The following is a 72,089-nucleotide window of genomic DNA, read 5'->3' as shown; positions in this document are numbered from 1 at the left end:
TGGTAGAGATTACGGTATTGGTGGGCCACCAGAGGTGCAGACCCACTGCAGTCCTTGTAGAAATAATGGTATTGGTGAGTCATCATAGGTGTAGACCTACTGTAGTCCTTGTAGAGATGGCTAGCAGCCATCCGTTGCGACTGTGCAGGTGCGAAATCACCATCGAAGAGTCTTGCGGACAATATAGCAAGTCCATGAACCACCACTTGTGCCCCCACAATTTTTTTTTGAAATGTCCTTAGAAACAGAAATGCTGTTAACAAGTCCCTTGCTGAATTATTAACACACGTGCAAACACTATGAATCCCTACTTCTCACATATTGTCCATACACTATGACCAACAGAAACGTGTGCAGTGAAATGTAACTTACAAGTTACTTAATTTGATGAACTGGTGTCAATTAGAATTTTATAACATAAGAATATAATAACAAAGGTATAAAATACATAATTAAAGAACATAACAATACAGATAAAATTTGCAGTAAAACAGGCTTTACAAAAGAATAGAAATAAGCATGTACATCAGTGTTACAGCAATTATGACATAAGTAAATGTATAAAATAATGAGAATAGTTTTCGAAACATTAATTTCACACTTGAGCATTGAAACAGAACAGAATTAATAATGTCTTAACATCTTTACAAAGTGAATAACATATTATCAATGCAAATTATATTTGAGGATAACAGTATTCCTCATCATAGTGAAATTACCTTAGTACTAGAAAAATTCTTCAACATAAATCATATTAGCTAAACACATAAAGACAGGAAGAACACAAATATACGAGAGTACACAAACACATAGCGGAATAACAGAAATGGAAAGGACAGGGTTTGTTTTACCGCAGTATCTTGCAAACAAAACTTTCTTTACTTCTTGGAGATCTCCCTTCGTTCTTCATTATTTCAAAAAGTGCTATCTATATCTGCTTTCTGTACTTTTTCGTAAAACTTCTCAATGCATTTCTTCCAATTCATCGGAACTCATTCTCTTATATAGTCTACCCCTATTAAGCTAACTTAAATCTACTGAGCTCAGATGCTAAACTAAGGGACGAGGCAATGCAGCAGCACAAAACAATTATTACAAACAGCAATGAAAAAATGCAAATTGGCAAACCTAGCAGCAGTAAATATAATAACTTATACCTAAACATGACAAACCCGCAAGCAGAAAAAATAATACACTAAAGACAAAAACGCAGATAAGGGAAATGTATATTCACATCTTAATGTCTATGTAATTAAAGTGGTGCACCACAAAAACTTAAACTATGAAATAAATTACCAAGTACTTGAAAAGAAAATTAAGTATGCAGTTCCTGTGAAGGGAAATGTCTTTTTGTGCTCCCTCATTTTTTTTAAGTATATCACAAAATTATTATTTATTGGATCTGTAGACAGAAAATATTTATATTAGTACATCTATAAAATTTTATTTTAACCAATGGTGCAGTGCAGCTAGAAACTAGATATTAAACAAAATAGGCAACGCAAGGCGTGAAACGTCATTCACTAGCCATATGGCATTTCATAATGCAGTAAATAATCTTTCAACTAGCAAGACAATAGATGTGAAATGTTTCTCATCATTTCATTTCAGTAAATATCATAAATTAAGAACTCTACAGTGTAATCATGTTTTCAAGTTTGAGCGTGTCATATTTGCGATGCTTTCTACAAAGAAATGTCAATAGCGAGGATAATGCCCTCCTTTTTTCTCCATCTGTGCCTCTGAAAGGCACACACTAATGGCTTTTTTCCAGGCGACTGTCGCGCAGGTGGGTGCTCATGACGCATTACGTGAAGGTGGTCACTTAACTTTCTTACCGAAATATTTACAACACCAGTTTGCACTACAGTGACAGTCTCATATAAAATTTCACAGGTCGAGAATTTCCGTTACAAATTTGTAGAAACAAAATCCTTTAAATATAATAGTGTCCAAAAATTTTCGTAGGCGTTGTGATGCATTGACGCATTTACACACATTTCATAACTCTTTAAAAGTACGATTCGTGGTTTCCATCATCCTTTTTCAAAAGTCAGAGTCCCTAACCACTACTCCTTATTCCTTACCTTATTACACATATACATATTCATCAACACACCTTCAATATTTCATCATAATAAATATATAGCATAATCAGATTCCTCATATAGCATCATCTCATTGATCATAAACATACCTCAACAGCATAATACACATCGTCATCGTAATAATAACATCATAACAGATCAATCACATCTCAGAATCGTCGCAGCTTCTTTCAATAATTTCAAAACCTAAAAAAATTCTCTGCTCATTTCAATAGTGTCATCTACCTCTAACGTACTTTAAAAATCATGACCCCATACCAAATGCGACATTCAAAGCTCTCATAGTATCACAATGGTTCCAAAAAAATATGAACAGTTCACAAAGTACAGACAAAATACAATTTCATAAGTGTGAAATTATCCAACTGTGTAATTGCGTAACATCTGTCACTGATGTAGTAAAAAAAGACATGTTTGTCTCTCTCAGTTAAATGATCAGATAACTGTGTAATTTATTTGTTAGAGAAATATGGTACCAATGTGTAAAGTTGTATAAGCAAATACCACATTAGCTAGGGTTCCTTGTGCTTGGCAAACACATGGTACACAGAATAGGCATGTACCCCCTGAGGATTAATGTAATTATACCCTAAGGTGTTACAGATTACAGCAATGGAATGAAATGTATCACGGAAAACCTTTGTATCATTGTACTTCAAATATCTTTAAAAATAAATATTTTAAGTACAAAATTAATCACTCAAATACGTGTACTGTAGCGCTAAACTGTGCATCTTGTAAGATAACCTCTGTGGAAGTGTCGTAGTTATCGTCCTCTGTAAGCAAAGTTCTGTTGAAGTCAATATACTTACCTCATCATAAACGAAAGTTAAATGCCTTGCATATAGATATCGTTGTTATTACGTACCTTACCGTGATCAAGAAAGTACTGTGCTGTAACGTATTGTTGTGCTACGGAAAAGGCTGTCTCATTGTAGCTATGCCACAAAGTTACTACTAAAACATGTTTTACTTTCCAGAAGAATTTAGAAAAACTGTGCAGATACAGCACAAAAGCAACAATGTAAATTGTGTCACATATTAGTAGCGTCGTAATATAATCGTGTAGCTATCAAAGAAACCAAATGCTAAGTCATCTTTAATCTCACCGAATGTACTTCAAATAAAGAGTTTCTTTTCAAGTAAACCAAAATGTAGCATTAAAATCTTATTAGCAGTACATGTTCTAAGTATGTAAGCCTGATAGTCGTTATGTAATTGTGCAACTAACAAGCAAGAACGTACAAATAACAACACCGTGTTGTCTGGCCACTATAACAATGCATTCGTAATTTCTGTTTAAATAAGTTCTCTTGGTTCTTGACTGGATATTTAACTTCAAACATTGTTGCATGGTAACAGTTTCTTAAATCTGAAAAGCATACTAGAAATGTGAAGTGAAAAGTTTTATGGCAAAGACAAAGTTAAAAAGCAGATTATCTTTCAATAAACGGTTTTACATGTGAAATGTGGTGCAATCGTTTACTTTCCCTAGTAAGCAGAGTTTCAACTTCAACGCAATTATCATGTGGTATACGTCGGTAAAGAACGCTAAAATTTTTCTCAAGGTTAGCGTCTATGTTATTTTTGTCTGAGCCAGCCGGCGCACGTAGCTGCCTGCGGTGCGAGTCATTGTCTGTCTCTTTGTTGGCGCGCATCGTTTGGATTAGGAGACCTAACTTCTACAAATTCACCTTGTCGAGAGGGCCCTGCCCTGTTTGAACCCCGCCAGTTCTGATGAAATTCAGGTCTGTCGTTGTGATTATATTGTCTGTCCTCATGTCAGTAGTTCCTGTAGTTTCTTTCTTGTCGGTTAAGTGGTGGAGAATTTCTCCCTGAATAATCACTGCAGGGTGGACCGTTGCGTCTGAAGTTATTCTGTCTCCCGTAATAATAATTGTTTTGGTTCCCATATTGTCTGTTTCTATGGTTGTCTCTGTGATAGTCATTACTATGGAAATGCGATCTTTCTCTGTAATTATTTTTACTCTGCCAACGGTTGTCATATGGGTGATGTCTGTTTTGGTCACGATTTAAGTTGTAAGAATAGCCTTGTCGTGTCCAGTTATTATTTCTTTCATCGTAGAATTGTGACGGATGTGACCAATTTTGTTGTGTTCCTGTTCTCGCATTTCGCGATTGTCAGTATCAATTTCCAATTCTTGTAACAGTCCCTGAAAAGCTTCAATGTCATCTTTGCAACGTCCTACCAAAATAATATGTCGTAAATGTTCAGGTAATTTGATTAATCAAATGCGGATGAGTTCTGAGGGGCTGCATGGGTTTGACAGGTACTGATTCTTGTGTAACATGTCTTCAAAACATTTCACAAGACTGGAAAATTCAGATTGTTCGAAATGTTTCATCATTATGATACTATGTTTTACTCGGTCTTGTGTAGATTGGGACCAATATGCTGAGAAGAAGGCATGATAAAATTCTCCTTCACAGTGGCAATCGTGAATGACCGATCGCATTCTCACAGCTAGTTCATTCTCTAAATAGCCACACATAAATTCTAATCTGTGCTCTAATGACCAGTTGGGAGGAAAACAATGAGAGAATTGATGAAGCCACGCCTGTGGATGAATGTCGTTGCCGGAACTCTTAAATTTTTTGAATTTACATGTAGTAAAAATCAGCATATAGTCAAAATCATCATGTCGGCGAGTCGCATGTCGGTCACTGTTACGTCGTTTCGGCGGTTCCATCTCTAAATTCGGTGTACCTTGCAAATTTCTTTCATAATTTCCGAAGTGCCCATTGTTATTATTGTTATTATTTAGTGGCTGTTCCGTATGTCTATGTCCATCTTCCCGTATTGGAGAGCGAGTGTCCTCTGAAATACGTAATTCTTGTATTACCTGTGTCAGCTGATCTTGTACTTCCCGGATTTCTCTTTGGTGTTGCGTATTAATTTGATTCTGATTTTGTTTGAATTTCCTAATTTGTTCGCACTCTTCTGTGTCATTAAGGACTACCGGTTTTGTGTCATTCAGATTATCATCTACCTTCGTAGATAAATTATTTAGCTGATCCAAAAGTTCAACTACTTTCTCTGATAATGAACTAATTTCCTCCATGTATCTTTCTGAACCAATTTTCAGAGTATCTACTGTGTCCTTTAAGTTTTCCTGAGTTTTTGCAAGTTGCGTAACCTAATCGGTAGATGCAACTGAGTCAATTTTAGCTTGCAAGGTCTCACGATTTCATGACATCCATTCTTACAAATGTACTGTTTCTGATGGACACACGTCCAGATCATCCGCTCTCAAAAATCTGCCATCTCACTTCCACACATCCACCACTAATGGCGGCTCACCTCCAACTGCGCAACGCTACGTGCTGTTAACAGCCATTAGCCCAAAACTACAATAGCGAATATTACAACAATGAAACCCTGCCACAGACTGCACACAGCACAGCCAGTGATTTTCATACAGAACACTACGTAGCGTTACCAATATAAAAACCTAAACATCCTACTTACATATGTGTTACCCTGCTATGTGTTTGTGTACCCTTGTGTTTTATTGTTTTCTCCTGTATTTATGCGTTTAGCTGATGAGAGTTATGTTGTAGAATTTTTCTAATACTATGTTATATACTTTGTAAAGATGTTTAGACATTATTTATCTGTTCTGTTTTGTTGCTCATATGTGAAGTTAATGTTTCAAAAGTTATCCTGATCTTTATGTATGTACTGATGTCATAATTCTTGTAACACTGATGTGCATGTTTATTTCTATTCTTTTGTAAAGCCTGTTTTCTACAAATGTTGTCTGTATTGTTATGTTCTTTAATGACGTATTTTGTACCTTTGTTATAGTATTCTTATGTTATAAAATTGTAATTGACACCAGTTCATCAAATTAAGCAACTTGTAAGTTACATTTCACTGCACACGTTTCTGTTGGTCATAGTATATGGATAATATGTGAGAAGTAGGGACTGTTAGTGTTTGCACGTGTGTTGATAATTCAGCAAGGGGCTGGTTAACAGCGCTGCTGGTTCTAAGGACAATTCAAAAAACTTTGTGCGTGCACAAGTGGTGGTTTATGGACTTGCTATATTCTCCGCAAGACTCCTCGATGGTGACTGTGCACCTACACAGTCACAATAGATGGCTGCTGGCCGTCTCTACAAGGACTACAGTGGGTTTGCATCTCTGGTGGCCCACAATACCATTATTTCTACAAGGACCGCAGTGGGTCTGCATCTCTGGTGGCCCACCAATACCATAATCTCTACCAGGACTACAGTGGGTCTACTCTGTGACGACCTACCTACCAATATTCTTCAAAACTTCGACTGACTGTTGTGGGTTTGCTCTGTTGTGGACCAATACCTGTCTGCATGTCAAGAGTCAGCACTGTCTTTCTGTTGGAACGACAACACTACTTCTTCAAGACTGCATTGAAATCCACTACTTCCGTGTGCATTGTCTTTTACTGCTCAGACTTTGAGAAAAAAACTGCAATTTTACTGTGATGAATGATCAGTACTGTCTTTATGGACTGTGAGAAAATTTTACATTTTGACCAACATTGTATCAATAAGTGTGTGCATATGATTTCTTTGTTATTGTAATTGTGAAAATTTTTTTTAACAAATATGTATTGGCCAGTGCCCAAAACAATTTGTAAAATTTTTTGTGGGGAGCATGGGGGCTATGTAAGTAGGTTGTTTAGGTTTTTATATTGGTAACGCCACGTAGTGCTCTGTATGAAAATCACTGGCTGTGCTGTGTGCAGTCTGTGGCAGGGTGGCATTGTTGTTTGCCATTGTAGTGTTGGGCAGTTGGCTGTTAACAGCACGTAGCGTTGCACAGTTGGAGGTGAGCCATCAGTAGTGGTAGATGTGGGGAGTGAGATGGCGGAGTTTTGAGAGTGGATGATCTGGACAGAGACAGTAAATTTGTAAGACTGGGTGTCATGAACTTATATATATAATTTGACTTTTGAACAATATTGAGGTAAATACATTGTTTGTTCTCTATCAAAATCTTTCTTTTGCTAACTGTGCCTATCAGTAGTTAGTGCCTTCAGTAGTTTGAATCTTTTATTTAGCTGGCAGTAGTGGCGCTCGCTGTATTGCAGTGGTTCGGGTAACGAAGATTTTTGTGAGGTAAGTGATTTGTGAAACGTATAGGTTAATGTTAGTCAAGGCCATTCTTATGTAGGGATTTTTGAAAGTCAGATTGCGTTGCGCTAAAAATATTGTGTGTCAGTTTAAGCACTGTCATGTATAATTTTTCAAGGGGGACGTTTCAACTGTAATGGAACAGAAGAACAGTAGTAATGTACAGTGAAGGATCAGCTCATTGGATATTACGGTAGACTGGGTACAGTTGGGCCAGGGTACGGTTGTGACAGTCGCCATATTAGCCAAACAAAAGAGAATAACGTGGAGAGTGGGAGGGAGACAAAAGCGGCGTGCCTGTCTGGACTTGTGTCACAGTATTGCGTCAGCCGTCGCGCGACAATAACGCTAGCTGCGGTCTACATTACTTTTCAACAGTCAAAAGTAAGTTTCTTGATTCCATTTCTTTTAATGATTGTTGCTATATGTGTACTGATAAAATAATGAGAGTTTCTTCTCGTTAAACGTTAAACATTAGTAGTTTAATATCAGTGATTACTCGTACGTAGAAAATTTTGTATTGCCATTGCGATGTTTTTCTTGTGGAGGAGTGCGTTGGGTACGGTTGTGACATATTTTCTGGGTACGGTTGTGAAATGTTTTAAGCGTACGGTTGTGACATATTTTCTGGGTACCGTTGTGACACGAAGATAATTATTTTTTTCTAGATGCCCAGAAAGAGGTTGAGGAAGACTGACAGAGGGCAGTGTGGCATTACAAAATATGAAGACGCTTATAAAGAAGTGAAAAACGGGAGTTCTATACGCAGAGCCGCTGAAATGCACGAAGTTAATCGCATGTCTTTGCTACGATACATTCGTAAACGCGATGTAGTCACTGCAGGCCAGAACTTTATATAACACGATGCGCAGAAATATATTTTGGCCTTTCTCCGAAAGAGGTGCGGAAGCTAGATTTCGAACTTAGTACTAAATACAATATGAAGCGACCTGCTGCTTGGCTCGAGAATGAGATGGCTGGCGAGGAATGGTTTCGTTCATTCATGAATAGAAATCCTTCACTCTCTGTTCGTGTAGCTCAAGCAACTAGCCTTTCAAGAGCAACGAGCTTTAACAAAACAAATGTAAAAGCTTTTTATGACAATTTGCAAACTGTTATGGGCAAACAGAAATATGAACCACAGGATATATACAATGTTGATGAAACAGGCGTCACTACTGTCCAAAAACCTGACAAGGTACTAGCAAGGCGTGGGGCACACCAAGTGGGAGCTCTTACTTCAGCTGAGCGAGGCACATTAGTCACAGTTGCTTTTGCAGTAAATGCCTTGGGGAATCACGGGTTCGTTATCGTGATCATTTTGTTAGGGATGGGCCTGTAGGATCAATTGGGACTGCAAATCCTTCAGGATGGATGCAAGATGAATCGTCCTTAGTATTTCTCTAACATTTTAAGAAATTCTCTAATGCTTCTCAAACGCATAAAGTGTTGCTATTGGTGGATAACCATTCCTCACACATCCACATCAACACACTGGATTTTTGTAAAGAAAATGGAATCACATTGCTTTCATTTCCTCCACACTATTCGCACAAACTTCAACCCTTGGATAGATATGTGTTCGGACCCTTCAAGAAAGCTATAAATACTGCTTGTGATGGCTGGATGCGGAGTCACCCTGGAAAAACAATGACAATCTACGATATACCAGGTATTATCAAAACTGCTATGCCTCTGGCTTTCACACAATCGAACATTCAGGCTGGTTTTTGCAAAACTGGTATTCACCCCTATAATCGTAATGTATTTCAAGAAACTGACTTTGCATCTTCCTTTGTTATGGACAGAGCAAACCCTGACACAGAAAAGAACACTTGTGCAGCACCATCTCTTGAAACGCACCCACCGAACCCTGAGACTGGGAAAAATAATGCTGGAGTTAACAATGAAATACCACAGTTTTTAACACAAGAATTTGGCTTTTCACCATCGTCTGAAATAGAAAGACCTGACTCTAGAGAGAACAATCCTGAACGCAATGATGAATTGGAGCCACTTTCAGCTTCTTTATTATGCGAATCTTCAATCCCAAGTTCAAGTAGTATTGAGCTAACTGCGTCATTCTCAGCCACTCCACCCGTTTTCTCGCCTGATTATTGTTTGGCCTTTTCCTAAGGCTCCGCAAAGAAAAACAAGAGGTTCCAGAAATAAAAAGTCGACCATTTATACAGACACGCTTGAAAAAGAGGCAGTTAAGCAAGGATATGACGAAAAACAAAAACGATTGAAGGCTCAGCGGGTAAAGAAACATCTTACTGAATCAAGAGGAATAAATAAAGGAAAAGGAAAAAAACAAAGCAAAGAAAAGGAAGATACCACCATCGTCATCGGATGAAGAAGATTATTCCTGTCTGGTTTGCTTAGGCCCATATTCAAAAAGTAGTCCTGGCGAAAAGTGGATAAAATGTCAAGGAAAATGTGAGCTCTGGTCCCACTTGGAGTGCGCAGGTGGCAGTCGGTTTTACATTTGTCATAATTGTGATGAGTCAGACTAGATATCAGTGTCGTACTTTTGCACTTTTGGAACTAAGAATCAACCTTATATTTCTACTGTTCTTTGTTTTTTGTGATCATATTTACACAAATGCTTAGATTTTCCTTGAGTAAGACATTTTAAGATTTTTGTTTCACTGGTTTTTATAATACCTATTTATTTATATGTTTTCTATTTCAACACACTTATTAGATTGGATAGTTAGATATTTTAGTTACATTCTTTTGCTGATTGTAATATGATTACTGTTATAATAACAGCTATAGATGATAAAGTTCCTTATTAATTACAAGTGTTCCAAGATTATATTTATTTTTTTGCATAAAAGTTAAATTTTTACAGAAGAAGATTATGTTGCTATTATGTTAGATATTAGTTGCAATAAAACTGATTTTATATTATTTTGATGCAATGTTTAATGTGTCACTACAGACCCCAGGTACTGTCACAACCACCCCTGGGGTGTGGTCGGTTGTGACATTTTAAATTTTTTTTCTAATTTGCTCCTATGAGATAACCATTGTAACTAGCGACAAAATTTTTATATTTTCATTTAGATAAATGTACATTTTTACTCCATCTAACTCGCATAGTAACAACAACATAGGGATCAAATGAAAATTGTTACAACCATACCCAGTCTACCCTACAATGAATCAAATATAAGGTAACTTATAAATGAATTCATGTACCTACCTTGATTTTTCCTTATACAACACCTCTCTGGTTCCTCTCCGTTTGAACTATGATTACCGAGTGTCCTTGTTGTGGAAAAAATGAAAACCTCAAAGCCAAACAGTTAATTAAATAATGTTGTTTGATATTTGGTAAGAAGGTAGTATTCAGATTTACTGTGGATTTGGTAAAATTGTGGGAGGTAGTAAATGTAGCTTTGTGAAAGCCTCCAAGTGATTGAAACAGTCCAATTTAAAGTTTTGTGGACTTTCAAAGTTACCTATTGAATCATTGACTTGAAAGTAGAAGACTCTGGTAATAAAGACAATTTTCTGTTACTTTTAAAAATTAAAAGTTCTTAAAACTGAGACTTATAAAGTTTTGCTTAGGTAATGCTGCCTGTTGTAAATCGCAAAACACGTGTCAGTATCTTACAAATATGTCAATTTTGTGTTTCACTGCAGTAAAAGTTGAAAATTGCAACTGTGGAAAGTTATATACTCATGCTTGCTAATACTTGTTTGTCTTGTGTATTATAAGTGCATATTAATAGTTTAACAGGATCCACAGTTTGTCCTTTATGCTTATGATAGGTAACAACAGAAAGACCACTTTCAGTGAAAACAGTAACTTCTATTATTCAGAGGACAGTGAGAAATAGTTTGCTTGTGAATTTTTTTATTCCCATGTCAGTTAGAAAAGTAACTGGTAAAATAAGGACTAAACCGATTCCTAATCTAATTTTGCAATGAACTTCGTTCACATCCCTCGTTAGATAGAAAAGTGTTTGAAAAGTGATAGTAAATTTATGTCCAATTTGTGATTCTAAAGTGCACTTTACTAGTAATATTATTGAAACAATTCAGTTTGACCAAGCCTTGAAGGCAAAAGTGTATATCACTATCTGTTGTACTTACGCATATAGTCTTGTTCTTCTATAACTGTTAGCACTTTCTTTAACATCAACATCTGCTAGTGACCGAGTTCATTGCACTTTCGTGTGACAAAGTATTGGCTGTGTCTGTCCATTAAAGGTACTCATATCTATATTTTTGAACAAGAATGTCAATCATTCTCATGTCTAATTAGGCTGGCGACCGTTTTCTTTATTCTTTGAACAGTGTGGATAGGTTAAATATTGTTTATTACTGTCAAATTATTTGCGTAATTCTGACTTTCACTTCCGATAAGCCACCTCCGTTGGGTACATCACGGTCAACACAACTAAATTCCTATCCGAGGATACCACTGCTCTGCTTCTTTATACTGCAAATGCTTTAATAAAAATAATTTCATTATACGAACTGCCTCCAGCTTTGAGGTTATGGTATAACAGTAGCAGACGGTAGTGTTATAATTGCTTTCAATGTTTTGGGAGGAGGTAATATGGAACAAACAAAGAAAAAATTGTCCAATAAACATGGGTTCTAAAATGCTTACCTCAAGATTTATGAATATTGGTTCGGTAGGAGAGATGTGTTTCACAGTAGTGAAGATGGGCTTTTAAGGTAATTAAACAGGAGCCAATGATTACTAGAAAGTTTTTCTTGTTTTGGTCACTATTACCATCTCAGAAAGTTTATCGTGGCCGGTGGCTTCCTGGGAAATTGGGGGTATAAGTGTAGGTATTGTTATCATTATTTACTCAATATGTATCCATTTCGATGTTATCGTTGTTTTTTCTCTGCATCTAACAGCCTTCCCGGAGATACGTGACCTAATTTATAGCCTGATTTTTCTGCACTCTCGTAACTGTACCACTAAGTAAACTAAGCCTGTCAGCTATCACCATGACGGTACGTTCAGCAGTGTGGAGTATAATTGTTTTTGTGGTCCAGGTATAATGGCATGGGGAGTCGTACTGATGCGTGCTGATATACGTACTGACATCCAAATATTGGAACACGGTACATTCACCTGTCAAAGTTAACTGTACTTCTTGCCGATGTGCTTCTTTCCATGTGTGCCTTCGACCCTGCCTTCATTTTCATGAATGACAGTGGCTAACCACATCGAACAGCTCTTGGATCGAGAGGATATTCGGCGGATGCACTGGCCTGCACGTTCCCCCGGCTTAAGGAGCACATGGGGAATGCACTGGCGACATGTACAGCAGTACGTTCACGGGCAGCAGTGACCATCCAGCAGTTGTCAACTAACGATGGTGGAGGTCTTACCACAGGAACGCTTTACTAACATTTTGGCCAGCATTGAGTACGTTGCAGAGGATGTGTTGATAGCTGTACGTGGTGATCACACATCCTATTAACAACTATTGTGATGCCCAGGGGACCATCATAAATCGGGGTGATTTCATTGTAATTGTTGTCTCCGAATAAAAGTGCCATTTCTGCTCGTCTGACTGTGTATTTGTGTCTGTTATGTGTTAACACCGATGTAACAAAAGTCTTAGTATCCTGTAGGACCTCCATTTGCCTGGCGTAGCGCAGCAACTGGACTTGACGTGAGCTCAACAAGTCATTAAAGGTCTCCTACAGAAATAATGAGCCACGCTGCCTTAGTAGCTGTCACAGATGTCGTAGGATGTTATGCACGAACTGCCCTCTCGATTACATCCCATAAGTGTTCGATGGGATTCATGTCGGGCGATCTGGATGGCCAAATCATTCGCTCCAATTGTCCAGAATGTTCATGAAACGAATTGCGAACTCGTGTGATCCGATGACATCGTTGTATGTATGCCATCATTGTCTTACTGGATTTCCCCAAAAATCGGAAACTGAGGATATATGAAGCGCCCGGCAACCTACGGAACGTTCTTATTCTACATAGTTATCCTCGTGTCTGCTACTTAAGTACAAACAGTAGTTACAGCGAAACTCAAATTGTCAATGCTTAATTCAGTCTTTATTCGCCAATCGTTGATTAGTAAAAATAAATAAAACAGTACAGATGTAGCATATAGCGCTACAAAGCGTAATTTTCTCAAGGAAAAGGCAAAACAAAAAGAAATCGCAAACAAAAATAATCAAACATTCATTCGTCGAACTTATATAACACATGTGTCTGTTATTGATAAACAACGTTCGCATTTATGGCTAGCAACAGCAAACTCTAGCATTTCATCATGATGAAGAATGTTGTACTGAGTAAAATATAAATATGATTATGTATACTTTTCACACTACTGGCCATTAAAATTGCTACACCAAGAAGAAATCCAGATGATAAACGGGTATTCATTGGACAAATATATTACATTAGAACTGACATGTGATTACATTTTCACGCAATTTGGGTGCATAGATCCTGAGAAATCAGTACCCAGAACAACCACCTCTGGCCGTAATAACGGCCTTGATACGCTTGGGCATTGAGTCAAACAGAGCTTGGATGGCGTGTACAGGTACAGCTGCCCATGCAGCTTCAACACGAAACCACAGTTCATCAAGAGTAGTGAGTGGCGTATTCTGACGAGCCAGTTGCTCGGCCACCATTTACCAGACGTTTTCAATTGGTGATAGAGCTGGAGAATGTGCTGGCCAGGGCAGTAGTCGAACTGCTCGTGCAGATGATTGTTGTCTTACAAACGTCCCCATCTGTTGACTCAGGGATCGAGACGTGGATGCACGATCCGTTACGGCCATGCGGATAAGATGCCTGTCATCTCGACTGTTAGTGATACCAGGCCGTTGGGATCCAGCACGGCGTTCCGTATTACCCTGCTGAACCCACCGATTCCATATTCTGCTAACAGTAATTGGATCTCGACCAACGCGAGCAGCAATGTCGCGATATTATAAACCACAATCGCGATAGGCTACAATCCGACCTTTATCAAAGTCGGAAACTTGATGGCACACATTTCTCCTCCTTAGACGAGGCATCACAACAACGTTTCACCAGGCAACGCCGGTCAGCTGCTGTTTGTGTATGAGAAATCGGAAGGAAACTTTCCTCATTTCAGCACGTTGTAGGTGTCGCCACCGGCGTCAACCTTGTGTGAATGCTCTGAAAAGCTAATCATTTGCATGTCCCAACATCTTAATCCTGCGGTTAAATTTCGCGTCTGTAGCACGTGATCTTCGTGGTGTAGCAATTTTAATGGCCAGTAGTGTATGTTTGTGGATGTAAACCGTATTTGCATCATAAGATATTTGCTTTGGTTACATAAAAGCGTACAAGTTAAGCGATCAACTAATTCTTATTACTTATAAAATGCAATTTTTATTCTATTTGGATATAAAGTAGCAATAGACTAACATTGAATGATGTAGGTTAGAATTATGTGGAGCAAAACCGAGAGGGAGAGAAATTGCAGTCTCCCAGTTCCTCTCTTACACATTCATTTACATTTGCTTCCCTACCAGTTTTACCAGTACTAACATTTAACTACTGATCCGTTGTTTTGCTAGAATGCAGCTCTCATTATAATGGGAAACAGGAAGTTATTCTTTCTATACAGTCAGACAATAATGGTCGAAGGTCTGCTTCATTGTATGCAGGCGCCGTATTTCTAGCGAGTAAGATAAATCCATTTCATAGCCGGGAGCGGACCGAGAGCTGTTTGCGTCCAGTGAGGCCCTACTTTCATAACTCGCGGAGGGTTCATCAGCGCCTGAATCTGCTCACTCACCCAACAAACGATGAAAACTCGCCCGCAAGAAAGTTTCGGCGCTGTGACAACGGCAGGCGCACCCAAGTTTGGCCTCGCACCAACTTGTGACAGGGTTCTCTTCCCTCCGCCATCCCCCCCTTCCTTCCCCCTCCCCCCTCCCCGTCACACTACCCACCTCAACCACCACCAGCGCCAGCTTCCGGTGTCTGCTAATGAGTGCCCGCCGGGAAGCAGACGCTCTGGTCGCTACTGGAGATGTTTCGCTCCAAGAGGTCACAATTTTGTAATACAACTATTCGGTACTGCAACATACGCGGTATAAAGTATTCGATACTTTTTCTGAACATTATTACTGACGTAGCCCTTACATACAATACTTTTTTGCCAACCTATCAAGTTGTTGGTATAATGCGAGTACCACTTTGCTCTTGTGATCTCAGTGGTCTTTTTATTTTTTTTCCGACATTTCCACCCATCGGAATGCGTAGCTGTTGATTAAGTAGTTATTAAATGTTGTATCGATAGCAACGATGCCACGGTGTAGGTGCAAGTTCTTAAGTTGGCACTACGAGACACCGACGACAGCGCCCTCTAGCCGGCGCTGTGGAGCTCTACGAGCGCCGCTCCGGATTCAGCCCATTTGATCACGAGCAGACGGCTGGGACACTTCGCTTAATCAAGAGACTTTACACTACTTATGACGGGTCTAAGGCTTGCTCGTCATTGCAAAGCTGTGTAACCATTTATTAACTTGTTTTCGCCTATAGTAAACATCTATAATTTGACACACAGTACCGACGTGTTTTACGTTTTCCTGCTCCTACTCACTTCCTACTTTCGGCCTACCTTTCAGTTTACAGGAGCGGACCCACGCGCCGCCTTCCAGGCGGCATACAAAATTGAATATCTTTTCGCACAAGTTAGTGTAAAGGACTAATTTTTTATCTTCTAATGTCCGAGGGCATGCTGAAAAATAAAGCCTCCGAAATTTTTACACTCCTGGAAATTGAAATAAGAACACCGTGAATTCATTGTCCCAGGAAGGGGAAACTTTATTGACACATTCCTGGGGTCAGATACATCACATGATCACACTGACAGAACCACAGGCACATAGACACAGGCAACAGAGCATGCACAATGTCGGCACTAGTACAGTGTATATCCACCTTTCGCAGCAATGCAGGCTGCTATTCTCCCATGGAGACGATCGTAGAGATGCTGGATGTAGTCCTGTGGAACGGCTTGCCATGCCATTTCCACCTGGCGCCTCAGTTGGACCAGCGTTCGTGCTGGACGTGCAGACCGCGTGAGACGACGCTTCATCCAGTCCCAAACATGCTCAATGGGGGACAGATCCGGAGATCTTGCTGGCCAGGGTAGTTGACTTACACCTTCTAGAGCACGTTGGGTGGCACGGGATACATGCGGACGTGCATTGTCCTGTTGGAACAGCAAGTTCCCTTGCCGGTCTAGGAATGGTAGAACGATGGGTTCGATGACGGTTTGGATGTACCGTGCACTATTCAGTGTCCCCTCGACGATCACCACGACGATCACCAGTGGTGTACGGCCAGTGTAGGAGATGGCTCCCCACACCATGATGCCGGGTGTTGGCCCTGTGTGCCTCGGTCGTATGCAGTCCTGATTGTGGCGCTCACCTGCACGGCGGCAAACACGCATACGACCATCATTGGCACCAAGGCAGAAGCGACTCTCATCGCTGAAGACGACACGTCTCCATTCGTCCCTCCATTCACGCCTGTCGCGACACCACTGGAGGCGGGCTGCACGATGTTGGGGCGTGAGCGGAAGACGGCCTAACTGTGTGCGGGACCGTAGCCCAGCTTCATGGAGACGGTTGCGAATGGTCCTCGCCGATACCCCAGGAGCAACAGTGTCCCTAATTTGCTGGGAAGTGGCGGTGCGGTCCCCTACGGCACTGCGTAGGATCCTACGGTCTTGGCGTGCATCCGTGCGTCGCTGCGGTCCGGTCCCAGGTCGACGGGCACGTGCACCTTCCGCCGACCACTGGCGACAACATCGATGTACTGTGGAGACCTCACGCCCCACGTGTTGAGCAATTCGGCGGTACGTCCACCCGGCCTCCCGCATGCCCACTATACGCCCTCGCTCAAAGTCCGTCAACTGCACATACGGTTCACGTCCACGCTGTCGCGGCATGCTACCAGTGTTAAAGACTGCGATGGAGCTCCGTATGCCACGGCAAACTGGCTGACACTGACGGCGGCGGTGCACAAATGCTGCGCAGCTAGCGCCATTCGACGGCCAGCACCGCGGTTCCTGGTGTGTCCGCTGTGCCGTGCGTGTGATCATTGCTTGTACAGCCCTCTCACAGTGTCCGGAGCAAGTATGGTGGGTCTGACACACCGGTGTCAATGTGTTCTTTTTTCCATTTCCAGGAGTGTATATCAGTACGTGAGAAACAGCATTCGAAGTGGCTATAGACACACGGAGCAACATCTCTTTCAGCATAACAAAGCCAGACCCTACTCGAGGGCTCCGACATCTGGAGCAATCCGATGCCTTGGGTTCTCTTTCGTCGATATTCTTCATACAGTCCCGACTTGGCTCCGTAAGATTTTCATCTGTTTCCAAAACTTAAAGAGCATCTTAAAGAACCTCACTCCCATAGTGATGAAGCGGTGGAAGCAGAAGTGAGGCTGTGGCTCCTTCAAAGAAGTCAAACGTTGTACAGTGGCGGTATCAACGTACTGGTCTCTCTTAGGGAGGAATGTGTTCGTCACCAGAGTGACTATGTTGACAAATAAATGTATGGACATGAAGAATAAAGATGTAGGATGTTAATGACGTTTGTTTTATTTAAAAAGCTTTAAGATTTTTCCCATAAAAAAAAATCCTTAGGCTTTCATTACGCCCTCGTATATTAATTGAGATTCTAATGTTACCAGAACATCGACCAGTCTCAAGGCAACGTTCCTTTGCGTGTTTGGTCTGTATCAGTTTGTCTGAAGTGAGTTAATCTTGATCAGCACGCTGATGTTTCATATTCTGGACTTTTAAGTTATTCCACGGCAAGGTAAGAGAAGGAGCGTACTTCCACTCTCAGATGTTGATACAGGTGTTTGAGAATATTTCTGAAAATATTATGTAAAGTAATGGCGGGAGAGTTGAATACGGCATTTGATCAGATTTCTGTTTCAATATTTTTAGGTAGGAAACGTAGGTTGGAAATGGTGGAGAATTAGTGGGACTATCAGATTTTTTCTATGTCTCAAGATCACACCAACTAATTTAATGATTTAGATGAAAAAAAGAAGAACAGTGGTTCATAATCGTTGTGTATTAATTTTGTACGCGGTAAATTAAGTATTTACTATAAATTAAATATAAATTAAAAAGTTTTATGTTGGTCTGCACTGAAATAATAAAAGTTATTGCTTTTAAACTGCGATATACCTGAAACAAAGATAATGCCCGGCCAACTAGCAAACATTGAAAGTTATTATTATTCATTGTCAGATTAGGCATTGTCTTTGTTGTGGTCTTCAGTCCAGACTGTGGTTTGATGCATCTCTCCATGCAACTCTATCCTGTGCAAGTCTCTTCATCTCCGAAAAGCTACTGCAACCAACATCCTTGTGAATCTGCTTAGTGTATTCATCTCTTGGTCCTTCTCTACAGTTTTTACCATTCACGCTTCCCTCCAATACTAAATTAGTGATCTCTTGATGCCTCAGAACGTGTCCCACCAACAGATCCTTTCTTCTAGTCAATTCCTACCACAAATTTCTCTTATCGTCGATTCTATTCAGTACCTCCTCATTAGTTACATGATCTACCCACCTAATCTTCAGCATTCTTCTGTAGCACCACATTTCGAAAGCTTCTATTCTCTTCTTGTCTACACATTTTGACATTATTGAAATTTAAACTATAATCTAACTCTGCTAACTCAGAGTTGGTGGTACTTTGATAACTTTTATTAGTACGAGAACGCATTGAGCTCGTATCTCGCTAAAGAAACGATAGAGAAGATCCGAGTGATTATCATAGCATCAACTCAGCGAATGGTACCTAACAATTTAAGAATCGTGGAACTTAAGGTTCTGAGGAAAGTGTCACTTTAGTCCCCCACCGTTCTCAAAGTATACAGGTCCGAAAGTATTACAAAAGCTTGTGTGGTATGTTTCACAGGGTCGTAACGACCACAGGGTCGTAACTACCACAGTATAAAAACGGTACCTGATAGTAACGATGCTTGTGAATGCACCATTTCAGTTGTTTCTCTTTCTTGACAAATTCCTGTCTCATGAACACCGACGAACAGTCACCATAGCTGTGTTGGCTTTAATGATAGCATCTGATGTTGCAATAAAGGAACTGTGTCAAATGAAAATAAATTCCAAGCCGGGTCGCCAAAGGCCGGCAGGGCACAGTGCTTTACTTGGTTCAAAATGGTTCAAATGGCTCTGAGCACAATGGGACTTAACATCTATGGTCATCAGTCCCCTAGAACTTAGAACTACTTAAACCTAACTAACCTAAGGACATCACACAACACCCAGCCATCACGAAGCAGAGAAAATCCCTGACCCCGCCGGGAATCGAACCCGGGAACCCGGGCGTGGGAAGCGAGAACGCTACCGCACGACCACGAGATGCGGGCAGTGCTTTACTAGGCAAGGTCCAGTTGCAGGTGGTATGCCGTTGCCTTCCTCCGATCCTTGAAATGGCTTATTCAACCAGTTATGAGCGGACCTCCAGTTTAACGTAGACTGGGAACAACGATGCACCTCTACATTTTTCGCTGCAACAGACGCTGCCAAGGGTGAAAGAAGAGAATACAAATCCTATGGTTTACGGCGTATCGAAACTACAGACCTTCCTCCTTTATGCTCACCAGTTTCGTCTCCTTCGATGTCGGCTTTATCTGCCGTACCAAAGAATTTCTTCTTATTATTCTTGTCTCATAACTAAATTCCATTTTGTCATTATGGTCATTGTTTTCTTTTCTTGACGTAAAATTATAATTTAAAATTGTATGACAACATCTAAAGAAAGTGAATTGCTTCTCATTGACTGAAGAAAAAATTAGTAAGTGGTTAAATAAAAATTATTATTCAATAAGGAAGATATTGTAAAATTTGTTATGTTGGCGGATAGTCTCTGTTATCTGGTTTAAATTCTTCGGCTACCTGAATATAGTCTGTTATTCTCATTAAACCATGTATAATGTTTGTCCATAGACGTATCTGCTTGTATTTGATGCAGAGCAATCTGTGCTCCAGATTGTTTTTTTTTCTTCACAGTACAAAAATTTATACGTTTCACATACTTTAACTGGGTTTTTATTTACTGGTATTGTTTCTTTCACGATCTGATACCACGCTGACTGCACTTGAAGAGTTAAATGTGAATTGGATATTTTTAGCCACATTGCTGTCCAGTTACTCTCTGCAAATTTTCTTCCCATCCTGCTCACTTCGGATGGAGCATCAGTTTATATACACCTGCAGCTTTTATGGAAGTTAAGCGTTTTATCTGGTCCAGTACATAAGTCTATACCGTGTAATCCGGCCGCGGTGGCCGAGCGGTTCTAGGCGCTTCAGTCTGGAACTGCGTGACTGCTACGGTCACAGGTTCGAATCCTGCCTCGGGCATGGATGTGTGTGATGTCCTTAGGTTAGTTGGGTTTAAGTAGTTCTGAGTTCTAGGGGACTGATGACCTCAGATGTTAAGTCCCGTAGTGCTCAGAGCCATTTGAACCATATACCTTGTAATATAGTCTAATACAGTCCGAGAAGGTAAATGTTTAGCCAGCGTCTGTTTTGGAATGACCACGACTAGTCCTTCATTAAAATCTCATGGAATGTTTTGTGCAGAAATACGGTTCATGACATCAGTGATAGGCCTAAAATTTCGTACAAAAATTAACGTGTATTCCATGTCAATCTGGTGACTCCCCTTTAGCTGCTTGTCTTATAGATTAAAGAATCTCTGCCTTTGTGAAGAGCCTGCATAGTGACCGATTATCTTCGGCATCGAGCTTGTCTATTACGTAATTCAAGAGATCATGAGCTTTTTATCATCGGTAACATTCCCTCCATAGAGATTTTGAAAGTATTTATGAACTTCTTGTCAAATGCGTTTCTGATCTCCCGCTGCACTGTCTTCCTTCGTTTGTATTTCTCTAACTGTGTGTTGATTGCTCCTTTCCTCGTGTTTGAAAAAATGGTGCAAGGATATTTGTTGTCGCTCAACTCCTCTGTTGACGTTAGCTCTTACCTTCACACCATCAGCTATTGTGATTTGAAGTGTAAAGTTTTAACCTTAATTTCGTTATTTTTTTTTCTATCACGTACTAGGACTGTACGTCTCCTATATAAGTAACGGAGACAGGAATAACAGAAGTTTAAGGTTTCTTCTTGCTCTCTCTCCTTTTGCAGCTTATAACGGTACTTTGCGGGCAGGCGTGTCAATTAGCATCATATTAATTAAAATCGGGGATAAATAGACTTTATTTTGGAAGAATTAAAAAGGGGAAAGTAATACGAAACTTTAACAACTGCACAGTATTACTAAGAAGCAATATAATGAAAAGTAATGAAAAGCAATGTAGCAAAGATCGAGCGGGACAGAAAGATATAGAGGGGCGTTTGTTTTTTAATACATATAAAAAAACATGCAACACATTATTGAGCTCTCTACCTTCAGTTATCGCGATCGGGCTAGTCGATGAAAAAGTGGTACGCGACTGCAAAATTCGTTAAGGAGATTATTTAAAGACTCTTCAAGCACGTTTAAAATACATTACGTGTGGCGTAGTGACCAGAGACGTTTATTGTCGGGTGAAGTGAAAATGATTCCGACAACACAATTCGAACTTTGTGTCAGCTGGGAAAGATACTCTTGGGAAACTATTATGGTTGTGGAACCCACGAAAGTTGTACGCAACGGAAAGCTATAGTTTACGTAATTCTACATTTTATAAAATTGTGAAACGCATGTGCGCAGAACATTAAGAGAACCTTATCCTTGGACGGTTGCGGGGGTAACTGATACAAACAATGCGCCAGCAAAAAATAGTTCGCTTATTAACTACCAGATATTAATTAACGGGGACCTAAAATACTAAAAACAATGCATACACCGTTAAATTGAACCCTGCGTGTGAAAGACAATCACATCGAACATTTCGAGAGCGAAGAATAGACATTTAAGTGCCGAATTGAAAGCCTGGGTCGTGCCGATATTTGGACATTATATGACACGCGTTATTCAGAACACGATATCGACCATTCTAATACTGAAAATAAGGATAGGATCATCACCTCCAATCCCGAGTCATGTTTCATATTTGTTTAGTGAAAAGAAAAGTGTTAATAAACAAACTACATTTCAATTTTATCCACGATTTTGGCTTCATTACGTAGTCTTGACTACATGATAAACAATATCTGTGGAAGTTGCATACAACGTATCGTCGTAATATTTAGCCAACCAATATTGTGGGACACCAATAATGCAAATACATGAAATTGTTCTTACAGCGGATGTATAATGTGTGAGTGCAACGAACTGTATTGAGAAACTGAACATCCATTACGTAGTTGCATGTTTATCTGCGAAAATGGTCCCTGTCGGTACATCAGCATAGAGTTCGAATAGAATCGCTGGAACATTGCAAAGCATTCAGATTAATTGAACATCTAAATACGCATAATGCTGGTATCACCAGCTACTATGCTGTCATAGTAGGAGGAGAGGTGATACTCCTACGTGGCGCGTCCCAGGTGGCGGATAGGGAAGTCCTCACCGGTTTACTGGCGGACTTGAGTGAAATAAAATAGCTCTCGCGGACCAAACACACCCTCTGCGGTTAACAACCGTAGTTGTAAATCGGAGCTTGCTCCAACTAAGGTTGACAACCTTCGACAGTCAAAAATGGAAAGTTCTTTTAGGAAAAAAATTCCACCGTCCTGCTCAAAAAGGCAGGAAAAGGCTGCATCGGATTCGGTGGGTAGTCAACTAGAAGACAGCAACGAATCGGGGCGTTTGCAACCATCCAAATGCACACTAAAACACAAAAAGAAGATTAAACATGAGCAAATAAATTATATAGCAACACACAACATAAACTCACTACTTCAGTCTGGAAAACTCAAGGAGCTCACAGATGAACTAAATAAACAAAAAATTTTAATAACAGGGATCCAAGAAATGAGAAACAACACAGAGTACCCATTCGAATCACAAGGATACAGAATTTATAATGGGAAACCAGGACCGAGGGCAATGAAACAATGTCCCCAGTTTGGAACAGGGTTTTTAGTAAACATAAAAATAATACATTCAGTAACGGATTTCCAAGCAGTATCACCAAGAATTGCGACTCTAAGCTTTAAAACAATGAATAAAACCTATACAATAATAAATGCTCATGCCCCAACAAATGAACAAAATTGGCTAACAAAAACAAAGGAAGAGGTAGATAAAATTTGGGACCTTCTAGAACAAACTGTGAACAGAGTAAATAAAAGAATGTAAAAATCTTATTGGGAGATTTGAATGCTCAGTTGGGAAAAGAAAGGAAATATAAAGATATAATAGGAAAATGGAGTCCACATAAATTTACAAACAAAAACGGTCAAAGACCTGAAGAACTCTGCAGAGAACACAACCTTATATCTAAATCAACATACTTTAAGAGGAAGCCAAGTAAACTTAAAACATGGAAACATCCAGACTGGAGGAAGGGCGAGTGGCAGCTAGACCATGTCTGTATGGACAAAAATTTTCATAAGGAGATCCACAATGTTAAAGTACTGAGAGGAGTAGACACAGGCTCAGACCATTACATGGTTAAAATTAAAATCAAATTCACACCGTTAAAGAAGAGGACCAGAAAAGCTAATAAAATAAAAAGGAGGTTTGACCCACATCAGCTAATTAAAAATAATAAGTACCAACAAATAACACAAACCATCAAATTAACAGGTGATCTAGAACAACTAGTGCCTAATCTTAAAAAAGAAGCAGAGAATCTAGCTCCCTCGAACCCACGAAGGAAACATGCATGGTGGACATCAGAATGTGACAAATTCCATGAAGATAGACACCAAGCATGGTTAAAGTTTCAAACACATAAAACTGAAGAAAATGCCATCAACCTAAAAAATGAAAGAAAAAATTCACTCAGAATATTAGAAGAATCAAGAGAGGATTTCATAAAGATATTATAAAGTCTATAGAAGGTAATTATCATAAAACCAACTCCAGGAACCACTACAAAATCTTTGGGAAACAACTACAACAATATGAGGCCCCTACACTAATACTGAAAGATGGAAGAATGACACATAGTAACAAGGAAAATGCAGAAATCATGGCAAAAGCATTTAACAAACTTCTGAATTGCGAGGAACCCAAAGAACTCTTACAAATCAACATAAATACCCCAATAAAAACCAAACCTAACAAACTAGTCCCTCCAACTTTCCAAGAAGTAGAATAAATTCTTAAGGAACAAAAAAATTATAGGCCATGTGGAGAAGATCAGGTTTTTGTTGAAATGTGGAAATATGCAAGTGACACAGTCAAGCCCTTCCTTACACATGGCTCTAACAAAAATTTGGGTAACAGAACAATTTCCTGAACATTGGACCACAGCTATCATCCACCCACTACATAAAAAGGGAGATAAGAGCAACCCAGACAACTACAGAGGAATCTATCTCCTAGATTGCACATATAAAATTCTATCCTAGATCCTATATGAAAGAATCAAGGAGCAATTTGGAGTTAGGGGAATATCAGGGAGGTTTCAGACCATTGAGAAGCTGTGCAGAGCAGATAATTAGTTTAAAATTGATTATGGCATACTACAAGAAACGGAACAAACCTCTGGCAATAACATTTGTAGATTTTAAGAAGGCACTCCATCCAAAACTAATTAAAATAATACAACTCACTCTAACCAACACCAAATCAAAAGTGAAGTTTAGAGGAGAAATTTCGGAACCATTCCTCATAAAAACAGGCTTAAGACAAGGTGACTGCCTATCACCATTACTTTCCAACTGTGCACTGGAATACATAATGAAAGAATGGTACAAGGACAATCCAAAGAGGATAAGAATTCGAAGTGCGAAAGATGATACTAGCTTAAACTGCTTGGGATTCGCTGATGATCTTGCTCTCCTAGCCAACACCATTCAAGAACCCAGGCAACAAGTGAAATCACTACAAAAAATAGCAGAGAAAGTAGGCCTTAGAATATCATTTTAAAAAACGGAGATTATGCTAACTGATCCACCACTTGCAAACAAAATTACAATAGGAGAACAGGAAATCTAAATTGTTGATAAATTTAATATTTAGGCGAAATAATAACATAAAATCTAAATGAGAAGCCATCATGGCAAAATAGAATAAAAAAACTGAACTATGCAAATTACATTACCAAAACCACATACAACAAAACAAGCCCATCTATAGATGCAAAATTAAAACACTAAAAAACAGTTACACACCCAGAAATAACGTATGCAGCTGAAACTATCTTCAAAAGAACTAATACAGCAGAAATTGACAGAATACTAAAAATAGAAAGAAGAATAATTAGGACATATATAAATAAACAGTATAAAATAAATGGACATTGGAGAATAGCATCAAATGAAACAGTATATAAGAAAATAGAACCAGTCATGAGCACAATCAGGAAGAAACACATCTCATTCTTTGGACATCTGATGAGAACTCCAGAAAACAGAATTAGTAAAAAAATAATACAAAAATTGTGGAATAGCAAGTGCGACATCAAATGGATCACAGAAATTAAGGAAGATATAAAAGAACTTCAAATTACAGTAGAAGACCTAAAAAACAAGACAGAGAAAACCAGAATACTGTAAGACCCGCAAACCAGACTACAAATGAAAATCAATAAAAGGAGTACAGGAAGAGTTGTCTCAGATGAAGAAAGAAAGAAAATATCCGAAAGAATGAAGAAATATTGGGCAGACAGAAGAGCAAAACACATTTCATACACTCCTGGAAATTGAAATAAGAACACCGTGAATTCATTGTCCCAGGAAGGGGAAACTTTATTGACACATTCCTGGGGTCAGATACATCACATGATCACACTGACAGAACCACAGGCACATAGACACAGGCAACAGAGCATGCACAATGTCGGCACTAGTACAGTGTATATCCACCTTTCGCAGCAATGCAGGCTGCTATTCTCCCATGGAGACGATCGTAGAGATGCTGGATGTAGTCCTGTGGAACGGCTTGCCATGCCATTTCCACCTGGCGCCTCAGTTGGACCAGCGTTCGTGCTGGACGTGCAGACCGCGTGAGACGACGCTTCATCCAGTCCCAAACATGCTCAATGGGGGACAGATCCGGAGATCTTGCTGGCCAGGGTAGTTGACTTACACCTTCTAGAGCACGTTGGGTGGCACGGGATACATGCGGACGTGCATTGTCCTGTTGGAACAGCAAGTTCCCTTGGCGGGCTAGGAATGGTAGAACGATGGGTTCGATGACGGTCTGGATGTACCGTGCACTATTCAGTGTCCCCTCGACGATCACCAGTGGTGTACGGCCAGTGTAGGAGATCGCTCCCCACACCATGATGCCGGGTGTTGGCCCTGTGTGCCTCGGTCGTATGCAGTCCTGATTGTGGCGCTCACCTGCACGGCGCCAAACACGCATACGACCATCATTGGCACCAAGGCAGAAGCGACTCTCATCGCTGAAGACGACACGTCTCCATTCGTCCCTCCATTCACGCCTGTCGCGACACCACTGGAGGCGGGCTGCACGATGTTGGGGCGTGAGCGGAAGACGGCCTAACGGTGTGCGGGACCGTAGCCCAGCTTCATGGAGACGGTTGCGAATGGTCCTCGCCGATACCCCAGGAGCAACAGTGTCCCTAATTTGCTGGGAAGTGGCGGTGCGGTCCCCTACGGCACTGCGTAGGATCCTACGGTCTTGGCGTGCATCCGTGCGTCGCTGCGGTCCGGTCCCAGGTCGACGGGCACGTGCACCTTCCGCCGACCACTGGCGACAACATCGATGTACTGTGGAGACCTCACGCCCCACGTGTTGAGCAATTCGGCGGTACGTCCACCCGGCCTCCCGCATGCCCACTATACGCCCTCGCTCAAAGTCCGATAACTGCACATACGGTTCACGTCCACGCTGTCGCGGCATGCTACCAGTGTTAAAGACTGCGATGGAGCTCCGTGTGCCACGGCAAACTGGCTGACACTGACGGCGGCGGTGCACAAATGCTGCGCAGCTAGCGCCATTCGACGGCCAACACCGCGGTTCCTGGTGTGTCCGCTGTGCCGTGCGTGTGATCATTGCTTGTACAGCCCTCTCGCAGTGTCCGGAGCAAGTATGGTGGGTCTGACACACCGGTGTCAATGTGTTCTTTTTTCCATTTCCAGGAGTGTATAAGAATAGCCTCTAATAATTATATTACCTAAATATCATATTAAGTTATTGTCGAACCAAATTGTATCCCTGTGTAACAACTTGTTTAGAACTTTGAATTTTTGACTACAGTGGTCCAATGAAGGCCATAAAAATAATAATAATAATAATCACCAGGATGTGTTCTTTCTCCTCACCCCCGTGGCAGTTAATAGTCATCCGGGAATAACATTTAAATCAATTGACGACCATTGAGCTAGCGTCACGAATTTTCAAACGTCCACTGCCATGTATGAAGGCGAGTGACACCACGAGTGCTAACGTCGATCGAGGGGTGTCGTCGTGATCGTATTGAATGACATTGAGCGATTACAAGCTCGAAAAGCGTATTAAGAACTTCTTAAACCTTGTCTAAGTCAGTTTTATGAGGCAGTCCAGTGCATTAGGATACTGTTCCACTAGCTTTGTACAGCTTCAACATTAGCCATGAACTTTGTGTTCTAGTTTTCCGTGTAAGAGGGTGCTGACGTTAAACTTCCATGTCCCTACTGCACGTTTGTTTTGCTATGGTTGCATCGCGCTATGTGTCGCGGTGACACCGATGGTCAGAGAAGGCAAGAGGTGCTGTTTCAGAATTAACTACTTTTAATTTTAATGGCGTTGTTGCATATATTCAATCCATCCTTCTCGCTGATGTGTTCGTTGCTTAGGTGTAAGTGGGTACTGCTGCATTTTTTGGTTTCCACGTGTCATGGAAGTCAAGGGTATCAACGGGCGTCCTTAGTTCTGTCTAAGTATTGAAGTTTGGATGTTGATCAACAACATGTTATATGTTGTTGAAATTACCATCTCAGATAATTTCCTGTGGATTCTTACACAACAAGTATATTATTTCCACCTTAACAAGTTTTGCTCTCTTAGTTTCGTAACCAGAAGTGCAGATACAGGGTTTAAAAGGTATAAGTGCCGATATTTGTGTTGGTGACTTGAGTACGGTGTACCTAACACCACTGCATCAGTATGTACGTCATTTGCAGACTAATAATTATATCTATCACAAGTAATATGTTTTTAGGTTGAGTAGTATCTCCACGCATAGATGGTAAGACAAGCCATTAACGTCATTTTCCCCAGAACAGCAGTCAGATATTGAAGAGGGGAGGCGTAGCGTCAAACGGGTAGTCTATATTGTCTGACGTCGTTCACTTCATGACCCAGGTACAGCCACACAGAAAATATCAGGTCGTAAAATTCGTGACGTGTTTGTGAGAAGACTGTTCGACGCAGAGACAAAAAAACCACACACTGATATGTGCAGATATTAAGTTACTACATATAAAATTATACCTGTTACACCCTGTATATTCACTATTAGTGTATCGAAAAGAAGTCCAGTCATTCAAAGGACCGAGTCCAGTAGTTCTATTTCCGGGACTGGAATTCCTTCTCTCACTACACCTGTCGCACTACAGCCAGTCTTGGCGATATCGAATAAGATCAATAGCTTGTCACTTGGATTTCCTCTGTACAAACGTGTAAGAGTGTTACGCCAACAACATCACAATAAAGAAAATCAGCAAGTAACGATTTTTTAATTTACTCGTTAGCTTATTTATGTTTATTGAGTAAACGCTCCATTAAGTCCTACTGGTTTTGCGACAGACAGAAAAAGAAGAATTAAAGATCTTCCAATGACTCGGTTGGTTCATCTGCCCAGATTCGTATTTCTTGATGCCACTTATCAGCTCCACGTCCTCATGCTATTGTGCGTAAGCCACTGATACATCTACTTGATCTTTCCTTTTTTAGCGTTACGTCTCCTTTTACTAACACCGGAGGGTCTAAGTCTTTCTCACTGTCTATCCTCGTTTCTATGTTGAAGATATCTGTTGCCTGCTTTTAGGCCTTAACCTGGCAGCGGCCGTTGAGGCCGACATTTTCGATTTTATCACGACATTGTCTTCAGCTACACAATCCATTGGGAGCTCTTTCATCTCGTAATCAGCAAACTATGTTTGCTCCAATTTCTTCGTAACTCATTTGTTTGCTGATCTCTTGTTCCTCGCACGTAGTTCCCATAATTTCATCGTCCTTTTCCATAATCGTTGATGACTCATTTATTTCTTGTTCAAGAGTAACTATCATGTCCATTTCATGGATTCCTTGCTGAGTTTATTCAGTTTGTTCACGCTTCTCTCTTTCAGTTTTGTTTCCGCATGCTAATTGAACCGTCTTGACACTGTAAGACCATATCAAGTGATATAGCTGGTTCTGATGTGCTTGCTATCCCAACTTCATTTGTTTTCACTGCATTAGTCGTTTCTTCTGCCGGATCCACTCGTTCCACTTGACTGCACTGCAAAGCTATCACATCGATTCATCTAGACAAAACGGTTGCGTATGTACTTACCTGCTGGAAGCCCATGTCGCTGGTAAGTTATACGGTTCTTCTTAGATCACAATAATCCTTCGAATGCTCCGTTGAGTTGCAGATTAAATGAGTGCGAAGCTGATTTTCGTACGTTACATACCCTCTGTGGCCACAAATAAACAGATGAAACGGAATATGGCTTTCAAAATCCAATCTAGCCACAATGATTCTATTTAAATTTCCAAATAGACATTTCTCTGACCATGTGTCCCCTCTGACATCGTAGACAATGTTATAAATCGTTTCATTATCTCTTGTTTTATCAGACGGAACTTCAAAAGGCATGTAGAAAATTCTGACTTATTTGGAATCTAAACCAGCATAATTCTTTGAAACTGTGTTTACTAAATCATCGTAGATCTTAAATTTACCTGTACCAATCGTGCTTTGTGCGTTTCATTCCGTTTGAATACTGAAAAATTCCTTATCATTGAATTTTACTTCATGTACTACCCACTTCCAAAAGGAGAACGGGGATGGATGTGGACTATTTCTCGCCACGCTAAGCCTTAACTTTGTTTTTCGTGAACAAGACATTTTCACTGTACTTACAAGTATGAATCGATACCAGAAAAGGATGCGACGAGCGCTGTCGCTGTAAACACGGCCACTCCGTCTGCAAATGCACCAACGGACTGAACCCACTGGCCGCGAGCCACACCACTTGCTACAGCCCTGTTAAAAACGCCATTTAACGGCGTGTGCAGCCGAAAATCCGGTGGTTTCCCGTGCTGCGGAATACGAAGGGTGTGAACGAGGGAACTAGAGGATTACGACTATTGCCGTCTCTGTCCGAATCAGACACGAATGGCATGTGGGGATACAAAGCGGGTGACAAAACGTATTCGGTACTCTGTATCTCTGACGGCTGGTTATGCCGAGAACAAACGAATTCCCTGAGGGTAACGAATTGGAGGAATACGGAAACTACCGATTCAGCCCTAGTTGGACACGACCTACGTACAGCGAAAAAAAAAAAAAAAAAAAGCGATTAACGAAACGCTACAGGCAGGAACGAAACGATACTTCAACTCGTGGGATACGTGATACACAACAACGAGTACATCCGAAATGTAACAATAGAAGCAATTATGAAAGACAGATTAATGAATTACCTGAATAAATACAATGTTTTAAGCGAATCACAGTTTGGTTTCCGAAGTGGCAAAAATACGGAATAGACCGTTGTAGAATTCACAAAAGTTATACTTGATGCTTGTGATAAAGATGAGTGTGTCACAGGCATATTTTTGGATCTTTCTAAGACATTTGACAGTCGAGCACAAGATTCTATTAAACAAATTAGAAGCATTAAGAATAAGAGGAGTAGCTAATGACTGGTTTCGATCATACCTAACAGAAAGGGTTCAAAGAGTAGAGATAACACATACTTCAAATAGATCCAAACATTTAGAAAGACACTTATCAGAACCAAAATACATTAATATAGGGGTTCTGCAAGGTAGCGTATTAGGACCAGTACTGTTCCTGATATACATCAATGACTTTCCTAATAGTGTTACTCATGGTGAAAAATTCGCTGATAACAGCAATATTATAGTCACTGAGAAAACAAGAGAACTCCTTACCGAAAAAGCAAATGAAACTATCAAGGAAGTTTATGATTGGTCAATAGGCAATAAAGTGACATTGAACATAAAGAAAAGTAACGCCTTGAATTTCAGTTTGAAGAGGAAAAATGACAATGTTAAATTAAATGTATATGGCACCACTATAGACTGTGTAACAAATCCAAAATTTCTAGGAATGAATATTGATTCTCAGTTGAAGTCGTGTGAACACACAAAGGTATTTGCAAACAAAATGTCATCAGCATGTTATGCCCTTAGAATCCTATCATCAGTGTGTAACATGCAGTGTCTTTTAGTTACTTATTATTCATATGTGCACTCAATTCTTAGTTATGGCATTTTTTTTTTTTGGGAACAAATGCACAAAATATGAACACAATTTTCAAACCCCAGAAAAGAGCCATAAGAATAATAACCAAAAATACAAGTCGAGCTCATTGTAAAGATCTGTTCAAAACGCTGGGGATTTTAACTGCTACATGTGAATACATTTACCAGTCAGTTGTACACATCAAAAATAACTTTGGTAATTACTGCACAAACAGCTCTGTCCATGACCATGCAACAAGAGATAGACTGAACTTATATTTGACAAGAAAAAATAAACATAAAACTCAAAACAGCGTTCTCCACCAAGGAATATAACTGTACAATAAATTACCTAAAAAGATTAAAGAAATTCCAAAAATACACTTATTTAAAAAAGCAGCTAAAAAGTACCTGTTAATCAATACGTTTTATACATTGAAGGATTACATAGGTAAAACAGAGTAGGGGTTTGATAAAAAAATGTTATACAAATAAATAATAATAATAAAATATCCAACCTTCCACATAACACCTTCACTTTATGTTTTATGTTCCTCCTTTTTTTCTTTCTAGACATACTTACTCCCAAGCTATGCATAGCACAATACTAACACCTCTTCTTCTTACTGAGCTCAACATCTCACTCATTATGGAAGGATGCTAACTCAGTTTTTCAGGGTAGCAAATGGGAAGTTGCGGTACAGAAAATGGCCCAGAGATCACCAGTGTGTGTGTGTGTGTGTGTGTGTGTGTAGTGAGTGAAGTGTTATGAAACAACGTGTGTATAGTCTGTGCAGTGACTGATGGTGATATATGAGTGAACAGTGTGGCTTTACATTATTTAATAAGTTATTTCTAAGAAAAGTATTGTATACCAGGAGTAAATCTAATGTTTTTCTCTAACTAGAAGTCTGTAAATATATATGTATACGAATTAGCTTATTTTAATTCGATCTAAATTTGTAAATACTTTGACATGTCCTATATCCTTGTAAAAAGAGATTTACGAATGAATAAAGCTACTACTAGTACTACTACTACTACATAACAGCCTTACACTGGAGTAGGACAGTACATTTATATGTTTTCGGTGTTCACGTCCATTTCGTAAGCAACTTAGCTATTCCCTGCTCACTTCTTCCTTTGCGTCACCTTTCTTGCCACGTGCTAGGTTGAAAGATGCCTCTGTTTCCTTTTCTAGTACCGCTACTTGTGATATTACTAAACAACCATATGTAATGTACACGTACGCTTTCGGGCCACATTTCACTACGGTTGTTTTCATTTAATTGGGAATATTGGTTCTATGCCCTTAGATTGTAAAGCTGCACGCAACATAATTGATGATTCATAAATGATGACTCAAAGATAGTATGCCAGTACACATTATTAGCACAACACGAAAGATAAGTTAAACATAATGCAGATTTAAAATGACACATTTACATTATCGTCCTGATTTGATGTAAGGATTTCGCAATCAAGTGTCCTTCATGACGTTAGTCCTGACATTTACAATTAGACAGAAGTTCAGTAGCTAAATTCCATAGCTTGAGAGTGCTGGAGCAACGTAATTGTGCAGTGTAGATCCGGTTCCCCGGGCTACGTTCCGATAGATGACCTACTGGAACCGTCCGGCACAGAGTTCTGACTGACTGAGTGAAGGACGGGCTGCTGGGGGTCGGGCAGTGACCCATCGGGTGGAGGAACGTCCGTGAAGGATCGTCCGTGAGCGCTTGACGGGCATGTGACCTGCGGGTCCAGACTTGGCGCCTTGACTGTATCGCCACTGTCGATGCGCACGCTATACTAGAGTTGAGCGACTAGAGCTAGCCGCGTGGAGTGCCAGCGCGGTTAGAGGCGCCGTGTCACTAATCGTGCGGCCCCTCCCGCCGGAGGTTCGAGTCCTCCCTCGGAGATAAGTGTGAGTGTTGTCCTTAGCATTAAGGGGCTCCGGAAAGGCTCAAAATCATGAAAAGTTCAATTTTTACTTTTTTGCGTCTTCTGAATCTGCAGACTATTACCTTTTAATAGATATATAATTTATTCAATTCCGACGACTACAACTATTTTTAAATTTTTTTTAAAATGTGTTCTACATGGGCGTGACCCACTGTGGCGCTGTTAAACTGCTGTCAATGGTGTTATTATTAACGTCCGTGTTCATCAGGTACATTTTAGTGATGTGAGATAAAGTATGTGTTGTGGCTAACCTGTGATGGTTCAATATATATCGCTGGTGTGATTGTCGATTGTTTCATGTTTATTTACTCTGTCGTTATCTCGAAAATATTCGTAATTAATTCTGTTTCTTGAGTCTCTGTTTTGTTGAAGTATAATAATGAGTAAAAGTAAAGTTATTAGAAATCCTCTGAAGGCTTTTAAGAAAAGGAGAAATGTTGGAAAGCCAAAGGTATGTGTTATTACTGTAAACAATAAAGACGATGAAAATCCCCAACATAGCTTGTGTCCCAAAGAAGAAGACAGTTGGTGTAAATATAACAAAGGATTGCTAACTGGTGAAGTGTACACTCATAAGCATAGTCTGCCTCATGCAATAATGGAGGTGATAAAACCTATTTTCAGAGACTTAGCAGCACCTGAACTGTTGAAAAAGTGTATTCACGGAAAAACTCAAAACCCCAATGAAAGTGTAAATAGTGTTATATGGTCGAGAATCCCCAAGACTGTATTTGTTGGAATAGAAACACTTCACTTTGGTGTGTATGATGCTGTTGCGACTTTCAATGATGGCAACATTGTAAGGTACAAGGTATTTAGAAATATGGGAATGAAGATAGGTTCTAACATGGTACGAGCGATGCTTGCTTTAGACAAGGAACGCCTTCGGGCTGCAGACAGGGCTGTAAAGAGTCTAGAAATACAAGCAAGAGTAAACAGGAGGAGGAACAAGAGGAAGCTGGAGGAGGAGTTTGCAGAGGATGAAGATAATCCATCCTATGGACCTGGAATGCACTAAAAAGTTAATCCAATCTTTGTCGCTCGATTCCCAAAACTTTTATTTTCTCATACTAATTACATGTTTTCTAAGGATCTTCCAAACATATTTGTTTCAAACTTTCAGTAGATGTTACACAGTACCTTCTGCATAATTTAACACAGCCTTTTTCCAAAAAACTGTATATTTTTGAATATATAAATAAAAAATTGCAAAAAAATGTTGTGAATTTTCATTACAATTGAAAAAAAACATCTTTAATAACTGAACTAAAATTTTGTAAAATCCATGTGTTAAGTTGTAGCCCATATTACAATAAACAATCTGTAAAAAGTTCAACTTCCTACCTCAAATACTTTGTGAGGAAAGATGTAATTTATAAGCGTTATTTTAACATTGCAAGTATAGGGCGTTCCGGAGCCCCTTAAGTTGGTTTAAGTAGTGTGTAAGTCTATGTACCGATGATCTCAGCAGTTTGATCTCTTAACAATTCACACACATTTGATTAGGACGACCCTAGCAGCAACTGACAGCTATCAGCACGTGAACAGTTTATTTGTCAGCAGTACAGTGTCCACAACATGCGACGCTCTTGGAAAGCATGTAAACAGTCTCCGAAAGGAGAGGAATCTGTACATCTGAGAGCGGGCTACCCGCAAGTTACCGGCGCCGTATCAGAAACCGAAACGGCAGGCGAACGGCCACATATAAGTATTGGTTCACCAAGATCAAGACATTTTGAGTCAATCACATCACAGACACAACTGTTCAATAATTGTGAAGTCCATACCAGATTTTGCTAAGTCAAACAAGTAATCATTAGAAGAAAACAGTCTGCTGTAATTAAGAAGTACACATTTATAAAAGTCTGAAGGAGATCTCTCTATGTTGATGAACTACAGAAATGTATGTGCTATCTAAATTCCTAACAACAAATATTCGTAAGACTGAGATCTTTCCTCGAATCATTTGAATGGGGTTGAACAATGGATTTATCTGTAGCTTCGCGCGGCAACAGCTGCATCACCAATATGTTATATGCTTACCCAGTAGCTGAAATACGTCATTTAATCTAATGGATAAAGTGAGATGATGGACATAGGAAGGGTGGAAATCTTAAAAGACTATGGGAAATTCCTTATACACTCGTAAACAGTCTGAGCACTCAGATTGGTTACGAGTGTGTTGCCGTGTTACATATGCTGATACGTGTAGTGGTTCGCTTTTGCATTGAAATACAAGCTCGGCCACTACGATACCATGGAATAAATCCGAGATGAAAGTTTTTTATCACTAGCTATAAAACCTAAATTTGTCTGACAGTCTGTTCGGGCACGCTGCTCTCACTCGGCTGTGCTGACACCGGATTGCTCACATAGGTATTTGTGCGAAGTCTCCGTCTCTGTAGGCAGTTCCGCCTGGAGCTCCGAACCTGTTGGATGAGTTTAATCTTCCGTTTCGCCGCAGCGTTAAGAGTCCTAGCAGTCCGTTGTTTACGTGGTATGTTGTAACATTTGTGAGTGGTTATTCGTCGTTGAATCGTCTTTTGTGTCAATTTAAGTGTGTTTTTGGTACCTATTCCGACTCCTTCGTTGTCAACATTTTGTCCAAGATGATCGCACGCAAAGGTGCTGTTAGTTTAACCTATGGCAAGTCCACTCGTAGTGTGCAGTCAAGTTCCCTCGAAATTCACGAGTGATTAGTGGCAAAGCTTGCTATACTTGAGGTTCAAACCGCATATTTTGACAGTGAGCCTTATATCTTTGTAAAATTCATGGACCCTCCAAGGAGACAGGCTATTACTTAAACGGGACATTCAGGTTTTTTCCCACCATAGGGATGGGCCAGTTAGCGTTGTTCTCCTTGCTAATGATGATACTGATTATACTAATGTAGTGGTTTTCAACATGTCTTCGGAAATAGATGATCGCTACCTTAATGATGAGTTGTTTAAATTTGGTGATGTTAAAGGGATTCACTGAGAATGCCAGTCGAGTCAACACAACCTTTCCGTTGAGGTGTACATTAAACAGAACATAGTCACATTTTTAGATTAGTGGTTATTGGGGCCTATGTTACTTACAGTAGTCAGCTAGGGACATACTTCTTCTGTAGTAGAATGGACACTTACCTATCAATTGTCCGAAGCGGGATTGTATTCTCGAAAATTCTCTTGAACAGCAATGAGAGCAATGTTCTGCACCGTCTGCTCCCCACTCCGATGCTAAGGTGCTGCAACATAAGCAACGTCGTACCCAAGATGTATATGCTTCCGATGTAGAATTCCCAATGTTACCCTCCTGTGTTAAGCGTCTCTCTTTGTGACACAAATTGCGAAGGAGCCTCCCATCCTCCTGTGGAAGCTATGGGGGCGTAGGATTCTTGCGTTCGTTCGGCTTGTGGATCTTAAGAACGGAGCCGCGCCAGGGATCAGGTGTATCTGAACCCCCCCTCCCGTTTCACCACCAAATATCGCTGTTGACGAATAGCGACGCCTCCCTGTTTTCGTGGCGACCACCATTGACGGCACTTCGGTTACGCAACCTTTGGAGCTTCCGCCGTTGAGTCTTGTAATCCAGGAGTCGTCTCACTTTGTTCGGGGGTTATCGCCTGCCGGCCGGTCTGGCCGTGCGGTCTAGACGCTTCAGTCTGGAACCGCGTGACCGCTCCGGTCGCAGGTTCGAATCCTGCCTCGGGCATGGATGTGTGTCATATCCTTAGGTTAGTTTGGTTTAAGTAGTTCTAAGTTCTAGGTGACTGATGACCTCAGCTGTTAAGTCCCAGTGTGCTAAGAGCCATTTGAACCATTTTGAAGAGGATCGTTATCTTTAATAGGCAGACATTGATCCAGACCATCACACAGGAATTCTAAACTGCATCAGGATCCACTGAAAGTACTATGAAAGTTAGGCGGGAGGTGAAAAAAATTGGATTTCATGGTCAAACGGCTGCTCATAAGCCACACTTCACGCCGGTAAATGCCAAACGGCGCCTCGTTTGGTGTGAGGAGCGTAAACATTGGACGCTTGAAAAGTGGGAAACGTTGTGTAGAGTGATGAATCACGGTACACAATGTGGCGATCCGATGGCAGGGTGTAGGTATCGTGAATGCCGGGTGAGCATCATCTGGCACCGTGTGTAGTGCCAACAGTAAAATTCGGAGGCGGTTGTGTTACGGTGTGGTCGTGTTTTGCATTGAGGGGGCTTGTGCCCCTTGTTGTTTTGCGTGGCACTTTCACAGTACAGGCCTACATTGATGTTTCAAGCACATTTTTGCTTCCCACTGTTGAAGAGCTGTTCGGGGATGGCGATTGCATCTTTCAACACTATCGAGCACTTGTTCATAATGCACGGCCAGTGGCGGAGTGATTACACGACAATAAAAACCCTATAATGGACTGGGCTGCACAGAGTCTTGACCTGAATCCTATAGAACACATATGGGACGTTTTGGAACGCCATCTTCGTGCCAGGCCTCACCGACCGATATTGATACCTCTCTTCAGTGCAGCATTCCATGAAGAATGGGCTGCCATTCCCCAACAAAACCTTCCAGCACCTGACTGATCGTATGCCTGCGAAAGGCTAAGGGTGGGCCAACACCGTATTTAATTCCAGCATTGTCAATGGAGGGCGCTACGAACTTGTAAGTCATTTTCAGCCAGGTTCCGGATACTTTTGATCACAAAGTCTACATATATGAGCCAAAGAAACTAGTTCACCTGCCTAATATTGTGTAGGGTCCCCGAGAGCATCAGATGAGCGGCAACACGATGTGGCATGGACTAGACTAATGTCTAAAGTAGGGTTGGAGTGAGCTGAGACGAAGAAATCTGCAGGGCTGTCCATAAATTCGTAAGAGTACGAGAGGGTGGATAACTCTTCTAAACAGCACGTTGCAAGGCATCGCAGGTATCCTCAATAATGTTCATATCTGGGGAATAAGGTGGCCAGCGGAAGTGTTTGAACTTAGGAGAGTGTTTCTGGAGCCGCCCTGTAGCAATTCTGGACGTGTGGGATGTCGCATTGTCCTGGTGGAATTGCCCAAGTCTGTCGGAATGCACGATGGACATGAATGCATGCAGGTTATCAGACAGACCCTATATAGACGTATCAGGCGTCCCATTTCACTCCAACTGCACACGCCCCACACCATTACAGAGCCTCCACAAGCCTGAACGGTCCCCTGCTGCTATGGAGGGTCCATGAATTCACGAATTTCCGAAATTATTTGCAAAAATCGGGTAAATAACGTGCCTGGAAGCCAAGAGATAGAAAAACAAGTTCTTAAGGTGACCCAAAGAAGAAGTGAGTACCATAAATGGTGTCCGAGTTCGATTCCTGTCCATGTGGGAGATTTTATCCGCTCGTGGTTTGGGTATTATGTTGTCTTCATTATTTCATCATCGACGTGTAAGTCGCTGAACTGGTGTCAAATGAAAACTCTTACATCGTTCGGTCGAAGAACCGCAGATGAGTCCTTCTGCCAAAAATGCAATAGTATCATTTCAGTTCTTTTCCTGCAACGTACAGCGTATAGATGTACCTTCTGCATGCTATAAAAGTCTGTGCGTTTGATAAGAAACGAAACCCATGCGCAGTGTGTCTTTGCACCTCTCCAGCAATACCTCACCTAAATATAAATGGTCTGAATAGGTTCAGCCTCGATAATCGAATTCAGAGTAATATAAATCAGTATTCACGAACATACGATATGTTGACGTTAGTTATTAGTCTTGTGGTTACGTTAATTTTGCAATTTCAAACATGTGTATAGCAAAGTAATAATACCTTTTATGCCAATCGAGCTTTAGATAAAGTGAAAACACCGTAATATCGCTACCCTGTACAGGACTCTCTTCACATAGTACTAATCAACGTCAATATTAATTGTTTATGTAGTGTGCTTCACAGAAAAGAAACATTAGCTAGGTGCGAGTAGGACTCCCAAGCTGAGGGTTTTGTATACATTTTATGATGTATATAGACAGTTCACAGATTCCGGGAATCGAGAATCTCTAAGATTTTTATTATTATCGACATTGATACTGGCAAGAAATCGACCACCGAGGATTCCAAGAGTTTCGAGGATGTTTTGATCCTAAGTCTGGAGTCGGATAACAAATGACAAAAGAAATATTTATGTGTGATGTATAAATTAACCATTTTCGGATTTTTCCCCTTAACTTGCACTGTGAATCCTTGCATTTTGCCAAATTTCATGATTCCAGGTCAACGAAAAGTGCACTATAAATTTTGATGAGCTTTTTTGAATCAAAATATGTGATATTAACGGCCGTATCTTTTGAATGCATTGGCTTCAAAGCTTATGTTTATTGTACTCCCAAGAGACTTTAGACCGTATTAAGTTACGTAAGCTTCAGTTTCTTGCATCTACCTGGCCCTGTGGAAAAGGGGTCTTAAGAGATGGGCAGAGAGACTGTCGGATAACATACGAAAAAAACATTTTCCTTGTGATTTATTTACAAATTGACGATTTTCGAAATTTTATCGTACTTTTACTATGAAACCTTGCTGCTTGCCAAATTTCATTCTAAATCCACTGGAAATATCATATAGGTTTTGATAGTAAGTCTGCGAATATCGAAGTACGTGATACAAATGACCACATCTTCTGACTGCATTGACTTAGAAGCTTACATCGGAAAGGGAATATAGACCTTAATATGTGACACAGATTTTGACCTGATACGTCAACCCGTTCCTAAAAAAAAGAATTTTCAATAGTCGGACAAACAGACGTAGAACAAACAAACTGATCCTATAAGGGTTATGTTTTACCGCTTGAGGTACGGAGGCAGTCTAGCAGTATCCAAGTAGCCAGTTGTCAGACTGCTGTGGAGGATGCGGGTAGACAGCGTTGTAGCCTATCCCCAGTGGCATTCAGTCTGTAGTCTGATCAAGCTGCCTAGGAAAGCAAATAGGAATTTGCAAAGAGAATTTAAGTCAGGGAGAAGACGTAAAAACTTCGTGCTCCCGCACCTAAAATTTTTCTTAATCCAACATCGATGTCGTAATGTGCTTTGTCGATTACGTCAGGGATTATTAGTTGGTGAGAGGACTGGAATGGGGTGCACTGAGCCTCGTGTTGACAGCTGAAGAGCTACTCGAACGAGCGGTTCCGTGAGGAGAGCGGAGTCACGGCCCCGTGTCGCTCCGCACCGTACCGGAATAACGCATTTGGCGGAAGATAACCTGGCCATACCCTGTCAGAACAGGTCTTGGAAGAACCTAACGGTGCTGACTGACCGTATTATCGTCAGCCTACATGCGTCAGTGGATGCAGATACGGAGGGGCGCGTGGTCAGCACACCGCCGTTGTCAGTTAGCCTGACCAGTGCTGCTACTTCTCAGCCACGTAGCTTCTCAATTTGCCTCACAACGCATGGGTGCACCCCGCTTGCCAACAGCGCTCGGCAGACCGGACGGTCACCCAGCCACGTTCTAGCCAAGCCCGAGAGCGCTTAACTTCGGTTATCGGATGGGAACCGGTTTTAGCACTGCGGCAATGCCGCTGGTACAGAGATAATCTAAGGGTATGACACGATTACTGGGACGTGCTAATTGCCCCCAATAATTCGACAGGGCCATCGTTACCAAACATACACAACTTCTGTTAAACAATGTTTATTAGCTTGCGCAATTTAAATACAATGAAATCGACCAATTTAACAAGCACTATAAAAAAGTTTTCTTAAATCCCTGTTGAAATCTACTTAACAAATGTATAAAACATTAAGAAATCTCATAATACAATCAAAACTTGCCAAACTCTGAACCCACAAGACTATCCTGTACAATGACTAAGGAATAATACATTTAATGCCAGTACAGGTAGACGTTAGTTAAATAACAAGCAATTAATAAAAAACAGCGCATCGGCATCTAAACATTCTCTGAGAACATACGCACATGAACCTCTCCTTTACAAAATTAAACTTGACAGTCAGCATACAAGGTGCAAATACGGATACAAATGGCTGATAAGGGAATACAGAATTAATAAGATGGAATCTCCAGCAATCTGATCGGGCACTAATTACAGAGTGACCCAGTTTTACAGATTTAAATTCATATTTCGAGCGAAAGGTGCATCCGCCAAGGCGGTGGAGGAACGACCTGACAGAGCTAGGAACAAGGAACAGCAATACTCAACTTAAGAACGAGATCGAGACAGAAGGCTTGGAACCTAGAGCCCGGTCTAAAGAAACACAATTCCACTGGCAACGGCCAAGTCGTCAAGCCCCAGTGCCACGTCCGACCCTACCGGAGAAAATACACTGTGCCCCTCCCAACTGAAGCATAAATCAACTACAACAGCACACTTGCGATTGCAAATTCAAATTACATAAAAGAATAAAACATGACATTGAGACAGGAAGGCTTGTAAAAAAAAACTTTTTTTAAAACTCTACCCTTAAGAGTACATTTAAACTCTGCTATACAAGCGTAAATAAGTTTGTTCCTTGAAACGTAATAGCCACAGCTGAGTATTACCTTAGACGGGCCAGAGCCCAACAGAACTACACTTTCTGTAATAGCGTTTCGTTACTCGTTAATTAAGGTTCAAATTTACCTTAATCACCAAATTTACCACAATTTTAATATACCACCACTCAATACTGAGGAGCTCACCGGATTTCCTTACGTCTAGCAGCAGATACAGGGTGTTTCAAAAATGACCGGTATATTTGAAACGGCAATAAAAACTAAACGAGCAGCGATAGAAACACACCGTTTGTTGCAATATGCTTGGGACAACAGTACATTTTCAGGCAGACAAACTTTCGAAATTACAGTAGTTACAATTTTCAACAACAGATGGCGCTGCGGTCTGGGAAACTCTATAGTACGTTATTTTACACATATCCACCATGCGTAGCAATAATATGGCGTAGTCTCTGAATGAAATTACCCGAAACCTTTGACAACGTGTCTGGCGGAATGGCTTCACATGCAGATGAGATGTACTGCTTCAGCTGTTGAATTGTTTCTGGATTCTGGCGGTACACCTGGTCTTTCAAGTGTCCCCACAGAAAGAAGTCACAGGGGTTCATGTCTGGCGAATAGGGAGGCCAATCCACGCCGCCTCCTGTATGTTTCGGATAGCCCAAAGCAATCACACGATCATCGAAATATTCATTCAGGAAATTAAAGACGTCGGCCGTGCGATGTGGCCGGGCACCATCTTGCATAAACCACGAGGTGTTCGCAGTGTCGTCTAAGGCAGTTTGTACCGCCACAAATTCACGAAGAATGTCCAGATAGCGTGATGCAGTAATCGTTTCGGATCTGAAAAATGGGCCAATGATTCCTTTGGAAGAAATGGCGGCCCAGACCAATACTTTTTGAGGATGCAGGGACGATGGGACGGCAACATGGGGCTTTTCGGTTCCCCATATGCGCCAGTTCTGTTTAAAGACGAAGCCGTCCAGGTAAAAATAAGCTTCGTCAGTAAACCAAATGCTGCCCACATGCATATCGCCGTCATCAATCCTGTGCACTATATCGTTAGCGAATGTCTCTCGTGCAGCAATGGTAGCGGCGCTGAGGGGTTGCCGCGTTTGAATTTTGTATGGATAGAGGTGTAAACTCTGGCGCATGAGACGATACGTGGACGTTGGCGTCATTTGGACCGCAGCTGCAACACAGTGAACGGAAACCCGAGGCCGCTGTTGGATCACCTGCTGCAGTAGCTGCGCGTTGCCCTCTGTGGTTGCCGTACGCGGTCGCCCTACCTTTCCAGCACGTTCATCCGTCACGTTCCCAGTCCGTTGAACTTTTTCAAACAGATCCTTTATTGTATCGCTTTTCGGTCCTTTGGTTACATTAAACCTCCGTTGAAAACTTCGTCTTGTTGCAACAACACTGTGTTCTAGGAGGTGGAATTCCAACACCAGAAAAATCCTCTGTTCTAAGGAATAAACCATGTTGTCTACAGCACACTTGCACGTTGTGAACAGCACACGCTTACAGCAGAAAGACGACGCACAGAATGGCGCACCCACAGACTGCGTTGTCTTCTATATCTTTCACATCACTTGCAGCGCCATCTGTTGTTGAAAATTGTAACTACTGTAATTTCGAAAGTTTGTCCGCCTGAAAATGTACTGTTGTCCCAAGCATATTGCAACAAACGGTGTATTTCTATCGCTGCTCGTTTAGTTTTTATTGCCGTTTCAAATATACCGGTCTTTCTGAAACACCCTGTACGTCATCAAGTGGTGGGAACCTAAGATGGAAAGCTCAAACCCCGTTACCATGTCACGTGTGACATAACTTTGACATATCAGACACGCCACTGAAGACAATATTACTGTAGTTAACCATTAACAAACATGTATAAACACACAATTGCACCTGTTTAAACTGAACACACACCATATGCCCAGGGGAACGCCTAATGCCAGGCGACGCACCGGCAAGCTCTTCTTCTCAACATGCATTGCGTGGCGAGAAAGGCCAAAACGCCACGCCTTGTGCCGGAATCCAAACACTTTCCGCCATCTCAGACCGCAGCACTCCAGTAATGCCATGCGCAATGCGCATGCGCGTCAAGTAAAGGGCCAATCTCCTGACCGTGTTGTAACCGCAACCGACAGACCACACAGAGAGAGAGAGGCGTATCGCCGTATAACGATCCTGCCTTGGAGGAGAGTGACAGATGGTGACGCGAGACTGGACGCCCACGTAGTTTATATCAGCCGATAGAGGACAATATTGGATAGGGGGACTGTGATTTTAGTTCCGATTGTGACCACTGGAGTGCACTAAAGTAATAGAAGGTTTTTCGTAAACTGTTCTAGTATTTTCATAAAGTGTTATTATTTCTTTTTGTGTATGTAAAATGTTATAAATGTGTTTTAGTAGTATGAATGATGCGTGAGTGTGATTTAAGGTTAATATGAAGATAACTGTTTAACGAGTTATGTAGTAGGATTTAGTGTGGGAACATTTCGAAGTATGGATATGAACAAAGGGGATTTTTGTAGAATAGATTTGTAAAGTAAGTTTATGGTAAAGGGAAAGTTAATTCAGGTATAAATAACAACAGTAAATAGCTTTATGCATAAACAAAACTTCAGTATATTAGATAATTACAACGGTAAAAAGTGCAGTCGTGAGGTTTGATATTTTGCGATTGGTTATGGATGAAAAGCGCGGACTGACGCGGGAGAATGTTGTTTTGCTATTGGCTGTTAAGTAAACTGAGCAATGGTAAAGCAATATTCTTCGTGCGCCTTTCTCTGCTGGAAAAGAAGACTTAGAGTATTCTAGAGAAGAGTCGAAGCCTAGCCATGAAACAGATCGGACGTGTGTAGTAGTAGTTCCGATGGAAACGATAAGTTGCCGGCTCTAGCAGTGTTTCATACATCAAAAGTGTTGGAAAGTGACGGCATAGTTATTCCGATGTGTGTGTAGAAATTTCGGAATATTTAAGTGAATTTTGTGACGAGAAATGACATATATTCCGCGTGGCGTATTGAGCAGGTTGGTGGCTAAAAACTGTGACTGCATTTGGCACCGACAGACTTAATATTCGGCGGGCATTCTCAATAAAAAAATCAGTATTTTTGTAGCTATTACGTTTTCGGGAAATGCAACACCATAAACTTGCTAACGTGAGTGAAAGGGAATGTGAGTCACTGTGTTAAGACTAGCATGGGCTTAGCAGTGATACTTGTTCTTCTAAATTTCAGAATATATTAATTGAGGACAAAATTTCCAACCTTTCATTTCATGGTTCTCCCGAAACGTAGATTAGTGATTTTAATTGCAGCCTGGTTCACGTCGAAGTACAGTAGGTTTCACTCGGCTATCTACTGATGATCTGCTGAGACAATGTTCATAGGTAGGTGCAGGTTCGTCGTAAAGGGACGGAAAGAACCGCGCCTCCGCAAGAGGTGCTCCCTCGACGCTGCAGAATAAAAGATCCGAACCCCCGTGAACAACCAACTCGCGGCCGGCCAAAGCGAAATCGATGGCCAAGACATTAGAAAGAGGTACTGCCGCCAGCCGCGCGACGTATCAATTACACTTCATCCCACTATCGATATTAGTACTTTTATATGTACGAATTCTCGGTTGTACATGGTTCAACAGTTGGAGAAAGCACTGTAGGAAACATAGCGTCAGATACCTGTCAACCTGTCAGAGCCGGACTACGTCATATAATGGATTGCTCAAAAAAAGTGGCCATAATAGTGTTATTCCAGTGTGTAGTTTATGGTTCAAACGGTTCAAATGGCTCTGAGCACTATGGAACTTAACATCTGTGGTCATCAGTCCCCTATAACTTAGAACTACTTAAACCTAACTAAGCTAAGGACATCACACACATCCATGCCCAAGGCAGGATTCGAACCTGCGACCGTAGCGGTCACGACGTTCCAGACTGAAGCGCCTAGAACCGCACGGCCACACCGGCCGGCGTGTAGTTTATGCCTTCTCGATAATCATAGATCAGTGTTTAAGAGGGAACGTTTTGTGTCTAGTCATTGCTCTGTCAGGAAGTGTAAAATCATTTTAAAACTTGAGGACTGTAAAAAGTAAATTACACAGTGACTATACGTGACACAATTTTTCCAAAATAGTGATCAAGTTTCTGTAAGCAACGGTCCTTACTTTCTAGGAATCTTACAATTCCTCAACGCCAGCAGCTGTGGCCGACCAGTTCTAGGGGCTTAAGTCCAGAACCACGCTGCTGCTACGGTCACAGTTTCGAAACCTGCCTAGGGCATGGATGTATGTGATGTCCTTAGATTAGTTAGGTTTAAGTAGTTCTAAGTCTAGGGGACTGATGACCTCAGATGTTAAGTCCCATAGTGTTTAAACCCAATTCCTCAACGATACAAACCCACTCCTTAGTCACGGAGCCATTCGGCAACCTCTACGGACATCTGTAACGTTCCCTGGCAACACTCACACTATTAATAAAGTAAAATTTAGTTGTACTATATACGCCGCTATGAAGCAATTTGTATATACTGTAATTATTTAACAAAAATATTATTTAATTTTGTGTAAAGGACATTCGTTATTATTGTAATATTTTCTGTAGTAATATTCTCGATGTATTTATGATTGTAATATTTCTATACTCATAATGTAATTGCGAAATGTGTCAATATCTGCGATAACAGAAATGTAAAATTCAGCCACAGAGGAAAATAATGTTGTAAGATTACAAAGAGATGTCAATGGTCAGCAGTAGTATAAAAAGCACCACGTAGTGGGTATTCTTTGTCGTCTACCTGGAGAGCTGAAAGTGAGAGGAACCTGTGACGTAGCATTTTATGAATGGGTAGACTTCTTTTGTCTGTATCTAGATTTAGCCGCCATTAGAGGAGAAATTACAAACTAATGTAAGTTGAATTATTGTTGTGGTCTAAATACATTATAATTTATCAAAAGTGTGTATTACTAATGTAAATTAGCTTGCCCATGTCATCTATAACATTTATTTAAAGAATTTTCAGCAAATTTAGCGGTGTTGCTGGGCTGTGCCGCGACCGAACGATTTGCAGCGGCGGCACATTTAAATAATTGTTCCGCTAAGAAAAATTAACCAAACCCGTAAATCGGGAGCAGATAAAAATTAGCAGTGAATTAAGAAAATGTATTTCTTTTACAACGATCCAGAGACTGAAGGAATTTATTACTAGTTTCACATTTGTGCATTCATAGGCGGATAGTTAACGTTGAAATTTAACAATTTGTTGGTTCTTTCAAATAACTTAAATGTATAGTGAAGTGTGTTTTATCAACGATAATTAAACGTCGGCTTGGCAATATTTAACCATTTTCGGCTAAGAGAGACAGTCTTGTGTTCCATAGCTAACGCCGGGAAAGAATTCAGTAAATATTAAAAAAAACCACTGCATTTGGAAAATGTATGCCAAGGCCGAATTATGTAAGGGATTTAATTCTCAACTAAATATTCTTAATCAGTTAATATGAATTCACGTAATTTTAAATGTACTTAATTCTGTCTAGATGAATTTTTATTACCACACGTAAATAAGAGGTGCTACAACGAAGTTCGTACGTACTGACTGAAAGAAAGATAAAATAACAAAAAAAATTGAAAAAAAATGTAACTATTTACTTTTTTTTAATTTTTTTTATAACTTCATTAAATTGGCGCCCAACGTGGGGCACGAATATGCAGTGCCACAAAATACCCATGAGATAACTAGGGAATTATTGTAGTCGAACTTTGTTGGAGAACAATTAATATTTTTTTCATGTATTGTATGTATTGCCTAACCAATATTGTGTGGTAATACCTGTATATGATTTTTTGCATGAGAACACTATATACCCAGAGGCAAGCTGAAGAAGAGAGCTCATTATATCGAAAAATTAATTACCTACCACAATACAAGGGGGCAGCTACACCCAAGATAGATCACCAAAAGGTAAAGCTACAGTGTAGTTGTCCTGTGGGTAGTAAAGTAGCCTCAGTGCAGTGTGCTCGGATCATTAGTGGTGTGCTTGTTGTTAGTGTTCTTTTGTAAAAAAAAATAACGGGGCATTTGAGTAGTTAGTCATCGTAGTATATAATATGTGTGTTTCAACAAATGACCATTTCTTGTGTGATTATGTCGGTGAAACCTGAGTGTTAGGATATTTAGTTCAGATTTTGTTTCTTTTGTTGACTATGGTTAGATTGCGTAGTCAGAAAGATATAAACATGGATAATGGACAACAGTTAGCAAGCAGTGATACCGAGTTAGAAAGTGGGGCACAAAGTAATGTTAGTGGCGTAGTTCAGGAAGTACAATGTGAGAATCTGGGGGCAGAAGGGCAAGAAATGTTGCCACTGCCAGCCAGTGATTCAGTTGAAAGTGGAAATACTGTACCACCCACAAGCACTAGCCACGGACCAGAGAGTGGTGAGGTGTCAGAAGTGCAGTCATTAAGGATTATGTTCGAGCGCATGCTCAATTTCCAAGCTGAATTTGCACGCATGCAAGCAGAACGCGATAGAGAACGTGATGCTAAGAGTAGATAGTATCCAAGTGGCTAACGCCAGTATCGTAGATGAAATTAGTGTACTGGCTAACAGGATGGAACAATTTGAAATTGACACAAGTCAAGTAATTGATCAGAAAATGTCCGAACAAGTGCACAAAATTGAAAACCAATTTATAAAAAAAATAGACGAGAAGGTGCACGCCGCGATTGAGGCCAAAGACGTGGGCTCCAATGCGGAAGTGCAGGACCTAAGATGGGTGGTGCACACTGACATTCCGCTGTGGCAGCTGAATGTCAACCGTCGTCTTGCGGAGCTGGAAAACAGCTTGCTGCACGGCGACGCACAGGCGTGTGTCACGCCAGCCAGGTCCAACAATGATAGGCATATAAATACAGCAGTAAAAAATTGCGACTGCGAGACAGAACAGGCAACCAATGTTAGCGAAACAAACAAATGTCACTCCAAAATAGTGATTGAAGAAAGCCTGATTAGAAACCGACAGTTTCAGGTCTTTACAACGGAGAAGAAATCTGTTTACCCTGTAGTGTTTATCAAGGGATTTAGAAACATTTTGCCTAGCGTTTGGAGTCATACACAGAAAATACAGTTCGCTATGTCTTACATACAAGGAGATGCTGCATTATGGGCAACCGAAGCAGCTGACAGTTGCGACACATATGAGCAATTTGAAAAGGAATTCTTGGCCAAATATTGGTCAACATGTATTCAGGAGAGATTACGGAAAGAGGTATATAATCAAGAGCCGTATTCTCCACGATTAGGCAATTTGCGAAAATATTTTGAGAAATACATTAATAAGACCCGTTACTGGGACGAGCAGATTTCATCCCGGGATTTGATCAGACTTTTGAAATCACACTTGCCGATACACGTAAAGAAAAAACTTATACACGTACCGGAGAACGACATGGAACATTTCTTGTCTGTTCTGGACTCAATTGACCTGATTCAGGAGGATGTTAAGGCAGCCTCTGAACAGGCTAGAAGTAACGGAAACGGTTACAGAAATGGTCGAAATAACACGCCTCCACCAAATAATGGAAACGGCGGAGGTAACAATAGGAGACAAGATTATGTACAAAACGGGAATAGAGGTAGAGACCGGAATGGCAATAGTCCGCCGGTGAACAATGACCGGAGAAGGAGGTTCGATGACGGATATGAAACAGACCCACCGAGCAATAGTAGATGGAAAAATGCCAGGAGGCCGTGGAACACTAATACCTATAACGATGCAAACCGAACTTGGCCACAGAACCAGAGGCCCAGTCCGGATCGGCAAAACAGTGAAAGATATGACAATAACCGACTGCCACCACAAAATGCGCCAATTGCGCAACCGTGGCGGCCGACGCAACACAACTTACACATAGTGGAGGTCAGCGACACAGAGCAGCCACACCCATCCACCAGTAATAATCCAACAAACTAGATTCAGCCGAGATACGCTCTCCATCGTCGGCTGAGGTTTGGAGTGAGAGCAGCCCGACACAGAACAAAACATCGGGAATCTGTATCCGCAGGTATAATGACGGGGTACAGATGGGACATGAATTAATAACTGAACCACCCACGTGCATAAAGGAGCACAAAGACAAAGTACAAGCGATCTCTACTATCAAAATTAACAATATTGACGTGCAAGCAATCGTAGATACAGGTGCTACTGTCAGTGTCATGAATATGGACTTATTCAGAGTACTGGGGAAAGAAAAGCGTATGCTGACTTTTCCTGTGAACAATTGCAAAGTCACTGGAGCCATCAGTGCACAGTGACAAATAATTAAACTCCAAGTGCGGGTAGAGATGTATATAGGGGGAGAAGCCATAGCGTGCTCATTCCTGGTAGGAAAGGGTTTAAAGGTAGCCTGCATTTTGGGGGTAGAGTTTTTGAGAGAAATGGACGCAGTAATCGACCTTTTTCCGAGAAAATTAAGTTTGATGAACGCGGGTAGGAGGATAGAATTGTCCATGCTCAGATCTGAAGAGGTACCTGTGCCTAATTGTAATGTTAGTAACATAACAGCCGTTGGATAAGCAGCTGCAGCAGCAAGTCGTATACTCCTAGCTCACTCATTTCTTACATAGTTTAATTCTTAATTTCTTTGCGTGTTTTTGGTACTTGCATTGTTTGATACATAAATTTCGGGAGTATTATAGTATTTGAGAGTTGTAGCATCGCGTTTTAGTACCTGAATAGTGTAAATTCGCGTAGTCGTTTGTCTTTTGTTTTTGTTTTGAACGGCCAGTGTCGGTTGGTCAGTCAGTGTGCTCCCTGCCGCCGTTGGATAAGCAGCTGCAGCAGCAAGTCGTATACTCCTAGCTCACTCATTTCTTACATAGTTTAATTCTTAATTTCTTTGCGTGTTTTTGGTACTTGCATTGTTTGATACATAAATTTCGGGCGTATTATAGTATTTGCGAGTTGTAGCATCGCGTTTTAGTACCTGAATAGTGTAAAATCGCGTAGTCTCCTTCCGCTGCCGAGCAGTGTGTCAGCAGTGCGTTAGTAGCAGCATTACTGCATTTACTAGGCAATCTTGTATTTTAATAACCGTTTAAATTTTGTCGATTTGTTTGCGCTCTCTGCAGATTAGTTCAGACGTTCTTTGCAAAACAGTTTTTAGCATGGATAGGGACTGCAACTGCTGTGTTCGGATGCAGGCTGAGTTGGCATCCCTTCGCTCCCAGCTTCAGGCAGTGTTGGCTTCGGTCACACAGCTTGAGGCTGTTGCCAATGGGCATCACTGTGGGGGTCCGGATGGGGGTTTGTCGGGGAAGGCCAGCTCGTCCCACGCATCCCCCGATCGGACTACTGTGGTTGCCCGGGATACTGCCCGCATTGAGGCTGATCCCTCACCTGTGGTAGAGTGGGAGGTAGTCTCAAGGTGTGGCGGTGGGCGAAAGACATTCCGGAGGGCTGAACGGAAGGCCTCTCCAGTTTGTCTGACGAACCGGTTTCAGGTTCTGTCTCAGGCTGATACTGATCTTCGGCCTGACATGGCTGCTTGTCCTGTTCCAGAGGTTGCCCCTCAGTCTGCAAGATCCGGGCGGTCGCAGAGGGTGGGCTTACTGGTAGTTGGGAGCTCCAACGTCAGGCGCGTAATGGGGCCCCTTAGAGAAATGGCAGCAAGAGAGGGGAAGAAAACCAATGTGCACTCCGTGTGCATACCGGGGGGAGTCATTCCAGATGTGGAAAGGGTCCTTCCGGATGCCATGAAGGGTACAGGGTGCACCCATCTGCAGGTGGTCGCTCATGTCGGCACCAATGATGTGTGTCGCTATGGATCGGAGGAAATCCTCTGTGGCTTCCGACGGCTATCTGATTTGGTGAAGACTGCCAGTCTCGCTAGCGGGATGAAAGCAGAGCTCACCATCTGCAGCATCGTCGACAGGACTGACTGCGGACCTTTGGTACAGAGCCGAGTGGAGGGTCTGAATCAGAGGCTGAGACGGTTCTGCGACCATGTGGGCTGCAGATTCCTCGACTTGCGCCATAGGGTGGTGGGGTTTCGGGTTCCGCTGGATAGGTCAGGAGTCCACTACACGCAGTAAGCGGCTACACGGGTAGCAGGGGTTGTGTGGCGTGGACTGGGCGGTTTTTTAGGTTAGATGGCCTCGGGCAAGTACAGAAAAGGCAACAGCCTTAAAGGGTGCGGAGCAAAGTCAGGACATGCGGGGACGAAGCAGCAATCGGTATTGTAATTGTAAACTGTCGAAGCTGCGTTGGTAAAGTACCGGAACTTCAAGCGCTGATAGAAAGCACCGAAGCTGAAATCGTTATAGGTACAGAGAGCTGGCTTAAGCCAGAGATAAATTCTGCCGAAATTTTTACAGAGGTACAGACGGTGTTTAGGAAGGATAGATTGCATGCAACCGGTGGTGGAGTGTTTGTCGCTGTTAGTAGTAGTTTATCCAGTAGTGAAGTAGAAGTGGATAGTTCCTGTGAATTATTATGGGTGGAGGTTACACTCAACAACCGAGCTGGGTTAATAATTGGCTCCTTTTACCGACCTACCGACTCAGCAGCGTTAGTGGCAGAACAACTGAGAGAAAATTTGGAATACATTTCGCATAAATTTCCTCAGCATGTTATAGTCTTAGGTGGAGATTTCATTTTACCAGATATAGACTGGGACACTCAGATTCTAGGACGGGTGGTAGGGACAGAGCATCGAGTGACATTATACTGAGTGCACTATCCGAAAATTACCTCGAGCAATTACACAGAGAACCGACTCGTGGAGATAACATCTTGGACCTACTGATAACAAACAGACCCGAACTTTTCGACTCTGTAAGTGCAGAACAGGGAATCAGTGATCATAAGGCCGTTGTAGCATCCCTGAATATGGAAGTTAATAGGAATATAAAAAAAGGGAGGAAGGTTTATCTGTTTAGCAAGAGTAATAGAAGGCAGATTTCAGACCACCTAACAGACCAAAACGAAAATTTCTGTTCCGACACTGACAATGTTGAGTGTTTATGGAAAAAGTTCAAGGCAATCGTAAAATGCGTTTTAGACAGGTACGTGCCGAGTAAAACTGTGAGGGACGGGAAAAACCCACCGTGGTACAACAACAAAGTTAGGAAACTACTGCGAAAGCAAAGAGAGCTTCACTCCAAGTTTAAATGCAGCCAAAACCTCTCAGACAAACAGAAGCTAAGCGATGTCAAAGTTAGCGTAAGGAGGGCTATGCGAGAAGCGTTCAGTGAATTCGAAAGTAAAATTCTATGTACAGACTTGACAGAAAATCCTAGGAAGTTCTGGTCTTACGTTAAATCAGTAAGTGGCTCGAAACAGCATATCCAGACACTCCGGGATGATGATGGCATTGAAACAGAGGATGACACGCGTAAAGCTGAAATACTAAACACCTTTTTCCAAAGCTGTTTCACAGAGGAAGACCGCACTGCAGTTCCTTCTCTAAATCCTCGCACAAACGAAAAAATGGCTGACATCGAAATAAGTGTCCAAGGAATAGAAAAGCAACTGGAATCACTCAACAGAGGAAAGTCCACTGGACCTGACGGGATACCAATTCGATTCTACACAGAGTACGCGAAAGAACTTGCCCCCCTTCTAACAGCCGTGTACCGCAAGTCTCTAGAGGAACGGAGGGTTCCAAATGATTGGAAAAGAGCACAGGTAGTCCCAGTCTTCAAGAAGGGTCGTCGAGCAGATGCGCAAAACTATAGACCTATATCTCTGACGTCGATCTGTTGTAGAATTTTAGAACATGTTTTTTGCTCGAGTATCATGTCGTTTTTGGAAACCCAGAATCTACTATGTAGGAATCAACATGGATTCCGGAAACAGCGATCGTGTGAGACCCAACTCGCGTTATTTGTTCATGAGACCCAGAAAATATTAGATACAGGCTCCCAGGTAGATGCTATTTTTCTTGACTTCCGGAAGGCGTTCGATACAGTTCCGCACTGTCGCCTGATAAACAAAGTAAGAGCCTACGGAATATCAGACCAGCTGTGTGGCTGGACTGAAGATTTTTTAGCAAACAGAACACAGCATGTTGTTATCAATGGAGAGACGTCTACAGACGTTAAGGTAACCTCTGGCGTGCCACAGGGGAGTGTTATGGGACCATTGCTTTTCACAATATATATAAATGACCTAGTAGATAGTGTCGGAAGTTCCATGCGGCTTTTCGCGGATGATGCTGTAGTATACAGAGAAGTTGCAGCATTAGAAAATTGTAGCGAAATGCAGGAAGATCTGCAGCGGATAGGCACTTGGTGCAGGGAGTGGCAACTGACCCTTAACATAGACAAATGTAATGTATTGCGAATACATAGAAAGAAGGATCCTTTATTGTATGGTTATATGATAGCGGAACAAACACTGGTAGCAGTTACTTCTGTAAAATATCTGGGAGTATGCGTGCGGAACGATTTGAAGTGGAATGATCATATAAAATTAATTGTTGGTAAGGCGGGTACCAGGTTGAGATTCATTGGGAGAGTGCTTAGAAAATGTAGTCCAGCAACAAAGGAGGTGGCTTACAAAACACTCGTTCGACCTATACTTGAGTATTGCTCATCAGTGTGGGATCCGTACCAGATCGGGTTGACGGAGGAGATAGAGAAGATCCAAAGAAGAGCGGCGCGTTTCGTCACAGGGTTATTTGGTAACCGTGATAGCGTTACGGAGATGTTTAATAAACTCAAGTGGCAGACTCTGCAAGAGAGGCGCTCTGCATCGCGGTGTAGCTTGCTCGCCAGGTTTCGAGAGGGTGCGTTTCTGGATGAGGTATCGAGTATATTGCTTCCCCCTACTTATACCTCCCGAGGAGATCACGAATGTAAAATTAGAGAGATTAGAGCGCGCACGGAGGCTTTCAGACAGTCGTTCTTCCCGCGAACCATACGCGACTGGAACAGGAAAGGGAGGTAATGACAGTGGCACGTAAAGTGCCCTCCGCCACACACCGTTGGGTGGCTTGCGGAGTATGAATGTAGATGTAGATGTAGATGTAGATAAAATGTAGGAATCAGTGGATACTACATTTAGACAATCATTCTCTAGGACAAAATCTCTATTATCCAGACGTACAAAATGATCAATTAAAAACAAATGTGGACGCACTTGTGAACAAAGTATCACAGTCCGAGAATTTGAACTCAATGCAACAGCAGGATTTGGTACAGTTATTATCTAACTATGCAGATGTATTTTTAGAACGAACAGTAATTGTTAAGGGATATCAATACAATATCGAGGTGAAGCCTCACAAAACCTACTGTCGAGCCTCATACTCCATTCCTTAGTCCAAGAAGGAAATAGTAGCTATCTCTTAGCAGATCCCCAATCAGGGAGAGTACGGGGACTGTATCCGCGTAAGGATGTGAAAATATTCCTACAGTAAATTACTAATAGTCCTATGTGTTATGTGTAAAAAAAAACTTTTGAAAAATGAATGAACATTAATGATGTGTGATCTGTAGAGATAATGTACTAGTGTAGAAGTATTTACTTATAAGAATATGATTGACTTTCTCTTTTGTTTATGAATATTTGTGTTATGTCTTCTTTTAATTAGTATTAGCTTAAACATGCTCTAAATGTCTGCACAGATATCCTGATTAGTGCAATTATTTATAGTGTTAAATTGTGATAGAGATCAGTCAGGAGGAACATTTTAGTAATGATTAGTTTGTGTACTGCATAATATTCTATATGTGTGTCAAACTTTAAATATTTCTTGGTACAATCTTTTCTATTTTATATATATATATATATATATATATATATATATATATATATATATATATATATATACGTGTGTGTGTGTGTGTGTGTGTAGCTGTCAGATTGACAGATTCGAACCCAGAATAATATCAATAATATGAGACCCTGAGAACTTTATTTTCAAACCAGTGTTATCAAAGAGAATAATGCACCCAGTAGTGACCCGAGGGCACCATGGGAGGCAAACTTATTGCAGATTTAAGTAACGCAAAGTTACGCACAAAGAAGCTTCAATTTCAGCATGTGCAGATCCAATCAGTAAAAAAGAGCTAGCCTGATACAGTCCAAGTCAATTTTAGCCTACAGAGACTACACTGTAGTTACGTGGGACCTTACAAGTAAAGTGAGACATAATTTTAAAGGAGTTATTGAACAATATGCCTGAATCCGGCTGGAATGCACAAATAAAGTCTACTCGAACATAAATATAGATGATTTTGGGCAAACTAATACGAAATTTTAATATTTGTTACCATGTACGCAAGTATCACACACCTTGGTAAAGAGCGAACAAAGAAGTTACGAATGTGCTGTTACAAAAATTGCACAACGGACATTGTAAATGAAAAAACTTAAACAAAAGTGCAGTATTGTGTGGCAGAGACAGACAGTGACTGTTAAACCTGCAGAAATACGTCACGAGGTTGTTTTGAACAAGCAATAAGAAACTGTATCATCGCCGTGTGTGCAAGTGGACAAGGAACTAGCACGACACGAACAGTGAACCGATAACAGGCGGTGGACCAAGTTAGTGTCAAACTATAACTCTTTGTGCGTCAAGGGACGCTAGGAAAGCGCATTGACTACAGAGAGACATTTTGTCCTAAGGTGAAAACTTTCGTGTGACTAATGACAAGTCATGACATGGTGAAAAAAATATTGTGTGCCCATAAAACGTGTTACTGTGACAACGAAATATTGTGCAAGCCAGACTAGTGAAGGCCTACTGAATAATAACTGCCAATAACTGTGTGCGTTTTTTCCCACAGCAGGAAAAATGCCAATAAGGATAGTACACTGTTTGTGTACTTGTTGCATGTTTGCTGGAGCACTGCAAGAAGATGTCGCACGGGCGAGCTGATATACAACGCGCATCCGGCTACCTCAGCCATGCAGCGGCCGCAGCAGCCCGTAGCAGACCAGACAGCCACACGCCTCTCCGCGCCGTAGCTGTCAACACCGGGGGGCGGTGTCCTACACGGAGCCGACGCGCCGCGCCGAGCGCCGCTCAACAATCACTCCGCACCGCTCACCAATTACAGCATTATTTACATATTCCAAAATATTTACACAAACTGCATAATATGTCAATGAACTCGATTTTTGATAAACATTGAACATTTATTATGTATACCCGTAAATTGACAAGAGAAAATGAACACTAACAAGTGTAGGAGATGGATTTGTAACACGTAGGTAGTGGGAACATTATGAAAAGTGACGTTGTGCTAAATGATTTCAAAAAACTAAGTGATATATCCTAGGACAAGTGACCTTGCAGTATATCGCAAAAATAATAATAACGAGTTGTTAATCACACACAACAAACTTTCGTTGAACTGTATGTGACTGCGATATTATGTAACCGTTGATGACAAACTGCTAAATCAATTCAAAAGAATGACTGTTAAAGCGACAAGATTAATCATAAACCAACTGGAATGGCTGGGCTCCGGCACTGTTTTGCCCAGGTTTCCTGTCTGCCTTCGCCCAAATGGGGGAGCCATGAACATATATAACCCCGGGACTAATTAAAAGAGCCATTCCATAAAAAAATACAGAATTGTAAAGAACGTTACTGGCAGCATTGTGTCAAAGTATAGAAACTCTTTGCTAAATGCTGCCAGGGGGCAGTGTAACGTTCCCTGGCAACACTCACACTATTAGTAAACTAAAATTTAATTGTACTATATACGCCGCTATGAAGCAATTTGTATATACTGTAATTATTTAACAAAAATATTATTTAATTTTGTGTAAAGGACATTCGTTATTATTGTAATATTTTCTGTAGTAATATTCTCGATGTATTTATGATTGTAATATTTCTATACTCATAATGTAATTGCGAAATGTGTCAATATCTGCGATAACAGAAATGTAAAATTCAGCCACAGAGGAAAATAATGTTGTAAGATTACAAAGAGATGTTAATGGTCAGCAGTAGTATAGAAAGCACCACGTAGTGTGTATTCTTTGTCGTCTTCCTGGAGAGCTGAAAGTGAGAGGAACCTGTGACGTAGCATTTTATGAATGGGTAGACTTCTTTTGTCTGTATCTAGATTTAGCCGTCATTAGAGGAGAAATCTGTTTATGTATGAGTACATTCTGGGGCTACTCAACATAGAACTCACTGTTAGCAATTATCGGCCAACTCATTTACACTAACGCACTGGCAAAATGAAAGTAGTAAAAAATTAACTGCTTTACCTTAACTGATCATGATAGAAGGTTGTATACATGGAAGAACCCTGGAGATACTAAAAGGTATCAGATAGATTATATAATGGTAAGACAGAGATTTAGGAACCAGGTTTTAAATTGTAAGACATTTCCAGGGGCAGATGTGAACTCTGACCACAATCTATTGGTTATGACCTGTAGATTAAAACTGAAGAAACTGCAAAAAGGTGGGAATTTAAGGAGATGGGACCTGGATAAACTGAAAGAACCAGAGGTTGTACAGAGTTTCAGGGAGAGCATAAGGGAACAATTGACAGGAATGGGGGAAAGAAATACAGTAGAAGAAGAATCGGTAGCTTTGAGGGATGAAGTAGTGAAGGCAGCAGAGGATCAAGTAGGTAAAAAGACGAGGGCTAGTAGAAATCCTTGGGTAACAGAAGAAATATTGAATTTAATTGATGAAAGGAGAAAATATAAAAATGCAGTAAATGAAGCAGGCAAAAGGGAATACAAACATCTCAAAAATGAGGTCGACAGGAAGTGCAAAATGGCTAAGCAGGGATGGCTAGAGGACAAATGTAAGGATGTAGAGGCTTATCTCACTAGGGGTAAGATAGATACTGCCTACAGGAAAATTAAAGAGACCTTTGGAGATAAGAGAACCACTTGTATGAACATCAAGAACTCAGATGGAAACCCAGTTCTAAGCAAAATTAGAGGAGAAATTACAAACTAATGTAAGTTGAATTATTGTTGTGGTCTAAATACATTATAATTTATCAAAAGTGTGTATTACTAATGTAAATTAGCTTGCCCATGTCATCTATAATATTTATTTAAAGAATTTTCAGCATTTTTAGCGGTGTTGCTGGGCTGTGCCGCGACCGAACGATTTGCAGCGGCGGCACATTTAAATAATTGTTCCGCTAAGAAAAATTAACCAAACCCGTAAATCGGGAGTAGATAAAAATTAGCAGTGAATTAAGAAAATGTTTTTCTTTTACAGCGATCCAGAGACTGACGGAATTTATTACTAGATTCACATTTGTGCATTCATAGGCGGATAGTTAACGTTGAAATTTAACAATTTGTTGGTATTTTCAAATAACTTAAATGTATAGTGAAGTGTGTTTTATCAATGATCATTAAACGTAGGCTTGGCAATATTTAACCATTTTCTGCTAATAGAGACAGTCTTGTGTTCCATAGCTAACGCCAGGAAAGAATTCAGTAAATATTAAAAAAAAAAAACCCACTGCATTTAGAAAATGTATGCCAAGGCCGAATTATGTTCAAAATGGTTCAAATGGCTCTGAGCACTATGGGACTTAACATGTATGGTCATCAGTGCCCTAGAACTTAGAACTACTTAAACCTAACTAACCTAACGACAGCACACAACACCCAGTCATCACGAGGCAGAGAAAATCCCTGACCCCGCCGGGAATCGAACCCGGGAACCCGGGCGTGGGAAGCGAGAACGCTACCGCACGACCACGAGCTGCGGACCCGAATTATGTAAAGGATTTAATTCTCAACTAAATATTCTTAATCAGTTAATATGAATTCACGTAATTTTAAATGTACTTAATTCTGTCTAGATGAATTTTTATTACCACACGTAAATAAGAGGTGCTACAACAAAGTTCGTACGTACTGACTGAATGAAAGATAAAATAACAAAAAACATTGTAAAAAAAGGTAACTATTTATTTTTTTAATTTTTTTTTATAATTTCATTAAACATCCTCGTCGTCGGGAAATCCACGATTGCTGCTACTCAATCCCTCGATTGCCTGTTCAGTGTCGTCTGTGTACGATGTCAATGGTCTTCCTTCCGATCAGCGTAACGCATCGTTTCACTGCGGCTGTATGAGACATTGCATTTGTCCAAATACCGTCAGAATTTCACGACGAATCTGTGTGAAATTTAGACGCTCGGCCAGCAAGAACCGTACTCCTAGTATTATTACTATGGAGCGCGTTTCCAGCTGCAGCGCCATTTCAGTCCCGCTGTGTTGCGTACCTGTCATCCGCACCGCAGCAAAACTGCGCGTGCAGAAAGCGCACGACATACGAGTATATTGCCTTCTGACAATGCGCCACTCACGTTGGGCAATGCATTTGGCGTGGGACACCACGTGGCAACATACTTTTTGAAGTACCCTCGTACAGCGTAAAGCTTTGCATGAATACAAATTCCTAACTTTCACTTCTGAGTTGCTAACCACACACATAATTGTCGGTTGAAATTACGACCGCTCACTGTGTGCTACAGTAGTTCACGTAGTTAAAGTTAACAGCAGTCTCCTAATTACGCGGGCGGCGTCTGCCTCAGGAATGCTGCATCCGCAGGGAGCCAGATGAAATGGAAGCGGCCCCGGCCCTCTGCTGAACAGTGCCGCGCTCTGCGGTGCGGTGTGGTGCTGCGGGACGCAGCGGGCGACTGTTATTACGGGAATCCCCGGGCCTGGGCGGCAATCTGGCGGCCGGCCGACGTCGCGCTTTTTAATATTTGTCCCCGCGGCGGCAACAATGCTCGAGCAAACTAATAAAACGCAGATGAGGCGCGGCGGCAGAACACTGCTGGGACTTGGCGCCCTCTCGCCACCCAGCCGGCCTGTCCCCGTTCACCAGGAGGCACCCATCCCAGCCTCACTAACTACTCAAACGAATATCACGACGTGATTATAAATTTAAAGCTTATTTCATAAAATACACTACTGGCCATTAAAATCGCTACACCAAGAAGAAATGCAGATGATAAACGGGTATTCATTTGACAAATTCATGTGATTACATTATCACGCAATTTGGGTGCAAAGATCCTGAGAGATCAGTACCCAGAACAACCACCTCTGGTCATAATAACGGCCTTGATACGCCTGGGCATTGAGTCAAACAGAGCTTGGATGTCGTATAGAGGTACAGATGCCCATGCAGCTTCAACACGATACCACAGTTCATCAAGAGTAGTGACTGGCGTATTGTGACGAGCCAGTTGCTCGGCCACCATTGACCAGACGTTTTCAATTGGTGAGAGATCTGGAGAATGTGCTGGCCACGGCAGCAGTCGAACATTTTCTGTATCCAGAAAGGCCCGTACAGGACCTGCAACATGCGTTCGTGCATTATCCTGCTGAAATGTAGGGTTTCGCAGGGATCGAATGAAGGGTAGAGCAACGGGTCGTAACACATCTGAAATGTAGCGTCCACTGTTCAAAGTGCCGTCAATGAGAACAAGAGGTGACCGAGATGTGTAAGCAATGGCACCTCATACCATCACGCCGGGTGATACGCCAGTATAGCGATGACGAATACCCGCTTCTAATGTGCGTTCACCGCGATGTCGCCAAACACGGATTCGAACATCATGATGCTGTAAACAGAACCTGGATTCATCCGAAAAAATGACGTTTTGCCATTTGTGCACCCAGGTTCGTCGTTGAGTGCACCATCGCAGGCGCTCCTGTCTGTGATGCAGCGTCAAGGGTAACCGCAGCTATGGTCTTCGAGCTGATAGTCCATGATGCTGCAAACGTCATCGAACTGTTCGTGCACACCGTTGTTGTCTTGCAAACGTCTCCATCAGTTGACTCAGGGATCGAGACGTGGCTGCACGATCCGTTACAGCCATGTGGATAAGATGCCTGCCATCCCGACTGCTAGTGATACGAGGCCTTTGGGATCCAGCACGGCGTTCCGTATTACCCTCCTGAACCCACCGATTCCATATTCTCCTAACAGTCATTGGATCTCGACCAATGTGAGCAGCAATGTCGCGATACGATAAACCGCAACCGCGATAGGCCACAATCTGACCTTTATCAAAGTCGGAAACGTGATGGTACGCATTTCTCCTCCTTACACGAGGCATCACAACAACGTTCCACCAGGCAAAACCGGTCAACTGTCGTTTGTGTATGAGAAATCGGTTGGAAACTTTCCTCATGTCAGCACGTTGTAGGTGTCGGCACCGGCGCCAACCTTGTGTGAATGCTCTGAAAGGCTAATCATTTGCATATCACAGCATCTTCTCCCTGTCGGTTACATTTCGCGACTGTAGGACGTCATCTTCGTGGTGTAGCAATTTTAATGGCCAGTAGTGTAGTTCAAAGTCCAACACCAGGGGGACAGCAAATAGCCAAATTTTACTTATTGTCTACTGCGTGTTCCAAAAATATTTTTACAAACTTTGGTGACAGGTTCCTTACACCAAAACAAGGAAAAAACTTCATAGGGACAAATGTCCCAAAATCCTTCCTTGCCAAGTTATTAATGAAAATTTGTAAAATGTCAAATTTCACCACCATAAAGACCATAATCAATAAAAAATTCCGGCCTATTTTGCCGTGATCCACTAGAATTCACACTAAAACCCAGCCTTTCGTCCCCACCTCCGGAGGAAGTTCTCGAGGGAGATCCCAGTTTCTTTGAGTGTCCGACTGACATGATGGCTCGCTGCTGGACAACAGTAAAATTCCGTTCACGCGTGCTCCCGCGCAGTGGCGCGACGTCCTATGCCTTGGAAAACCTAGCGCAACTGGTCGTTGTCGGTTGCCATCTTCCGGTGCTCCTATCACTTCATGGTGGAAGACTAGTAATGTATCCTTCAGCACCGGGACCCAGATGTCATTCAATTTCAAGACCACCTCCTTTCTACTGAAACTGGAGAGGGTTTTACAAACTTTATGGTCTCTCTGTATAAGAATTTTTAGCGTATGATATACAGACAGCCAATGATATACAGCCTTGACTCTCCGTATGCGCATGCGCCCCAGTTGCTATGTGCTTACAAGGGAACCTCCCGATCGCACCCCCCTCAGATTTAATTATAAGTTGGCACAGTGGATAGGCCTTGAAAAACTGAACACAGACCAATCGAGAAAACAGGAAGAAGTTGTGTGGAACTATGAAAAAAATAAGCAAAATATACAAACTGAATTGTCCATGCGCAAGATAGGCAACATCTAGGAGAACGCGAGCTCAGGAGCGCCGTGGTCCTGTGGTTAGCGTGAGCAACTGCGGAACCAGAGGTCCTGGGTTGAAGTCTCCCCTCGAGTGAAAAGTTTACTTTGTTTATTTTTGCAAAGTTATGATCTGTCCGTTCGCTCATTGACGTCTCTGTTCACTGTAATAAGTTTAGTGTCTGTGTGTTGAGACCGCACCGCAAAACCGTGCGATTAGTAATGGACTTGTCTCTCCAATGGGAACCGAAAACATTTGTTCGCAAGCTCATAGGTCAATCGATTCCTCCACAGAAAAACACGTCTGATATATTCTATATGACACTGGTGACGGCATGTTTGTGACATGACAGGAATATGTTGTCGACCCACCTAACTTGTACACTTGGTGAATGGGTCAAAAGATTCTTCTACCTTGCCCAATTTAGGTTTTCTTGTGGATGTGATAATCACTCCAAAATAAGTGATGAAAACATAAGAGTTTGTCACATAAACTGCAACAAATGAATGCAACAGTTTCACAGTCGCACAGTTTTCCCTGTGCTCTGTCAAAACATATGTTTTTAACGTTTTCAAATTTTTCCGTGTGTAGACCGTCAAATCCTGCATATGCCCAAGCAAATCTGAACATGTCCTGGAATTTTGGAGAGCGAAGTCGATTATGTGTGAGTACCTGAACTTTGATAATTGTCTGAAAATAATAAATTAAACTTTTCACTCGAGGGAAGACTTGAACCAAGGACCTCTCGTTCCGCAGCTGCACACGCTAACCACGGGACCACAGCGCTGTTCGGTGCACACTCCCCTTGACGTTGCCTATCTTGCACATGGACTACTCAATTTGTATATTTTGCTTATTTTTTCATAGTTCCACACAACTTCTTCCTGTTTTCTCGATTGATCTGTGTTCAGTTGCTCAAGGCCTACCCACTGTACCAACTTATAACTAAATCTGAGGGGGGTGCGATGGGGAGGTTCCCTTATTAGTGCAATTCCGCGTGCAACGGTCAGTGCCAACGTAGCTCCCGCTGCCAACCTACCGCTTGGTGAAGAGATGCCGGGGCTGGACTTCAGTTTAGTAGCTTTAATTCGAGATGGTACCACGGTACTATAGGCTTTAATTTTAATGATGACTGTGCCTTACTCTGGCGTGTTACAGTAATTTTATGCTTCTGATGAAGGCTAGATTAATTTAGCCGAAACCTGGTAAAGACCAGAAAATTTGCGCAACTGACGCTGATTCTTCAAAATATTAAAAAGTAAATCTCTCTGTATAGCTTTCCGTGATATGTGCTTGTGGCTACCAGGACTTTTATCAAAATGAGCATGGCTGTTGGTCTTCTGGCTGCAAAGCACCAGCTGTTCTCTCAATCTCTCCCCTTCTGCAGATATACTTCTGCTCTTATAATCGTTTTCTCGCCGTTCGTTTTGTAGTAACCACGTATACCTCCCCACAACTACAGGGAATCCTACAAATTCTTGCTTTTTCCAAGGGTTTGCGAGCATCCTTGGGCAATTTTAGGTGACCCTGTATCTTCCGCATGCATCTGTAGATTACCGTGATGTTTAGTTTTGTCAAAATCTTTCCTGGGAGGTCAGTAACGTCCTTAATGAAAGGCTGAAAAACTTTCCATTTCATATCTTTGACTCATACTTACGACTCATATCTATGACTTCTGTGCGGCTATCTTGACTAATTTTTTACCTCAGCGGACGAATAATGATTCTTAAACAATACATTGGTGAGGTGATTTAATTATGCGTTAAGCAGCTCTGGTTTCCATATGTTCCTTGCTCTATCGGCCAATGATTTTTATGACAGTGGCGTAACGTTCTTTGGAAATACTGAAATACTTAAATCAATGCCTGAACTGCGAATGCTCACAAAACTGGAATTATCGTGCAAGGTGTTGTAACTGCAAGTGATACGCTTACTCTGTGTTATGGTTAGCAGAACTTTGTACGAACTGATTGGGCAATCCAACTCTCAATACCAATAAAGAAATAGAGTTACTTCAAAATACATTCAGTCCCTTAGGTACTGCATCCTCTGGCCCTCTTAAAAACTGATAACTTTGGTCGCTGTGCACATTTCAAATAAATAAAATAGTCTTACCTCTAAAGCAGCAACGGTGGTTCGCGTTCTATTCCACTCACCTATGGAGAAGAATAAAATATACTAGCTACAGGCTCAGCGGTGTGCAATGTTGGTCCTCATACTTTGAAATATACATTACATTCTTTTGGCTGACAAATGAAAATATTTAAAAAAAACTGAATGTCTTTAAAACATATATGACCTGGACAGGGATGCGGTAGTGATTTGGGTGAATTACTAACACTGACTTGTCAATAGTGAATTTATATTCGAAGTTAAGCTTGGCTTTTCAAAATATCTGGCAACTGGAATTATTACATTACTCAGAAAATTTTCATCCTCTTTACTAAATTAAAACCTTTATTTTCTGACGTAGTCACAAACAATGAGATCTGTACAGCACCTATTATCTAACATCACAAAAGGCATAAAGACAAATCATCAAATTATGTATACCTGTGTTAACAAATCTTCAAACATTACAAAAGGGAAATATCTGACTAGGCTAAAAAAAAAAAAAATAAATAAAATAAATAAAAAAATTGCTCTGAGTACTATGGGACTTAACATCTGAGGTCATCAGTCCCGTAGAACTTAGAACTACTTAAACCTAACTAACCTGAGGACATCACACACATCCATGCCCGAGGCAGGATTCGAACCTGCGACCATAGCGGTCATGCGGTTCCAGACTTTTCAGTCTCATTTTGTTCGTTTTCGTTCGGTGCATCTGCTCGGAGCGGATGTCGCAAGACACCCGTTTCAGTTCGTCGTTGATCCATTAACTCAGTTCTTTATTACAGAGGGCAGCTAACCCTCTGACTGAACACGCTGAGCTACCGTGCCGGCGTGACTGAAGCGTCTAGAACTGATCGGCCACACTGGCCGACGACTAGGCTACACATCAAATCTGTTTATGTATGAGTACATTATGGGGCTACTCAACATAGAACTCACTGTTAGCAATTATCGGCCAACTCATTTACACTAACACGCTGGCAAAAGGAAAGTAGTAAAAAATTAACTTCTTTACCTTAACTGTGACAAGACTTTTGTTTCCACATTTATATTTCCAATAATACATGTACTCGTAAAGTTACTTTATAATATCAATCCAGTAATGCTTTCCTGTCAGAATTAATTTTACATTTCATTGTTTCACTTTACGTTCCAATACAAAATTACTCATCATTTTAACTACCTGTTTCACGTGCTGTGTAAAAAAATACTGATATGAGAAAATTCCTGCATTATAACCTAACACTTGGTGGCTTTACAGAGCACACTACAAAAACTGCCTAATGCATCCTCTTTCCCTCACTGGTGTGAGCCAAGAGTTCTCTTGTTCCTACACTACAGTCTTAGACCAGATGTCAGCGATGCGCTTTGTAGAGCCCACCAGAGGATGGACGTGTACGGGTATGAAGACAACCTCATGAATCCATGGACCCTGCATGTCAGCAGGGGACTGTTCAATCTCGTGGAAGCTCTGGGGCGTGTGCAGTTGGAGTGGTATGGGACCCCTGATACATCTAGATACGACTCTGACAGGTGACACGTACTTAAGCATTTTGTCTGATCATCTGCATCCATTCATGTCCATTGTGATTCCGACGGACTTGGGCAATTCCAGATGGACAATGAGACGCCCTACATGCCCACAATTCCTGCAGAACGGCTACAGGAACACTGAGTTTAAACACTTCCGCTGGACACCAAACTCCCCCGACATGAACATTATTGACATACCTGGAATGCCTTGCAACATGCTTTTCAGAAGAGATCTCTACCCCTTCGTATTCTCACGGATTTATGGACAGCCCTGCAGGGTTCATTGCGTCACTTCCCTACAGCACTACTTCAGTCAAGTCCATGAAACGTCGCATTGCGGCACTTCTGCGTGCTCGCGGGGCCCTACACGATATTAGGCAGGTGTACCTTTTTATTTGGCTCTTCAATGTATAACTGTAAGTTAACTTAAGGTACAAAGGAACTATCGGAGGTTAGAATAAGTAGCGCGTAAGAAAGTATAGTGGTAACACTAATTTTGAGTAAAGATTGGACTAGAGCCAACCAGTCCTTCTGCGTCACAAATTCCAAACAAGCGCAGCTCTAAAGTGTATAAATATCCCGCCATTTACAGTGAAGTCCCTACAATGGGAACAATGGCCCTAGGGATCAGCTCACCGGCCATCAACTCGGGAGCAGATGTGATATGACCTTGCCGGCAGGAGTGGCCGTGCGGTTCTAGGCGCTACAGTCTGGAACCGAGCGACCGCCACGGTGGCAGGTTCGAATCCTGCCTCGGGCATGGATGTGTGTGATGTCCTTAGGTTAGTTAGGTTTCATTAGTTCTAAGTTCTACACGACTGATGACTTCAGAAGTTAAGACTCATAATGCTCAGAGCCATTTGAACCATTTGATATGACCTTGCCTTGGTGTATGGGCTTACTAACACTATCACACCTGTACACCGATGCACACTGAGTAGTACAGTTTGTTTAGCGTCAAACGTACGTCTTAGGCATTGGTGTATGATTCATTTGTCATTTGTAGTCGACCACTATTAAATTATGATGCTTACAGCGCCATCTATAGCTATATTTTGTAACCTTTTATTTTTCTTCTGTCGTACGTTTCCCCCTTCTCCAGGAGCAATCAGTTACAATTTGACGTCATTCTGACCAGTAGTGTTACTTCTACAGCGTTTTGAAAGTTTAATTTTAATTATGATCACCGTGTGTATGTAGAGTACCACTCACACACACCGAAAAGTATGTTACATGGAGGGATGTATATTATAGCGATATCACAACCACAACAATGCCAAAGAATTTCTACCCCAGAAATATTTCGATATATGCATGGATCGGACAATATAAATTTTCAAATTATAGACATTCCATTACTAACAATTTATATCAAATGAGGACTATTTGCAATAAAGACAAACAAATAAAAAAGCCAGATTATTACAAGGTGTTACTGCAGTGACATTCTATAAGTGTTATGGTACACTCTGGAAAAAAATTAATTGCTGAGGGATGAAGCAAGTTGATATATTTTACATACTATTTCATGTTGGGTCAGCGTCTGCAAGTTTTTATTGTCAAGGAGAGTAGTGTTCATTCTAAACTGGCAAGCAGGTGAGTGAAGTTTTGAAGAGAGGTTTCATTTGCTATCTTTGTCTGTCCATTGAGGATATTTTGTGGTGATTTGCGTTTATGTACATATACTTCATCCTCTTAGAACAAATTCATAAACCTGCTGTAAGGTGCAAGGACATGGACACTTACACGTTAGCTTACCAATATTAGTATTAATAATAAAGGGAGTCGCAAGGGCATCATGTAATGGCTTTATTGAATTAAATATGAGGCACTCTCGAGCAGTATTCCCTGCATGTCTGCATGATTAAATTACTAATTTAAAGCGTTGGTGAAAAGTGTCGGAAGTTGAGAATTGTAGAATATTAAGTCCGCAGCTGGCCGTAGCTCGCCGGGCCGCCGTGGGCGGCAGGTAGCAGCCACCGGAAACGCGGGACAATACGGCGCTTTTGGGGATAGCCCGGTATCCGGAGCCACCTGTGCTTGGCAACACGCTGCGAAGACGGGAATTTCGTTTGCCTAGGGGCGATATGACCTACTCGATCATTGGGTAGATCTCAGAAATGCCGTTGGAGGGATTTCGGCGATGACAGACCGTTCGACATTGGCCGAAAAGGGGTATTCTTCCGCCGCGTTTTCGTACGCGTGTGAGACGGGAGAATTGTGGAGAGAGAGGACTTCGCCTTCAGCCATCGAGCAGTACGGACTCGGAGACGGCGCCTTGGCCATCGCCTTCGAAGGGAGATATACGGTCTGTATCGCAGCACTGCACCAACACGTGTTCCGTGCAGAGTTCTGCGGTTAGAGCGCATTGTGTGCTCAGAAGCGAGATTTTTCACCAACGCTTAACCACTTCCAATAACTTACCTATTATTCTTGATCTGGTAGTTATCCTTGCGAAGTGCCGACTGTTTATCAACGCAGCTGCTGGTAAGAGGGGCGCGAAATTGAAAATTGTTAATGTGTCATTCTCCGGAATGTGTGGGTGGACAAAGAAACTCACATTTTTTTTGTAAATTTTGTCAGTTGTGGGGGATATCAATTTAAAATGCGAATATTACGATTGAATTATCGACTTCATTGTAGCTAACATTTACCCTGTCCCAGTAAGCTTTACATGTACTGTCACTGCACAGCTTGCCGAGACGGGAAGGAAAGAAGGTTTGCGGTCTTGTATGTCAGCGACGGACAAATAATTTTACATTGCCTTCTCTGTTTTGGACAAAATAACATGGTAAGAAATTCCTCAAGATATTCGGAGGCTGTCTGCTGTCAAGCCACAGATTGTACAATAGTGTATTTGCGTTCGTGAGGGGCACACCTCATTTTGATGTTGACGATGGACGTCAGTTCCGCATGGAATGTGCTGAACATCTCCACAACGTTCGATGAACGCTGGGCTGGTGCTGAAGCACTTTCCATCTTCGACAGTGTATGAGAACGAAATACAGTTATTACGTGAAACGTAGTTGAACGGCAGCTCTTAACTATAAAGATGCCAGCAGTAACACGGCGTAGCAAGTTGCACTTGAGACGAGCAGCAAAAGGAGCTGCGGTCTTGAAGGCGAAATTACCGACGCGCGCTGGGGCCGCGGGCCTCACCTCGCACGCCTAACTGAAAACATTCCAGCGACGGCGTCGCCGCCGCGTCCCCAGCCGTTGTGTTACGGGGCTGCCTGCACAATAAATTCGCCAGTTATTGGGCAAAACGCAGTCGTAAATTTGGCAATTAAGCCCGAGAGAATTAATACGCAGCGGCGCGACGTGGCGGCTCGGCAAAGCTAATTGGCCGCGCGTTATTTACGCGAGCTCCTTGGCCTTAATTGGAGGCCAGCCCGGGGCGGTGTGTGGCGGGGAGTGCTGCGCGCGCCGCGAAAGAAGCGCCGCGCCTCGCGCGCTGGGACGTCGCGAGTCCCTTAATTATATTTGCAGCGGCCAATTACGGGTCCATTAACAGCAGGTGCGGACGCGCGGCAGGAAGGCGCCATTAGTGGCACTAATTAACGCTGCGTGCGTGGGCGGAGAGTCCGGCACCACGTGGCCATCTGCACTCACCGCTCGGGCGGGGGCGGCTGCCATTCACCGGTCCGTCCGCCGCCTCCGGCGCGGTGGACACCGCTCTTTCTAGAGCCCTCCAGCTGTCTGCGGTAATTGTCTCTTTGTCAGCTTACAAAGGCGCCCACAAAAGAGGGCGCCGAGTCCTAACGAACGCTTTATTCCCAGAACACTTCCACTCGAGACGTGTTTCACGATCCTAAAATATCTCTCTCCACACCAAAGAGCTCCACACATTAGTTAGCCACTTCTGCAGGGCAACGTGTTCGTGTACACGCTTGATGGAAACCACTTAATAACGGAGGATTAGTGAACTACTCATGCCGTTTTGACTACTTCGTAGATCTGAAGTTTCATAGATGTATACAGTTCCTCCTATATCGACCTTAACATATATCCAAGCCGCTTTCCTATCAGAGGCAAAATCTTTATACCCCACTCCAGCACTCAGTCGTCTTCTCTAAATGCTAAAACGCGTCATTAATCATGTGTCTAGCTTAAAAGATAGCTAATCCAAATATCCTGAAACAAAAATCAATATCTTGTCATTGGTCTCGCATCTAGGTACCCACCATTCCTATTAGAGATTTAACCACTCCCAAAGTGTCTAGGTTGAATGGTCTACCTGAATGTCCTTCTTAGAACGCGCTCGACATCTCATTTTCGTACCGTTACTCGTGATCACATATGCATTTTGACATTCACTTTCTTTTATCACAGTCATTATTATTATCGTCATTATTGTTAATGTCAATAGTAATATTTCTATTTTTTTTATTTCCTGGCAGCTATTTTATTTCAAATAGCGTTGATATATATACGTATCATATTTACATTTTTGCTGCTACCTTCATAATTATTATAATTATTATTATTACTATTATTATTATTGTTTATTTGCTCAATCGTCGATTTAATTACAACTGCACAAAAAACAGCTATAACGATACAAGTAGATATTTGATGTAATTCTCATTTATTATTCCGTCTCAGTTGCACATTTTTAATTACACTGGATGTTCGATCACTCTCGATCATCTTCAGATCTAAATAATTGCATGAGCAACCCGTCTTGTCTACCCAAGACATCATATCAGAGTAAAGTACTGTGATATGTAATTGCATCAGCAACCCGTTTTACCTACTCGGAACAACACTGTACTCTGATATGATTTTCTGGGTGGACAAGACGGGTTGCTGATGCAATTACTTAGATCTAAATATGATCCAGAGTGATCGAACATGTAATCTAACTTAAAATGTTTAACTGAGACCGAGCAATAAATGGAAAATTATCTCAAATATCTACTCGTATACAGTTGCTGAATTCTCTCAAGACGATTGTGTCGTCTGTAGTGATAATGATAAAAGTTTGAACAATAATTATCACTAACTTAGTTCTCTCTAAGATCCTGATGAA

This window comes from Schistocerca nitens, chromosome 1, assembly GCF_023898315.1.
Source record: "Schistocerca nitens isolate TAMUIC-IGC-003100 chromosome 1, iqSchNite1.1, whole genome shotgun sequence".
In the NCBI taxonomy this organism is placed as follows: domain Eukaryota; kingdom Metazoa; phylum Arthropoda; class Insecta; order Orthoptera; family Acrididae; genus Schistocerca; species Schistocerca nitens.
The sequence above is the reverse complement of the archived record's forward strand: the minus strand, read 5'-3'. Positions refer to the sequence as shown.